At 38.7% G+C, this 72,089-nt stretch overlaps 1 pseudogene; it reads left to right on the top strand.

The window, feature by feature from the left end:
- Positions 1–33,120: 33,120 nt before the first annotated feature.
- Positions 33,121–33,238, top strand: LOC126177842 (5S ribosomal RNA; annotated as a pseudogene).
- Positions 33,239–72,089: the final 38,851 nt, after the last annotated feature.

The raw sequence follows: 72,089 nt of genomic DNA, 5'->3' as shown, positions 1-72,089 counted from the left end.
CTCCCTTCTCTCTCCCCCCCTCCTCTGTCACCCTTCTCTCTCCCCCCCTCCTCTGTCACCCTTCTCTTTCCCCTCTCCTCTGTCTACCTTCTCTCTCCCCCCTCCTCTGTCTCCCTTCTCTCTCCCACCCTCCTCTGTCTCCCTTCACTCTCCCCCTGTCTCCCTTCGATCTTCCCCCCTGTCTCCCTTCACTCTCCCCCCCTCTGTCTCCTTCCCTCTCCCCCCTCTGTCTCCCTTCCCTCCCCCCTCCTCTGTCTCCCTTCTCTCTCCCCCCTCCTCTGTCACCCTTCTCTCTCCCCCCTCCTCTGTCTCCCTTCTCTCTCCCCCCTCCTCTGTCTCCCTTCTCTCTCCCCCCCTCCTCTGTCTCCCTTCTCTCTCCCCCCTCCTCTGTCACCCTTCTCTCTCCCTCCTCCTCTGTCTCCCTTCTCTCTCCCCCCTCCTCTGTCTCCCTTCTCTCTCCCCCCTCCTCTGTCTCCCTTCTCTCTCCCCCCTCTGTCTCCCTTCTCTCTCCCCCCCTCCTCTGTCTCCCTTCTCTCTCCCCCCTCCTCTGTCTCCCTTCTCTCTCCCCCCTCCTCTGTCTCCCTTCTCTCTCCCCCCTCCTCTGTCCCCCTTCTCTCTCCCTCCTCCTCTGTCTCCCTTCTCTCTCCCCCCTCCTCTGTCTCCCTTCTCTCTCCCCTCTCCTCTGTCTCCCTTCTCTCTCCCCTCTCCTCTGTCTCCCTTCTCTCTCCCCCCCTCCTCTGTCACCCTTCTCTCTCCCCCCCCTCCTCTGTCACCCTTCTCTCTCCCCCCTCCTCTGTCACCCTTCTCTCTCCCCCCCTCCTCTGTCACCCTTCTCTCTCCCCCCTTCTCTGTCTCACTTCACTCTTCCCCCCCCTCCTCTGTCCCCCCTCCTCTGTCCCCCCTCCTCTGTCTCCCTTCACTCTCCCCCCTCCTCTGTCCCCCCTCCTCTGTCTCCCTTCACTCTCCCCCCTGTCTCCCTTCGCTCTTCCCCCCTCTGTGTCCCTTCGCTCTTCCCTCCTCTGTCTCCCTTCCTCTTCCCCCCTCTGTCTCCCTTCGCTCTTCCCCCCTCTGTCTCCCTTCGCTCTTCCCCCCCTCTGTCTCCCTTCCCTCCCCCCTTCACTCTTCCCCCTCCTCTGTCTCCCTTCGCTCTTCCCCCCTCCTCTGTCTCCCTTCGCTCTTCCCCCCTCCTCTGTCTCCCTTCGCTCTTCCCCCCTCCTCTGTCTCCCTTCGCTCTTCCCTTCACTCTTCCCCCCCTCCTCTGCCACCCTTCACTCTTCCCCCCCTCCTCTGCCTCCCTTCACTCTTCCCCCCTCCTCTGCCACCCTTCACTCTTCCCCCCTCCTCTGCCACCCTTCACTCTTCCCCCCCTCCTCTGCCACCCTTCACTCTTCCCCCTCCTCTGCCTCCTTCACTCTTCCCCCCTCCTCTGCCTCCCTTCACTCCCCCCCTCTGCCTCCCGTCACTCTTCCCCCCTCCTCTGCCTCCCTTCACTCTTCCCCCCTCCTCTGCCTCCCTTCACTCTTCCCCCCTCTGCCTCCCTTCACTCTTCCCCCCTCCTCTGCCTCCCTTCACTCTTCCCCCCTCCTCTGCCTTCCTTCTCTCTTCCCCTCTCCTCTGCATCCCTTCTCTCTTCCCCACCCTCCTCTGCATCCCTTCTCTCTCCCCACCCTCCTCTGCATCCCTTCTCTCTCCCCACCCTCCTATGCATCCCTTCTCTCTCCCACCCTCTGCCTCCCTTCACTCTTCCCCCCCTCTGGCTCCCTTCACTCTTCCCCCCTCTGGCTCCTTTCTCTCTCCCCCTCCTCTGCCTCCCTTCACTCTTCCCCCCTCTGGCTCCTTTCTCTCTCCCCCTCCTCTGCCTCCCTTCACTCTTCCCCCCTCCTCTGCCTCCCTTCACACTTCCCCCCTCCTCTGTCTCCCTTCACATTTCCCCCCTCCTCTGTCTCCCTTCACACTTCCGCCCTCCTCTGCCTCCCTTCACACTTCCCCCCTCCTCTGTCTCCCTTCACTCTTCCCCCCTTCACTCTTCCCCCCTTCACTCTTCCCCCCTTCACTCTTCCCCCCTTCACTCTTCCCCCCTCCTCTGCCTCCCTTCTCTCTCCCTCCTCTGCCTCCTTTCTCTCCCCCCTCTGCCTCCCTTCTCTCTCCCCCCTCTGCCTCTCTCCACTCTTCCCCCTCTGCCTCCCTCCACTCTTCCCCCTCCTCTGCCTCCCTTCACTCTCCCCCCTCCTCCGCCTCCCTTCACTCTCCCCCCTCCTCCGCCTCACTTAAATCTTCCCACCCTCCTCCGCCTCCCTTAACTCTCCCCCCTCCTCTGCCTCCCTTAACTCTCTCCACTCCTCTGCCTCCCTTAACTCTCTCCACTCCTCTGCCTCCCTTAACTCTCCCCCCTCCTCTGCCTCCCTTAACTCTCCCCCCTCCTCTGCCTCCCTTAACTCTCCCCCCTCCTCTGCCTCCCTTAACTCTCCCCCCTCCTCTGCCTCCCTTAACTCTCCCCCCTCCTCTGCCTCCCTTAACTCTCCCCCCTCCTCTGCCTCCCTTAACTCTCCCCCCCCTCCTCTGCCTCCCTTAACTCTTCCCCCCTCCTCTGCCTCCCTTAACTCTTCCCCCCTCCTCTGCCTCCCTTAACTCTTCCCCCCTCCTCTGCCTCCCTTAACTCTTCCCCCCTCCTCTGCCTCCCTTAACTCTTCCCCCCTCCTCTGCCTCCCTTAACTCTTCCCCCCTCCTCTGCCTCCCTTCACGACTCCCTTGACTCTCCCCCTTGTGTCTCCCCTCAGTCTCCCCCTTGTGTCTCCCCTCACTCTCCCTTGATCTCTTTGACCTTTCCCTCTTGTGTCTCCTCTCACTCTCTCCCCGTCTCCATTCACTTTCCCCTCCATCTGCCTTCACTTTCCCCTCCATCTGCCTTCACTTTCCCCTCCGTCTCCCTTCACTTTTCCCTCATCTCACTTCATTTTCCCCTCCATGTCCCTTCACTTTCCCCCCATCTCCATTCATTTTCCCCCCATCTCCCTTCATTTTCCCCCCATCTCCCTTCATTTTCCCCCCATCTCCCTTCATTTTCCCCCCATCTCCCTTCATTTTCCCCCCATCTCCCTTGATTTTCCTTCCATCACCCTTCATTTCCCCCCCATCTCCCTTCATTTCCCCCCCATCTCCCTTCACTTTTCCCCCCATCTCCCTTCACTTTTCCTCCCATCTCCCTTCATTTTCCCCCCATCTCCCTTCACTTTTCCCCCCATCTCCCTTCACTTTCCCCGATTTCCCTTCATGTTCTCCCCATCTCCCTTCACTTTCCCCCATTTCCCTTCATGTTCTCCCCATCTCCCTTCACTTTCCCCCATTTCCCTTCATGTTCTCCCCATCTCCCTTCACTTTCCCTCATTTCCCTTCATTTTCTCCCCATCTCCCTTCACTCTTCCCCTCTCTACTCTCTACTTTGGATTAGACAGTGTGTTGTCTCAGCACAGAGGTTGGCAATGAATCCTGTGGCCAACTTGATGCATTTATGTTGGACTGTTTTGGTGAGTTTTAGATGTATGAGCCATGCTGATAACATCAGTCCATGTAGGATTATATGAAGACTTAACGAAATTGCGAGAGATGTGTTGTGTCACCTCCACAGGACCTATGACTTAGGCATTTAAGAGCTGTTGTTTTTATGTTGCTCAGGTTTGGTAAACAAGAGAGCTTTTTGTCAAATGTGAGGCCTAGAAACTTTATTGAATCATTGATCTTCAGTACATTGTTCTTTGTGATCATTTTTTGTGGAATGTAAATGGATGATGAATGTAGCAAATGGATGTGAGCAGTTTTCCCCAATGAAAACATGCAACCATAGCACACTGTCTACTCAGTCAGCCCCTTGATATCCACTATATCACTGTTGCAGGGTTGGAGTAGGATCAAAATGTGCCTTAAATAAGTGATTAGGCCCACCTCTCTGGATTTGTAATCATGTACATTGATAATGAAGATTGTAATACTCAGTACATTCAAACCCCCCTCCCTATGGACACTGTTCTCCTATTAAAATCTATTGGACAGGACTTTGTATGTGAAGAATTATATAAAGATTGGAGTCGTACCCAAAGGCCAGATTCATGAAACTATCTGATGGTATTATGCCTCCATGTAGTAACATAGCCTTTCTGTGAGAAGATGCATACTACGCAATGCCTACGTAGGATAGTGTGCCTCCAGCTGGATCAGATTATCAGTGGTGAGTTCATACCTCTGGAACCAAGTAAGTGGATTCAAATACTATATGGCAGTTCATCATCCCCTCCAAGGTCATTCCTACACAACTAGTGAAGGTAATACTAAGAAAACTATTAGGACAGTTTTTGTCCTTGACTGCTTCCTGGCAGCAAGACAGTTTTTTCTAACTAATCTCAGAAGTTGATTTTTGCCTCAGTAATTCGTTTTATTCAAGCTTAAAACATGCTTAAGGATCCTGTGGTATTTAACATCTCCAAATTGCAGCAACAGGTTCAACACAGGTAGGAGATCTTTCTGTGATCAACAGCAATCCTCCTCAATTATTGGCATGGCTCACCGCTGCAGCACTGTAAAATCTTCACAAAAATCCACATTGCTGTATGCAGTTGCTGCATCTGTTCCATCCATATAATCTTGTTGGGCTTTTTCCTGTTCCACTTACTATGAGTGCAGAATCCTTTCTCTTAAATACTGGGTGGTTATTATAAACTTTTCCTATTTAACACATTATAACACACAAACTAATTACAGTATGAGGAGCAAATTTGGTAGCACTAATGTCAAGGATGTGAGGAGGAGAAATAAAGCAGAATCAGTACAATTGAAACACTTTTAATGTGGTGCTACAGTGCATCATACCATTACATACTGGTACCACTACTTCTACGAAAGGGGCTCTATGTAGTGCCCATCAGTGTCCAGAAAAGTCTGAAAGCACAGAATTGCATTCTACACAACAGAACAAAGCATGTCCGTAGATATGCTGGATACCTCTCTTGATGTACTGTGCTTCAGATCAGCACATGTGTGAATGTTCCCCTGGTAAACCCTATCATTCAGGTAACCCCACAACCAGAAATCACATGGAGTCAGATTAGGTGATCGTGCTAGCCAAGCATTTGGAAACAGTCAGCTGATATTGTTTCCAAGTCTGCTTTGGAGAAGCAGGTGAACTTCATGAGAGATGTGTGGTGGAACCCTATCTTACATGAAAACTGTTGACTTCAAAGCATCTCCTTCTTGTAGGTATGACATGCTGGCAAAGCATATGCCAGCAGTTCTGGCCAGTCACACTGCATGTCTTTGGTCCTGGAGCACCAAGTTCAGAAAAAGAATGGGCCATTGATGAACTTAGCTGTGAAGCCACACCATATGGTGGCACATTCATCATACAGAGGAACTTCATGCACAGTGACTGGAGGTGAAAATCCCCATACTTGGCAATTCTATGTGTTCAACCCACCTGTCAGAGGAAAATGAGCTTCATCTGTCCTATGTGTTCAACCCACCTGTCAGAGGAAAATGAGCTTCATCTGTCCATAGGATGATCAAGGGCCAGCCCTCATCAACTTCAATCCTTGTGAGAAAGTGGAGAGCAAAGTCGACATGTCATTGTGCATGCTGTAGTGCAAGCTGCTGTATGATATGAATCTTGTATGGATACCATATGCAAATGGCTCAAAGCACCTTGTGTACAGTGGACCATGGGATGGTCAACTGTTGTGACACAGCGCGCGCACTGCCTGATGATTGGGAAGTGCACGCAGTGTTGTCTGCCATAACAACAGCAATTTCATCAACCATGTGTGGTGCAACTGGTCATCGGCATCTTCCCAGAGTGACATCCAGTTCTCCAGTTGATTCAAACTTTTTCATCATGCTCTGCTCAACAGGTGGAGGAAGAGGACCCTTCTGTAATCCTTTCAGCTGGTGATATTCTCGATGTGCAGCTGCAGCATTACTGTTGTTTTGATAATAGAGCTTCACCAATAATGCCGTGCTCCATTTGTCCAAGCTCATGTTGACACGTCAACAAGTGAACTGTGATTGGTCAGGTGTGTGAGACTATGAATCATGATGACTGATCATAGCATCTGGTGGCCATAGTTGGAACTGGACGGTGGTGCTGTGATACATGGAAATCATGCACCCCATACCCTAGACTTTAATGCTACCATGTTTGGTTGTTGTTGTTGTGGTCTTCAGTCCTGAGACTGGTTTGATGCAGCTCTCCATGCTACTCTATCCTGTGCAAGCCTCTTCATCTCCCAGTACTTACTGCAGCCTACATCCTTCTGAATCTGCTTAGTGTATTCATCTCTTGGTCTCCCTCTTCGATTTTTACCCTCCACGCTGCCTTCCAATACTAAATTGGTGATCCCTTGATGTCTCAGAACATGTCCTACGAACCGATCCCTTCTTCTAGTCAAGTTGTGCCACAAGCTCCTCTTCTCCCCAATTCTATTCAATACCTCCTCATTAGTTATGTGATCTACCCATCTAATCTTCAGCGTTCTTCTGTAGCACCACATTTCGAAAGCTTCTATTCTCTTCTTGTCCAACACGGGGTCCCGGGTTCGATTCCCGGCGGGGTCAGGGATTTTCACCTGCCTCGAGATGACTGGGTGTTTGTGTTGTCCTCATCATTTCATCATCATCCAGGAAAGTGGCGCAATTGGACTGAGCAAAGATTGGGTAATTGTACGGGTGCTGATAACCACGCTGTTGAGCGCCCCACAAACCAAACATCATCATCATCATCATCTTCTTGTCCAAACTATTTATCATCCATGTTTCACTTCCATACATGGCTACACTCCATACAAATACTTTCAGAAATGACTTCCTGACATTTAAATCTATATTCGATGTTAACAAAATTTTCTTCTTCAGAAACGCTTTCCTTGCCATTGCCAGTCTAGATTTGATATCCTCTCTACTTCGACCATCATCAGTTATTTTGCTCCCCAAATAGCAAAACTCCTTTACTACTTTAAGTGTCTCATTTCCTAATCTAATTCCCTCAGCATCACCCGAATTAATTCAACTACATTCCATAATCCTTGTTTTGCTTTTGTTGATGTTCATCTTATATCCTCCTTTCAAGACACTATCCATTCCGTTCAACTGCTCTTCCAAGTCCTTTGCTGTCTCTGACAGAATTACAATGTCATCGGCGAACCTCAGAGTTTTTATTTCTTCTCCATGGATTTTAATACCTACTCCGAACTTTTCTTTTGTTTCCTTTACTGCTTGCTCAATATACAGATTGAATAACATCGGGGATAGGCTACAACCCGGTCTCACTCCCTTCCCAACCACTGCTTCCCTTTCATGTCTCTCGACTCTTATAACTGCCATCTGCTTTCTGTACAAATTGTAAATAGCCTTTCGCTCACTGTATTTTACCCCTGCTACCTTTAGAATTTGAAATTTGTCAAAAGCTTTCTCTAAGTCTACAAATGCTAGAAACATAGGTTTGCCTTTCCTTAATCTTTCTTCTAAGATTAGTCGTAGGGTCAGTATTGCCTCACGTGTTCCAACATTTCTACGGAATCCAAACTGATCTTCCCCGAGGTCAGCTTCTATCACTTTTTCCATTTGTCTGTAAAGAATTCGCGTTAGTATTTTGCAGCCATGACTTATTAAACTGATAGTTCGGTAATTTTCACATCTGTCAACACCTGCTTTCTTTGGGATTGGAATTATTATATTCTTCTTGAAGTCTGAGGGTATTTCACCTGTCTCATACATCTTGCTCACTAGACGGTAGAGTTTTGTCAGGACTGGCTCTCCCAAGGCTGTCAGTTCTAATGGAATGTTGTCTACTCCGGGGGCCTTGTTTCGACTCAGGTCTTTCAGTGCTCTGTCAAACTCTTTACGCAGTATCATATCTCCCAGTTCATCTTCATCTACATCCTCTTCCATTTCCATAATATTGTCCTCAAGTACATCGCCCTTGTATAGACCCTCTATATACTCCTTCCACCTTTCTGCTTTGCCTTCTTTGCTTAGAACTGGGTTTCCATCGAAGCTCTTGATATTCATGCAAGTGGATCTCCTTTCTCCAAAGGTCTCTTTAATTTTCCTGTAGGCAGTATCTATCTTACCCCTAGTGAGATAAGCCTCTACATCCTTACATTTGCCTCTAGCCATCCCTGCTTAGCCATTTTGCACTTCCTGTCGATCTCATTTTTGAGACGTTTGTATTCCTTTTTGCCTGCTTCATTTAATGCATGTTTATATTTCCTCCTTTCATCAATTAAATTCAATATTTCTTCTGTTACCCAAGGGTTTCTGCTAGCCCTCATCTTTTTACCTACTTGATCCTCTGCTGCCTTCACTATTTCATCCCTCAAAGCTACCCATTCTTCTTCTACTGTATTTCTTTCCCCTGTTCCTGTCAATTGTTCCCTTATGCTGTCCCTGAAACCCTGTACAACCTCTGGTTATTTCAGTTTATTCAGGTCCCATCTCCTTAAATTCCCACCTTTTTGCAGTTTCTTCAGTTTTATTCTACAGTTCATAACCAATAGATTGTGGTCAGAGTCCACATCTGCCCCTGGAAATGTCTTACAATTTAAAACCTGGTTCGTAAATCTCTGTCTTACCATTATATAATCTATCTGATACCTTTTAGTATCTCCAGGGTTCTTCCATGTATACAACCTTCTATCATGATTCTTAAACCAAGTGTTAGCTATGATTAAGTTGTGCTTTGTGCAGAATTCTACCAGGCGGCTTCCTCTTTCATTTCTTAGCCCCAATCCATATTCACCTACTATGTTTCCTTCTCTCCCTTTTCCTTCTCTTGAATTCCAGTCACCCATGACTATTAAATTTTCGTCTCCCTTGACTACCTGAATAATTTATTTTATCTCATGATACATTTCATCAATTCCTTCGTCATCTGCAGAGGTAGTTGGCATATAAACTTGTATTACTGTAGTAGGCGTGGGCTTCATGTCTATCTTGGCCACAATAATGCGTTCACTATGCTGTTTATAGTAGCTTACCCGTACTCCTATTTTTTTATTCAATATTAAACCTACTCCTACATTACCCCTATTTGATTTTGTATTTATAACCCTGTATTCACCTGACCAAAAGTCTTGTACATCCTGCCACCAAACTTCGCTAATTCCCGCTATATCTAAGTTTAACCTATCCATTTCTCTTTTTAAATTTTTTAACCTACCTGCCCGATTAAGGGATCTGACATTCCACGCTCCGATCCGTAGAACGCCAGTTTTCTTTCTCCTGATAACGACATCCTCTTGAGTAGGCCCCGCCCGTTTGGTACATCTACAGTAATTAGTTTCTGTGTCATAAAATTTTAAATAGGGAAAGTTTACAATATTATGGTAAAGAAAGCTGCTACTCAGCATACAGCGGAGGTGCCGTGTCACAGAGAGGCACAACACAAAGGCTCTCACAATTAAAGCTTTCAGCCATTGAAGCCTTTGTCAACAATACACACACACACACACACACACACACACACACGCGCGCGCGCGCACGCAAATGAAACACTCTCACACACGACTGCAGTCTCAGGCAGGCCTGAGACTGCAGTTGTGTGTGAGTTGCATGCTGCCTGAGACTGCAGTCACCCGTGTGAGTTGTGTTTGCGCACGCGCGCACGCGTGCACGTGTGTGTGTGTGTGTGTGTGTGTGTGTGTGTGTGTGTGTGGCTGTTGTTGTTGTTGACAAAGGCCTTAATGGCCGAAAGCTTTAATTGCGAGAGTCTTTGTGTTGTGCCTGTCTGCGACTCGGCATCTCGGCTGTATGGTGAGTAGCAACTTTCCTTCTCATAATATTGTCATATTCCATCCTGGATTTTCCATAGTTTGATAGGGAAAGTTTAATTATAATCACTTGGTGTATGAGCACATGACCTCTGTGTTCTTTCTAAACTGGCATCCAATGCCTAACTTTATTTGTGGCATCTAATGTACACCCCTCCCATGACTGCTACCTAGAAGCAAGACAGTTTTTGATATCTACTTGATTTTCTTTATTTCCTAGCCTGAAAGTCATTATTGTGTGTCAGCTCCACCACACTTTTCTCTGAAGTTACCTTGAGGCAGCACCTTTCATGTTTCAGGTAACAATTGCTAATTCCTATTTTCAGGTTTGCTTTCTAAATTCATGTCCTCTCTTTTTTTCGTCCCAGTTATCTTTATCCATTTTGCACTTCAATGTCATTAAAAGTGTGCTATTTCTAACTCTGCCGGTCGGTGTGGCCAAGCGGTTCCAGGCACTTCAGTCTGGAACCGCGCAACTGCAACAGCCACAGGTTCGAATCCTGCCTCGGGCCTGGATGTGTGTGTGTTGTCCTTAGGTTAGTTAGGTTTAAGTAGTTCTAAGTTCTAGGGGACTGATGACCTCAGATGTTAAGTCCCATAGTGCTCAGAGCCTTTTGAACCATTTTCTAACTCTACCTGAAGGCCACAAATATGTTTTTGCTGTTAACTAACTGATATAATCTGCAGATCCAAAGAAGGGTCTCCTAACTATAACCATTCCAATGAAAGATCAAAGCAAAATCTTCATGTTACCCCCAGACTGGGTAGCCTATGGTAATGGCCACATGCTACTAATTTTATTACAACAGAGAACAATAACACAAACTCAAAATGCAGAACAGAAAGAACTCTAAACACTTGAAAAGAAATGGCACATATCATTCAATGGGCTGAACACCAAAGCAGTTCAGTTAATTTCATCAGACTATAAGGAGTTATAAAAATAAAGTGAAGTAAATGACTGACATATTGAAATTTTGTATTTGATCAGGTCTGAAAAACCATTGTGTTAGGTTTTTTGCTGGCAGTACACTGCCAGTTGTATGCATGAGAGCAAGAAGAGGAAATTCTACATTGGTGGATGGGGTGAGTGGTACAGACTATCTGCATATTACGTATTCTGTCCAGAATTGTATACATTTTTTATTGCTGATAATTTTATTTATTAGAGTTTTCCTAGATAATCTTGAAGCATAGTAAAGCTCCAAACAGATAATATTGTGTACTGTCTGTGAAATGTTTGATAATGTTGCAGGTAGTTTATGTATTCTGTTGCAATTTAAAAAAAGTTGTATCAGCTCTGAAGAGCTGTATCAGCTCAATTGCATGTTCCAAAGTAATTAAAATTTTTCACTGAAAAGTAAATCTAAAAAATGCAACAGTATTCAAAGATTAGTGGAGGAGGTGTATACAATTTTTAAGTCCTCTGGCCCAATTGCCATTGTACTTGATTGATTAGAAATGCAGTTGTGTAAGTGTTGAGACTGAAAAAAATTAATAAATGCTAATAAAAAGATCACAGAAGTGACCTGATCTCCCATACCCATTGAAACTGTTAACCCTTGTTAGTACATGAGAGAGTCAAAAATCAACAAATGAAAAGATAGGCCAACAAGTATAATCTCCTGCTTGAAAATACTACTCATTCTTCTCAGTGGAGTGCTGATAAAACAGAAGTTGCACTAAATTCAAATATAATGTTGCTTAAATGTAATACTGATCATGTGTGTTTCACTTATCAGCTTTCTGCATAAACCAAAGAACTACAGTGAAGGAAAATAACAAAATGTACGAGGGGCATACAGTAAGTAATACAAAACATTTTTTTCAAAAAGCAAGTTGGTTTAATTCAGAATTCCAATACATCATATTATTCTCCCTTCTTTTGGCTACAAAACCCTCTTTTTCAACATAATCTCCATTTAGTGTGGTGGCCTTATGCCACTTTACTGGGAGGACCTGTACGCCTGCACAATGCCACTCTACTGATTGGTGTCAGATCAGTGTCTCGATGCATCAATAACGTTCCCACTATCCACACACTGCTTCCCCCAGAGTGCATCCTTCAATGAGGGAAACAGATGAAAGTAAGAAAATTTGAGATACGGGCTGTAGGGTGGATGAGGAGGAAAATTCAATAAAGTTTTCTGAATTCCTCTTGGGTGAGGCTTTGCATTGTCATGAAGAAGGAGAAGTTCGTGTGCATTTTTGTTAGGAGGAACATGCTGAAGTCATTTCTTCAATTTCCTTAGGGTAGCAAAATAAACTTCAGAGTTATCATTGCACCACGAGACAAGACATCAAACAGAATAACCTCTTCAGAGTCCCAAAAGCCTGTTGCCATGACTTTACCGACTGAAGGTGTGGCCGGCGTTGAACATTTTCTTTGGAGGATAGATGGTGTGGTGCCACTCTGTGGGTTATCATTTTGTTTCCAGTGTAAAATGATGAACCTATGTTTCATTGTCTCTGACAATGTTTTACAAAAAATTGTCACTCAACCTCACAACGTGCTAGGAATTCTGCCCAGATGGTCATTTGTTGCTCATTGTGGTCTTCAGTGAGGCAGTGGGGAACCCAGAGGGCACAAACATTAGAGTACCGCACCAGGTAGACAAGTGTGTCAGCACTAGCAACAGAGATGTCATGTTGACCAGCGAGGTGATTGTTGTAATGCATCGATCACAGTAAATGAGTGCGTGTTCTTATTTCAGCATTGCAGGTGATTGGACAGGTTTGCGCAGCCTTGTTGTGATGATGACAGAAGCTTCACCCAATAACTCACCATGCCTTTGTTCACTGCCAAGCCTCCGTAGACATAGAGCAAGTGCCTGTGAATATCTGTGATGCTCTGGTTTTCAGCCAAAAGAAACTGAGTGACAGCTCTCCATTTGAAACTCACCTCCGTTACAGGTGCCATTTTGAAGGCTATGTATAATGCCACCACCTATCAGAACTTTATGAAACTATAGGGGCTGAATTCAGAATATTTCAACTTGGCCCACAACAAATCCCACATTTTTTCAACCCAAACTGGCTAAGGAAAAGAAAAAAAAGAAAGAAAAAAAAAGCATTGCATTACTTATTGACTGTCCCACATAGAATGGTAATACAGAGTACAGATTATGGCAAGACATAGTATGTTAATGAGAGGAAACAGTGAAAATTAGATGGCATAGCTGTAATCAGTTCTTGAAGTCTCACTGTAACCCTTACTGTAAAATATAAACACCATTCGCAATAAAGTAGAAACCTTGCTTAAGAGCAGTGTGTACACAGCCATGAACTTTTCTAGTGCTGCAGTAGGTCTCATTTACAAATGTAACATGAACCTTGGCAAGAAGCAGTGTGTGCTATTATTTTCGATTGTTTTTCAGATATGTCAATATTTCCTAAGAAAGCTCGGAAACTATAAGTGAAATTAATCATATTTTAAACAATGATTCACCACTATTATTTAAATGAAGATTTGGGAATGTGCTAAGTATTTCACACCAGTTGGGCCGAATCAATTCTTGGAATGTTATTTTAAAAATAAATAAATAAATAAATAAAAATAAAATGAATATGTGGTCTGTGCTATCCACTATCTAGTGGTTTGACCTTTCCTTACACTGCTGTAGTCTGAGAGTATTCTTTATAATTATTGATTATCCTGAGCATGAATGAACATATTCTGTGGAGGATGTATAGTTTCATGCCTTATTCTTGTTTGCCCAGGGTTTCTACCTCGACAGAACCAACCAGATAGTCAACAAGAACTTTCGTATTCTGAATATCAGATGTCATCAGATGGAATGGCAAATAGCTGTCCAAACTGTGGAAAAATTTACCAACACAGGAGAACCATGCTATCACACCTTAAACTACAGTGTGGGAAGGAAGCACAGTTTCCATGCCCATTTTGTCACAAGAAATACAGGAAAAAGTCATCTGTTATTTTTCATGTAACCCGTGTCCACAAAAGTTTTAAAAGCCCTTCTTCTTTAAGTCAGAGTAGTATATTTTAAATCAGGTGTATCATCTGAACTGAAAATGAATGTGTGTGGAAACATCTGTACTACTGTGGATTTGTAAGCCTATAGTTTGGACTCACTTGAATTCTGTCTGCTGTCTAGTTCTAGTAAGACCTCAATGCTCACTTCACTTAGAGACACTGGACTTATTTTAACCCCAGCATGATTCGAAGATTTGAGGTGCACTGAACCAAAGAAACAACGTGATTTTTTTTAATATTTCTGTTAGTTTGTTTATTTGCATTGTGTATAGTTTTTTGATATATATTAATATGCTGTGGTGTTGTAAACTGTATTCTGGTTAATTATCATGATATTCATAGAAATAATGTCAGTGTAGATGCAGTTCTCTCTTCATTCCTGTCACCAGTATTGATTAATTGTGTTCATTTACATACTTTTCTCATTTTAGATATAACTGAAATCGACATGCCAATACAATAGGAGTGACTAAATGATTATTTATTTCCATTTATGGGTATAATTGTGAAGCTACTATGAATTGGCCCTGTGAAGAAGGGTGGAGGGATGGTGTGTGAAACATGTTACTACATTGTGTAGATAGTAATTTTGATAGACTCACTACTGTCTCCCTGTTTTATGAAAGCTGTTACAATATTTAAGATCATAACATGTGTCTTTATTATATGCAAGTCCTTGTGTATTTCTGGCTGAACATCTTCCTGTGATACTTAAGAAGTCAACAATTACTCATACTGAGCATTTGTTTAAATGAATTTTCCATGCACCCTATTAAATTTTGAATTTCGTGTCAAATATTAAATATGGGTGATCTCAAACATACCAGAGTTTCTTATTCCTTAGTACATGACATCTCCCATATCCTTATGAACAGTGATATGCAATATTTCAGAAATCTAGTTTATTCCATATGCAACATGCAACAGTGCTCTGTATGGGTTCTGATACTGAAATTGGTAAATCCTTGGGGATATACCTCCCAAACAAGGATTTCACCTTTGTATCACTATTTCCAGTCTGTACCTACTCCCAGCTGTATTTCTTATGAGTTATGTCTCTTTACTTCTTATTGCAGTTCTGTCTCCAGTATATCCCATACTGAGGAAGACAGGACCATGTCATTTATCAGCTTATCTACACATAGCCCCCTTCTCTCCACCCTCTCCTTCCTCATACATAGCAATCATATTTGAAGTATGCAAGTGGGAAGTGTCCACCACTACATCATATTGTATGTTTCCATATACAGGGTGATTCAAAAAGAATACCACAACTTTAAAAATGTGTATTTAATGAAAGACCATAATATAACCTTCTGTTATACATCATTACAAAGAGTATTTAAAAAGGTTTTTTTTTTCACTCAAAACAAGTTCAGAGATGTTTATTATGGCCCCCTCCAGACACTCGAGCAATATCAACCCGATACTCCAACTCGTTCCACACTCTCTGTAGCATATCAGGCGTAACAGTTTGGATAGCTGCTGTTATTTCTCGTTTCAAATCATCAATGGTGGCTGGGAGAGGTGGCCGAAACACCATATCCTTAACATACCCCCCATAAGAAAAAATCGCAGGGGGTAAGATCAGGGCTTCTTGGAGGCCAGTGATGAAGTGCTCTGTCACGGGCTGCCTGGCGGCCGATCCATCGCCTCGGGTAGTTTCGTAGGACTCTCCATACAGTTGATTGTAGAATTTGCAGCTCTCTGCTAGCTCTGCGAGTCGATTTTCCTGGGCTGCGAACAAATGCTTGCTGGATGCGTGCTACATTTTCATCACTCGTTCTCGGCCGTCCAGAACTTTTCCCTTTGCACAAACACCCATTCTCTGTAAATTGTTTATACCAACGTTTAATACACCACCTATCAGGAGGTTTAACACCATACTTCATTCGAAATGGGTGAACAACTGTCGTCGATTCACTTCTGCCGTACTCAGTAACACAAAAAGCTTTCTGTTGAGCGGTCGCCATCTTAGCATCAACTGACACTGATGCCTAGTCAACAGCGCCTCAAGCGAACAAATGTACAACTAAATGAAACTTTATAGCTCCCTTAATTCGCCGACAGATAGTGCTTAGCTCTGCCTTTTGTCATTGCAGAGTTTTAAATTCCTAAAGTTGTGGTATTCTTTTTGAATCACCCTGTATATCCTACTGTAAACCTACACTGCTCCCTTTCCATCTGCCTCTGCTACACTCCCAACCTCACAGCCTTGATCCCCACCTTTCCCACTCTCTCTTCACCTTTTCAAAGTTTGTATTGGAGGGGCAGTTACCCCCTTCTAACTGTTATCCTGTGCAATAGCTCCTCCTCTGTTCACCATGGTCCATCTTTAATTGCAACTACTACTCCACCCATATTTCTTAGCCAGGCACAAAACACCATGTCCCTTTCCCTTAATTAATCTACATTTCATGACCCAAGAAAACTGCAACTATGCCTGAGTTCTTTTTGTTAGGCATGGAAATCAAAAATAGCTTCTCTGAATCCTCATCTTTCCAAAAGAGGTATTCAGCTACAAAATTCTTAGTCTCAACTTTCTCCTGCTGTTAACTTTGTGTTCATTAAGTAATATCCTTGTGAAAGCTCCGTGTGGAATATTTATGATATACAGAGAGAGGCAAAAAGATTGCCCAGCCTGAATAATTTAGAGTTCAAGAACAGAGCCATGCCCAAGTTTGCAAGTGCCAGTGTTCACAACTCTGGCAGTCTGTGGAGCTTCAGCTTGGAGTTTAATCGTCAAATAGAAGCAATATAATAGTTAGGATGCAGTGTATGTTGAGATTGACTCATCATATCATTTCTTTTGAAAATCATTATTCGAGTACATAGAAATGACTGAAATATAAGAACTCCACATTGGTAGAAAAACTTTGATGATGAGTGTTTCACATCTGTTTCAATGGCTGAGTGAATAGGCCGATGGTTTACGAACATTAAGGATGAGCATTTTAATCAAACTGGAGTCAATTGTCTGTCTTTTTTTTCTGTTATTTAGCTGTGTGCAGGTAATATTTTAAACCTTAATTCACTGTGAATTGAGCATTTGTAGGATCTTCTAGGTTCCATATTCTTTCAAAAGATTCCATTTTATAATAGTCTAATCTTTAAACAAACAGGCAAATGTCAAAATGGCCAACATGAATGTTCGCAAGCGAGTAACTGCTCTCTTTGAAAATGGTTTTAGTGCATCTGAGGCAGGACTTTGTTATGGTGTTGATGCTTCACAGTAAGGAGATGGATTAGACAGTTTAGAGATAATGGTGAGGTAACAAAACATCCAATACCTGGAAGATCACGGGTCTCTATATGGAGAGAAGATGAGGAGTGTGTCAGGCTGACCCTGAATGTTTCTTTGTCAATCATCTGGGCACAAACAAGAGCTTCACATTTCCCAGGCTCATTGGGAACTGCTCTGAGAAGATTAAGGGACCATGGAATCAGGTCCCATCATCCTCTTATCAAAGCACCATTGTCTGATAAGCTATGGATAGAATAGCAGTTGTGAGTTCCGGGGAAGATGTCTATTGAAGGAATGTCATTTTCTCTAAGGAGTGCACAATTGAGTCCACGAGCATAGGTCTGGCTCTTTTTACCGCACAGATGGGCAACTGTATGATGTGCACTTTGTAGCCACACATGCTAAAAGAGGATACATAAGTGTGAAATGTTGGACTGGATATGTCACATTGGTAAAGGAACATTAGAATGTATCCAAGGCGTGTTCAGTTCAGCATGGTGTGAACATTTCGTTGAAAATGTAATTATCCCTGGAGCTTCATTTTGGTACCGTCAATGACACCTGACTTACCAGCATGATAATCATCTATCACACATTAGAATTAGGATTCAGAGCTGGTTTCAAAGGAGAAGGAATATTATTCAGTGTCTTCCATGGCCTCCAAAGGAACCTGATCCTCAATCCCATAGAGCACGTATGGCCTCAACTTAAGAAGGCTCTGTGGGACAACTGGCCAGACCTATGAATGCCCTATGGGATTTGGTTCATTCTTCATAAGAGAGAATTGCCATGGATGAGGACTTTTTCCATAGACTTGTAAATTCTGTGCTTGGAAGGATCCAAGCTGTTCTTGATGTCAATGGCATGTGGACAAAGTACTGAAACTATATGTAACATACTCTTCATTTTATTTTATTTCATTTTTCTATAAAATGCTTGCATAGATATTAGACCAACAATATTAATTTCAAAATACAAATCTACCCGCTACTATATTACTTGTATTTTTATGGGAAGTCAGATGAGTATCACTCTTCAATAAATGTTATTTTTATTGTTATGGAAGGTCAAATGCTGTAAATATTGCTTTCCAAGGAAGATTATTTGTAGACATCAAATTCATAAAACATAATTAGTTATTTACTGAAGAGAATATTAAAAAAGTAAAAAATGAGAACATAATTTAATGATGAAAAGTAAATAAAGTACAAAGCATTAGTGACACGATAAAAAAAAAGTGGTGTGTGAGATTTGATCTGAAATATACTACAGTTACCAGTACAGTAAGCTGACACACTACCAAGGAGCTACCAATCTCTGGTTTTAGAGTAACATTTGAATAGGCCTACTGTAGTTGAAGAATGAATATTTAACTGGAAATAACAGATACAGGAAAGATCATCCTTGTGCTTTTGTAAACCATGTGTAAGGACTCAGAAAAATATGCCAGTTACCTAATACGTTTCTCTTAGCTGAAAACTACAGAGACCCCAGGTGGCAGTCAAAGCAATTACAAACAAATACATTACCAGAGAAGGAAAATTGCTGCTCACCATGTAGCGGAGATGCTGAGTTGTGATAGGCACTACAAAAAGATTCACACAATTATAGCTTTTTCCTTTGTTTGACAAAAAAATACATCTATTTTCAATATTTTTACTTTAACCATTTGTCTCTTTGTTTAAAGTTTAGCCTATTATAAAGTAGGATCTTTTAAAATAATTTGTAACCTAGAAAAGCCTACAGCTACAAAATTTGTAACGAACTGAGGTTTAGAATATTACCTGCACTGGTCTACTTAAAAAAAGACAGTTGACTCCAGCTAGATTTGAATGCTAATCATTAATATTTGTAAACTGTCAGCCTAGCCATTTAGCCATTGAAACAGAGGTGAAATGCTCATCACCGTAGTAATTCTACCGATGTGGAGTTCTTGTATTTCAAATGTTTCTACATGCTTGAATAATGATTTTTAGAAGAAATGATACAATGAGTTAAATGGCAATGGATCTCAACATATACTGTATCCTAACTATTATATTGCTTCAATTTGATGATATAAACACAAGGCTGAAGCTCCACAGACTGCTAGAGTTGTGAACACTGGCACTTCTAAAGTTGGGCATGCACAGTACTTTGTCCTGTGAATCTAAATTATTCAGACCAGGCAAAATTTTTGCCTCACATTGTACATCGGCCTATACTCTGTTTTCCAGTTCTGCCACTGATATATCTGTCTCTTTAGAGACAAAGCCGTTCATAAAATCAGCAATTTTTTATACTGGCAGTCTATGTGAACCAGATGTCTATGCATATGAATGACCAGGGCAAATTGACCATGTTGCTGTTGTACAGAATGTGAGCACTTTCTGTTCTAGCCTTTCTCTCAGAGGTGCTAGACCATGACAGGTTGTGATTTTCTCGTTGTGTATGTCTTGTGTGGATGGTGTAATTGGTGGCATGTGACCTGAAAAAGGTAGTGATCCAGGTTTGAATCCTCATCTGAAGAACAGTTTTAACTTGTCACATGTTGTGCAGTATGGAGAGTTATTACCAAAATAATCCATCCATTAGACATTTATATTTGTTCTTGGTAAATTATTATAGGTTCATTTAAAACATTTCCATGCTGTTACAATTAAATTAATTGTATTTTATTGGCAAGATTTAAATGACCTCTCAAATACTAACAGGAAACTTTTGCACAATAATCATATTGCTTATGCTTCAGAAATCATTAAAAAAAACAAGTAGTAGATTTGATTAGATTAGATTTTTTTGGGGGTAATATATCACCATTTTCTATTAATCAGCAATGTTTATCTATAAAAATATATAGAATGGTGGTTTTAATGTTATATTTAATGTATGTCTCCTGGTTGTACATATTTGTCTACAGTTAAATACATCTGTAGGATAATCACTGAATCAAAGAAATCCCAGTTAACAGCTTTAAATGAAGACTCTGTGAATAAATTTTAACCAGTCCATCCAAGATTATATAATGATTTATTAATGTTAATGAAATAACATACTGGATACCAAACCAAGATAAATCAATCATTAAAAGGATAGAAATTCTTGAAATAAAGCACTGATAATATAAAATCCTGTAAAAGGTGGAAGTTGTAAGAAGTGTAAAACTAAACATTGTAGCTCTTCTTTCACACCTGCATATTTCTTGAAAGCAGCCTACACACATCGGACTGTGTTCTGACTGGAATGTGTGAGGATCTCGAACAAAGTGGGCTGGGCTAATGTGTAAAAGACAGTAATATGTAAAGGCAGAGAACTATCTCTCAAGTGCAGATGCACATTTTCCGCAATGATACAGACAAAGGAGGAATTGAGGAGCCAAGATGGTAGGAAATAAAAACTTCATTAAAGAAACACAGACAAGTATGAAGTTGTGAAGAGGTCAGAAAATAGAGTGAGATCATTGGGAGGGAGGGAGGGAGGGGTGGGGAGGCTGGTGTAGAACAGGGTCTAGAAGAGACTTTAGAAGATTTGATTTGGTATGTGGATGATGGGGTACTAATGGTGTGGGATGTGTAACAGCAGTTGGAGTTGACCACATTGTGCTGAATAGCTTGCTGGCCAAACTTGCCAAAGTTTGGCCAGGCCATTTATCTTGGCAGACAGGAACAGCTAGGTTGGGATCGTGTGTGTGTGTGTGTGTGTGTGTGTGTGTGTGTGTGTGTGTGTGTGATGGAGGGAGAGATTGAGTGTTTTTTGTTAGTCAGTCAGCTCTTAAGCAGGACATTCTCCAAAAGCTTAGTGACATTTTCATCTTGTTTGTGTTCCTCTTAACCACTCAGTGCCAGAACTATCTGTTGAGTGGTTACCTTTACAATTCTATACACATGTTTACAATTTGTTGCAAATTTTATAATCAAGGGAAGAAAGAAAGAAAACGTTTAGTTCTGAAAGACTGAAAACTACTGTATTTCAGTCTTGTTTGTGTTGCTAATGTATTAATTTATGTCAACATTATTCTTCATAAATTTCTAATATTATGTAAATAAAGTTAGAATATTTTATTTCACAGCAGTAATTTTCATAATATAAACATTGCAGTTTGTGTTGCATAGGCATTGTCAAAAAATTTGTTTCAGATTTATGATAGCAGTTATAAAAATCAACATGACTGACTCTGTGTTCAAAGAAGAAAAATTCTAACCATTTTGGTCTTCAAGTAAAGATCTTGTGCTTGTAAAGTAATGTTGAAAGATGAGATTAAATGTGCCGATGTTAATGCCCCCCCCCCCCCTTTCCCCCCCTCTCTATTCGATAATTTTACAGTTATATATGAAGAAGTCTGTATCTGTTTTGCTCGCAGTGATTATTTATTCAGTTTTTCATTCTTTATTCTTGTTTGTCCAGGTGTTCTGCCAGGACAGGATCTGCCAGGTAATCAGCAAGAACTTGCATATTTTACTGACTATCCAATGTTCAGAGATGGCACAGCAAACAGCTGTCCAAATTGTGGGAAGATATACCAGTACAGAAGAAGCATGCTAGCACACCTTAGACTACAGTGTGGTAAAGGAGCCCAGTTTCCATGTCCAGTTTGCAATAAGAGATACAGGCAAAAGTCTTACTTGAATTTTCATATACTGCACAAACACAAAGGCTCTACAGACCCTCCTACACCATCAAATCAAAGTAATACTTACTGAATCAGTTGTGTTTAGGTGGTTTACATGTTTGTATTCACTCTGGTAATGACAAGCAAAATATTGTGATTAGGCACAATTCAAATAGTGGTTAGGTTCACTTGCATGCAAAATGCTGTCAGGATTTAAATACTATTTTTGCGTGGTGAATATTAAATATGATTTCCATTCCTCTCATAAGGTTTGAGATGGATTGACATAAACAGTATCATTATTTTCATCATGTATATTGTAACACTAATGTTTTGCTGTAGTTGTTATGTTATGGTATTTCTAAAAATATACATTAGAGGAGAAAAGAAACTAAATGGCACTAAAGTGAAATATGAGTCATGTATTTTGTTATTACACTTCATGAATTTTTATCTGTGGGCTCTTTTTTTAAACTTATCCTTGTTCCATGAAATTACAATAAGAAGATTTCACTTAAATGAAATATGCAAGTAAACATAAACACAGTGAGAATTAACAGTACAGCTTTCAAAGAGAGAGAAACAAATTTCTGTATTCTGCGTAAAATTATATTTCTCTATTGTACATATGTATTTCTTCAAATGGAAGATATGCTTCTGATATTTAAAATTTACATTAAAGTATGTGTTCAAATATCAACAGCTTTCCACTTGATTTGTTACTGCTGGATGGTTGTCTACTGCTATTTATCCAGCAGTGGACTTCAGACAGATGATGATTTTTAGGTACTTGTGAGTATGAAAATTCACTGAAGGTCTTTGCAGTTTTTATATTATTGTTAGTTGAGCAATAATTTGTTAATATTTCAAAATGTAGCATGTATAGCATGTGAAATACAGAGTGATGTGTTGGTAAGGTGGGCAATTTATGACTATTTGTCCCACATAGATATTTACTTTTATTTAAATACAGTATATATATTTTAGTTTCTATGACAAGTGAGTTGTGACAATGTGTTGTTGGGATTCTGCATCAAGCACTGCTTTCCACACATGAGGAAGAATCACAAAACCATCAGTAACTAGCAGAAATAAGATGCAATTGCCAGAAATGTTGAGTACAATGTTAATGCAATACTGCTGGGGAAAAAAAATTACTACATGCAAACTAATGCTTAGTTGGTTAGTTGTTTACAAGTTCCCTGGTTCATAACTGCGACATCATACTGTGATATGCAGTTCCTCTTGTCAGCAGAAAATATGGCAACATGCTGACCATTTATACAATTCCTTAAGAATTTTTTCTATTAAGCATACAGTGATTTGCGTTTAGCTATATTCAATGCCTCCCCCTCCGTCTCTTACACACACACACACACACACACACACACACACACACACACACACACACAAAATCATACTACTACTACACACCAAAAAGTTCTTTTACAGAGTAAGAGGAGTCAACAACGTAGTTTTTCAGTGTGACATCCTTGAATAAATGCTTCATGGACTTCATGCTGCATCAGATTTGTATTCAGTCTAAACCATTCATCTGAAACAGACTCTGTCATCATCATAAGGAGATAGCAGTAATTGTTAGATACCTTATTTAGTGGACCAAATTATGGATATGTCTCAAAGTCACAGAACTTCCATATGCTATGTCGATTTCTATGACTGAAGAACATTGATAGCAACACTGGTTTCATTGGATGGTGGCTCATTCCTATGTTGCCTTTCAGCATCATGCATCACTAAATGTGTAGCCACTTTCCAGTTAAAGTATTTGTTACACATTCTGATCTCAGTGGTTTCTTTGATAATGGAGTACCAGTAGGTAGATGAGTGGGGTAATATTTCCATTTCATTAAACATAATAAATATATTAGTTCATGAAGCTGTGTTCAGCAACAGCAGATTTGTTGAAATTATGATATTTAATATGGCTTCTTTGTCTTGCGCAGTGTCCTGAAATCATTTGTATTGACTGACCAATGTAACTGCTGCCACATTCATAAGGAACTTTATTAATTCAAGGAACACCAACACTAAGACCATCTTTTATTGGCCACAGTATGTCTAATTTTCTTGGATGGTTGGAAAATGGACTGAATGCTCTGATTACCCAGGGGTGCCTCTCTCTCTCTCTCTCTCTCTCTCTCTCTCTCTCTCTCTCTCTCTCTCTCTCTCACTGAAGAAAGGAAGGAATTAGCACATTCTACCGATTGAGTATCTCTATGTTTCTGTTTCTTAGAGATGGATAATATCTTGATCACTATACATTCCACTGGGATACGTTTCTTGTGTATCTGATCTCAGAATTTAGATGTTCTTTGTCACAGATAGTTTTAGCTCTGTGTATCAGTATATTTAAAACTGCTTTCTTTTGAGTTGGATGATGAATGAAAGCTTTTGAGTTGGATGACGAATAGATGTAGTTCAGGATGTGATGACTTCCAGTAAACAGTGTGTCCTAGCTGCCCATCTGATTTTCAGGCAAGAAAGAATACAAAAATGCTAGTTTTCCTTCTCCCTCCATCTCGATGGTGAATGTGATACTATGGTGCATATATTCATATGATCAACAAACAGGTGAAGAGCTTTGACTCTATTTAGGCATACCATAAATAGGTCATAACCATAGTGAAAGTAGTTGAATTTAATGTGTGTTCTTCAAATGCCATTGCAGGAATCAATGGAGATCCAAGGCTACTCTGTTACTTATTTCATGAATTTTACCACTACACAAAAAGTAGGTGGTTGTTAAATTATGATAAAACAGTTTGATAGTCTCAGTAGGGAAATAGTTTGCTAATATCTTTAATGTGTCTTCCACGGGTTTTTCATGAACAGAAAGACCCCATCCAAACTGACCATAATTTCACCTGTATTGATTCTGAATTGTTTACTTGAACATTTGAGATTTATTAATACGATGATCACAACAACCAACAACTCACTTAAATAACTTCGTTAGAGATTTCGCTTGCTTGTAGATTGGGAAATCTACAGCATTAATTATAGGTCACAATGGAACATCTTCTCTGTGAATTTTAGGCAAACCGTACAGCCTTGGCAGCATAGTAGATGGTGTTGACAGATTCTTTATCATGTCATCTGGTAGACCAGATTCTTCAACAACTTCACTATTTTTCTGTATGGTGATTAAGAAGGACAATGTTTCATAGTTTTGTAGCACTCTTCTTTCTGTGCTAAACTAAGGTTGAGTCATAGATAGTGTAAATCATTTGTCCTCATAATGTAACAATTATGAATGTTACTGTCCTTTTCAAAAAGTAGTTAGTAGTTGATAAAAAACCTCAAAAGGGAGTGAATGTACTCTGAGACTGTTTTCAGTGTGCCCAACTGTTTAAACAGCTGGGTGCCAGAAGTTCTACAGTAGACACAACTATTATCCTTATTACATGCTTCAGTGCAACAAACACTTTTCCCCCTCTGTGACAAGTTATCCCAGAATATGATGCCATAAGACATTAATGAATGAAAAAAGGAAAAGTAAGTCAACTTTGTAACATTTTATCTCCAAAATCAGGTATTATCTGTAATTAGAAAGTTGCAGGGCTTAGACATTCAAGAAGATATGTGACATGATTTCCAATTAAGATTCTTCTCAGTTTAAACACCTAAAAATTAAGAATATTCTTTTTAATTTATTCATTTATCCTCATTCATTATAACTCTGTCAAATAGTCTCTAGGCACCATTTGTCAAACAAATTGTAGTGAATGGTTATAGACTGACTGCAGGCAGCTCAAAATGCAGACAGAGGTGGTGAGGTGATAAAATGTTCACCCTTCTGTTGTTCGTTGGTAAACACAGTTTTTTTTCCCTAAACATTTTGACAAAATGTGAATTGTCTTATTGAGTTTGACCTAGATATTATGTAAAATCATTTATATATTAAACTCATGTTTGGAAAAAACAGAACAACTTGAACGGCTTGTTTGGTGTAGTGGCATGTGTTTATATTTAGTTTGTCCCCACCCAAAAATCCCCAATTTCCCCATTTGTCCATTAGTTTCATTATATTTTTGGAGGAATATCTGTTTGGTGGTTTTTCGATCTATTTTCATGTTTGTTGTCATGTTTACATGATGACATCGTAGGAGTGGTATGGGAGTTGTTGTGAATGGTCGTTTCCACCATATTTGTGACATATATTGGTCAAAGCAGAGGGGTGGAATCGAATGCTTCCATTATCCCCAATTTTTTTAACAACTTACCAACCTGCTGCCTTAACTTTCTTATCCAAGGGTCACAAATAAATTCCACAAGGAGTATTGTTTGGTCACTGTCCATCACAATTCATTTACACTTTTAAAATACTAACAAGGAAAAAAAAATCAGCCAGTATACATTTATTTCCTGCAACTGGATAAAGCAGTAGATTGCGAAAACTTCTATACCTACTGGTCTACTGAAGTAATTATGACACTAGGGCTCTAGGATTTATGTTCAGTTAGTGGTCAAAAAGCTTTTGAATCAGAACACATTACACTAGTAACTTGCTTTAGAAAGAACTGAGGCCTAATTAAAGCCTCAAAGAGAAAACGTTTTCACAATTTCTTTGCAGACTTAGATATAGCTGTAACTCTTCTGACGACATCGATTGCATGTTAGTGCTGAAAGATGGATAAAATAAATAAATAAATCTGAATTTATGCTCTGTTTCATAATTCAGCTATCATTTCAACCAATCAGTAAGCAGTGTTAGTAATGCCATACTATTTCAGCTTCCATAATAATACAGGGTGCCCATAAAAGACTGGTCCATTTTCAATAGTATATTAAAATCCATGGAGAAGAAATAAAAACTTTGAGGTTCACCGATGACATTGTAATTCTGTCAGAGACAGCAAAGGACTTGGAAGAGCAGTTGAACGGAATGGACAGTGTCTTGAAAGGAGGATATTAGATGAACATCGACAAAAGAAAAACGAGGATAATGGAATGTAGTCGAATTAAGTCGGTTGATGCTGAGGGAATTAGATTAGCAAATGATACACTTAAAGTAGTAAAGGAGTTTTGCTATTTGGGGAGCAAAATAACTGATGATGGACGAAGTAGAGAGGATATAAAATGTAGACTGGCAATGGCAAGGAAAGTGTTTCTGAAGAAGAGAATTTTGTTAACATCGAGTATAGATTTAAATGTCACGAAGTCGTTTCTGAATGTATTTGTATGGAGTGTAGCCATGTATGGAAGTGAAACATGGACGATAAATAGTATGGACAAGAAGAGAATAGAGGCCTTTGAAATGTGGTGCTACAGAAGAATGCTGAAGATTAGATGGGTTGATCACATAACTAATGAGGAGGTATTGAGTAGAATTGGGGAGAAGAGGAGTTTGTGGCACAACTTGACTAGAAGAAGGGATCGGTTCGTAGGACATGTTCTGAGACATCAAGGGATCACCAATTTAGTATTGGAGGGCAGCATGGAGGGTAAAAATCATAGAGGGAGACCAAGAGATGAATACACTAAGCAGATTCAGAAGGATGTAGGCTGCAGTAGGTACTGGGAGATGAAGGAGCTTGCACAGTATAGAGTAGCATGGAGAGCTGCATCAAACCAGTCTCAGGACTGAAGACCACAACAACAACATTATAACAGTTTAATTCGAATTCTTTACAATAGACCATAAATAAAATTTAAAGTAAGCTAATCTAGTTTTTCTTACAAAGGTTCAGTATGTGCACCTTCAGCTATGGGGCACATATCCAACCCAAAATCGAATTCTTCCCACACTTTGGTTAACATGTCTGGAATAATGGAAGCAGTAACCTCTTCAGTTTTGTGTCCCAACTCTGGAAAAACATTATATAGTGGCAGAACATAGACAGGAACGTTTTTAAAGCCACAAAGGAAAAGATCATGTGGTGTGAAGTCAGGTGAACATGGAGGCCAGAGGGAAAGAGCTCTGTTGAAATGACAAGTATGAGCAATCTAATCGTTAGGCACGTCAACGTTCAGCCATTTTCATACAAATAGATGGCAATGGGAGAGCCTCCATCTTGTTGCAAAATAAGGGCTTCAGGTTCACCCTTGAATCATGGAAAGGGCCATTCTTACAACATATCCAGATAAGCCACCCCAATTACAGTAGCCTCTGTGGGGAGAGGGGGGGGGACTGGTCCTACACTTGACTCCGGAACACAGTATTCATATTCACAGGATAGGTACATTATTACGTTCTGCATTTGAACAATGTTGGATCACAGATCAAGGTCAACATCGATATTGCTGCTCAAACCCACCTGCTGATAAAATGTACCTTCAGCTTCTTTACTATAAACCAAAGGTAATGGATCAGTGTGACGTGCAGGATGCCTCACAGACATAAGTGCGGACCATACTGTCAGATCAGTGAGTTCAAAAGAGGGCACATTATTGGCATGAGAGAATGTAATGCATCCATCCAGGAAATTGCTGCTCTTGTGGGACGAAGTGTTTCAGTAGTGCAATGTGTGTATGCAGAATGATTCCTGGATGGCTGTAGAAGATGAGGAGGTGGGTCAGGTCCCACCATCCAGACCACCCCACTAGAAGATCAACAGCTCATCCAAATGGCATTGCAGGACAGATCTGTCTCCTCCTTGGCTGTGATGCAACAGTGGAACACACGTCATGCACCATCAGGGCTGACAGACAGTCACCGTTTATTATGGCATCGGTTACATGCATACCGTCCACTTCTCCAGCTATCTGATGAATGTGCAGAAACATATTAGACAGGAGTGATGTTTGGAATGATGTCTTGGGGACAGTAATGACATCAGATAGTGTCTCTGGACAGAATCTAGGTTCTGTTTGTTTGAAAATGATGGCCACATTTTGGTCAACCACAGACGGGGAGCTGCATCACAGTGACTACATTCGCATAAGACATACAACACCAATTCACGGCCTTATGGTGAGGGGTGCTATTGCATACAAACGAAAATCACAGTTGGTGTGTGTCCAGGACACTGTGACCTGTGTGACGTAGGAGAGTGGTATCCTGCCAGTCATAGTCATACCATTTCTGAACAACACCCCAGATGCCATTTTTCAGCAAGCCAATGCATGACCACATGTTGCTGCATGAGCATGTGGCTTCTTGGTTTCACAGGATGTCAGCCTTTGGCCCTGACTCACCAGAGCACCAGCCTTTTCACCAGTCAAAAGTGTGTGGTATGTGATGAAATGACAGTTGCAGTTCTGTGACCCAATGCTAACCACCACAGATGAATTTTGGAACCAGGTGAATGCATCATGACTGGCTATATTACAGGATGCCATTTGCGACTTATATGTGTTGATGTCATCGCAAATGGAACAAGTTATCAGGGCCCGTGGTGCACCATTTGCGTAGCAGGCAACAGGACACATGCCGAACTGAGGTGACTGAAATATTAATCATTTCAGCAGAACATGGTACTGTATGTGTCCTCTGAATATGAATGTCCTACCTCTAGTCATTCAAGGTGATCTGTTTTTTCTGAACATGAGGGTGTTACCAACAGCTGAGAATAAACAGGCCAACAACATTAAAGGTCTTATGGGTAGTGTCTGTGTGTCTGTTGCATGATATTTCTTCAGGCAGATGCACGTCCACACACTAAGTGCTATCCACGTAGCACCACAGCCACTGTGCACATTACTTTATGATTATGATAAATCTTATAGGAAAGTATAAATGATGATATAAGGACAGGTGATAATTTGGCCCAAAAAATCAAAGTGAATAAGAGATAGGCACAAAAAAGTAGTGATTGCTGTAAGTAGTAATGACTGTCAGTTTTTCTTCGGGTATTGTAGTTAATACGAGGCTTTATCAAAAAGTACTGAGCAAGGTGGTGCAGTGGTTAGCTCATGCACTGGACTCGCATTTGGGAGAATGACGGTTCAATCCCATGTCCAGCCATCCTGATTTAGGTTTTCCGTGATTTCCCTAAATCTCTCCTGGCAAATACTGGGATGGTTCCTTTGAAAGGGCTTGGCCGACGTCCTTCCCCATCCTTCCCTAATCTGATGAGACCAGTGACCTTGCTGTCTGGTCTCTTCCCCCAAATCAACCCCCCCGCCCCCCTTATCAAAAAATAACGTGAATTTTTGTTTTTATTAAAGAAGTATTAACATCAACTTTGCACCCTTCAAAATAATCCCACTCAGATATAATACACTTGTGCTAGTGCTTTTTCCAAACTTGGAAGCTCTTCTGGAACTCAACTGTTCATTATGGTGTTCAGCTTCTTCAGTGATTCTGTTTTTATCTCATCAATGGTGGCAAAATTACATCCTTTCATGGTCCTCTTCAGCCTCGGAAATAGAAAGAAGTCACAGATGGCCATGTCTGGCAAATTGGTGGTTGAGGCAACATAATGGTTTTGCTTTTTGACAAAAAATCTTGAACGAGCATTGAGGTGTGAGTGGGAGCATTATTGTGATGCAATTTCCATGAGTGATTTTGCCACAATTTTGGTCATTTTCTCCAGATTGCTTCACACAAATGATGCAAAACTAACAGACAGCATTCCATATTAGCTCTCTACAACCATAGGGCAGGAACTCATGATGCACAATCCAACTGGCATCAGACAGAACAATGAGAAGAACCTTCACATGTGATCGAACTTGCTGAATTTTTTTCGGTTTTGGCTCTTCAGGCAGTTTCCATAGGAATGATTGGGCCTTGGTTTCAATGTCATACCCATGTACTTGTGTTCCATCACCTTTTATAACCTTCTTTAGAACTTCTTGATTGCTGTTGACATCATTCAGCCGTTTCTGAAAAATGTCTACATGAAATTAATCAGTTCCAGAACAAAATTTGCTGCTACACATTTCAAGCCCAAAAAAATCTGAGAAAATTACGTGGCATGATCCAAAGGATATGCCAACATCATAAGCAACCTCTCTGATAGTGATTCGGCAATTTTCCTGAACCATTTTCTTTACTTCTTCCACATTGTCATCAGTAATTGATCTACAAGGGCTTCCATGGTGGTAGTTGTTTTCAGCATCTTCTCTACACACTTTGAAATATTTATGCAACTCATAAATTCTTGTCTTGCTTATAGTTGCTTCCTCAAAAGCCACAGTTAACATTTAAAATGTGGTGCTGCATTTATTCCAGCTTTCAAGCAAAATTTAACGCAAATTCTTTCATCCATCTTTTTCAGAAGGAAAGATTCACCATGCAGTCAAAAACACGTATAACCTTTTTTGACAGTCAACAATAAACTAATTGCTGTGAAAATAACTGAAAATGCAGACATACATCAGGAACATGTGTACCAACAAGATAAAAAGTTTGAAAATCAGATGTATAAATCACACAAAATTAAAAAATTCCCGTTCTTCTTGATCACACCTCGTACATGATTGTTACTTTTGTACTGCATTGGATTATTTATGACAAACTTCATGAGGAAATAAATATACTGTGAAGTGATACTAAATATGCAAAACTCCTTAAACCAATGTCTTCTAGATGGTAGTGGATGAGCACCACATTATTCCTACATCATATTTTTGAGCTAAGAATACTTTCTTTCTTAAAGGTAAGTTATCCCAGAACATTATTCCAAATGACATTAGTGTACGAAAATTCACAAAATATGGTAACTTAAGAGATTTACTTCTCAAAGATTTGGAATTATTCAGAAGGCAAATATTGCTCAAATAAGTTGCTTTAGGTGTTCCATAATATTTATCCAGGTTAAATTCCCATCAATACTGAAACCTAAAATTTTTTATGTTTCCACTTTTCTTACATTGATTGAATTATGAAATACAACATTTTTGCATTCTTTTGGTTGGATATGACTTTGCCCTTCATTTAACTGTATCATCAGTTACATAAAACCTGAATTTATCAAGGAGAATATTGTAATTCACACAGTCAAATGCATTTGGTAGTCACAGAAAATACCAACAGGTGCTATTTTGTCATTTAATACTTGTAAAATTTGATGAGTGGACATGTAAATAGTGTTCCCGTTTGAGCAACAATCTGAACAGTGATTTTATTATAATATTATTTTTGCTCAGGTGGAAACTAGAATACATCACCTTCTCCAATGATTTGAAAAGTGATGTGAGTAGGGAAACAGATTGGTACTTATTGTCATTTGCCTTATCACTTTTCTTATGGAGGGTTATGGCAGTGGTATATTACAGTCTCTCTGAAAAAATGCTCTGAATTACTAATGTGCTACATGTTGCAGAAAAGACAACAAGTGTTTAGTATTCTGTCTGAAACACCATCAGATCCAGATGAGGTGTTATCATGAGAGAATATATAGTTTCCTTAATTTCAGTAGGAGAAGTGGGTGAGACACACTCATGATTGAATTTTATGTGGGTTTTCTTTTTAACATACTGCTTTGACCTTTATCTTGAACATTTCATCCCTATATTTTGTACTACATTTAAGAAATGATTATTAAATGTGCCTGCTACTTGTGAATGATCATGTATAGTCAGATTATCAGTTAGAGCACTATTGTCTTTATCCATGTGTTGGAAATTTAATTACTGATATCAAATCAGTGGTGGTGGTATGCTGTTTTGATGTCAGTAGTCCTGTCCCTCATTTCACTACATTCCATATAGACTTTAGTTTTTTCTCAGGCCAACTGATTTCTGGTATAAAGTGCATGGTCCTAGGTTTTTTAATAGCTTTTTTTTTCTTATATAGAGATCTATTTTCAAATAATGACATGGATTTATCATGGAACTGATTAAATTACATTTAAAATTTTGGTTCAGATAATCTCTTGTAAATTATTGTTAGAAATTTTATCCTAGAGTTGTTAAGTATTATGATTTCCACTGAAGAGTATCTGCACTATGCTGCACCACCATATTTATCTTAATTACGCATCATAATCAGAGAGAGCAATGTTTACTTAGTGTACAGTTTTTTTCTAGCTTTGAGCTTCATCAAAGAAAACATTATCAGTTGGAGCACTGTTGTCTTTATCCATGTGTTGGAAATCTAATTACTGATATCAAATCGTAGATTCCAAAGGTGGTTTCCAACTCATTTTTCCTGTAAGAATGTGTATTTTTCATAAGAGCTCTCTCTCTCTCTCTCTCTCTCTCTCTCTCTCTCTCTCTCCTCCCACTGATATTTTAGTTTATCTATATTTCTTTGTTATCTAATTATTACATGTTTATCTGTTTGTTGTTATATCTGATCACAGCAGACAATAATTAATGCATCATTAGTAAGTATTTTGTATTTGGGGCCATGTTTTTGTGCTCCACCCTTTAGTGGTCCCAGGTGCAGCAGAAGGTGAAAATGTAAAACACTGAAGGGAAGAAGGAAGAACAAAAGGAGAAGGTGTATAGGAGTACAAAGCCAGTACTAGCTCCTCCAATGAAAGATATTAGTCAAAATAAATTTTAATGAAGAAGAAATGATCTATGAATTACAGCGTGGCAATAAATCTGGTCTAACCCCCTAACAGCCAACAGTTTTGCGGCAGTGGTAACACCGGTTCCCGTCAGATCACTGAAGTTAAGTGCTGTCGGGCTGGGCTAGCACTTGGATGGGTGACCATCTGGTCTGCCAAGTGCTGTTGACAAGCAGGGTGCACTCAGCCAATGTGAGGTAAACTGAGGAGCTACTTGATTGAGAAATAGTGCCTCTGGTCTTGGGAACTGACATACGGTCGGGAGAGTAGTGTGCTGACCACATGCCCCCCCCCCCCCCCCCGCCCCCCATATCCGCATCCAGTGACACCTGTGGGCTGAGGATGACACGACGGCTGGTCATTAATGTTGGGCCTTCATGGCCTGTTCAAGAGGAGTTTAGTTTTTAACCCCCTATACAGTTGTTTAAAATGCTATTGTGCTGAGCAGCATGTATATACAATCTCTAAAGGACAGGAATAAAAATAAGCAAATATTCAAACTTTCTGATTTGTTTCTACCCAAGGATTGCAAAAATAGTCAACAGTCCATGTCTTTAGTTCCCAAGTCCCTGGTAACAGTATGTTAAAGGTTACTTTTCATTGTATTGTACATTAAGTTCATGATGAACTAAGTACCCTCTGTTTCATTCAGGGGTAAAGCACAGGAAAGTGACTGCTTATAAGATTCTTGGCAATCATTTGTCTCTTCAGTTATGCTGTGGTCTCTACAAGAGTGATGATTAAGGATCTGAAGAATATTTCTAGATTCTATGCTGAGAATTGTCTCTCGTAATTTTCTCAGTTAATTTGCATGTGACGTTAGCAGTTTCTCTTTAAGTGTCTGGCAAGTGAGTATTGTTTCCATCTCACATTTGTTACACTCTCCAGCAGAATTGTGACAGTCTGTGTTGTGTTCCTTGTACTGCTTCATGTTACCAGTCACTGAATCTGATATGTATCACACATATTTGAGCTGTAATCCAGTATGTACTGTAAGCTTTCTCTTTCATAGGTTTACTTCAATTACCAAGTGTTTTATGATTTAATGGAAGCCTTTTGTCCATAAATGAGATATGAATACCTTGTGCTTGTATTTTGTGAATTCCATTTTGTGCCTCATTTTTATATTTTGTTAAGTGTACAACATGTAGACGTGTGTACACTGTGAGGTTACAAGGTATACTGTAATAGTATAACTAATTTGCTGGATGTGGTAATGTTTACAGTGGAAGAACAGTTGGGGTGTAGCAAGCACAAGTCAATATATTTATGGAGCCACCTTCTTGATAAAGAGAGGAGGCAGCATATAACAGTTTCACATTGAATTACTTAGTTACATAATTGCCTGTGTCTCAGTGCGTAACTTGGTACATATGTTAATAATGTAAGGTGTGCTTGTCTTGCTAATCATTGGATTTGCTGGGTATCTGATCACTGAAATAGGAGTGCTCCATAAACATAAGAGCTCTTCAAAATAGTTCAAAACTCAAATTTAAAGCATAGTAGCAGGGATAATATTTTGGACATTAAAGAACATGCTTTATATAAAAATTAAGTTGTAAGAATGTTTGAGAACCTCTGCATAATAAGTTATTGTCTTTTATTGTGAAGTTACTGTTCATTTTTCGATCTATGTAGAGCAAAATGAGTATTTTGTATGCCACACCTTTCAGGCAAATAAGTGATTAAACAAAAGAAGAGGGGTGAAACTGTCAAAAAGTGGAGTGCTCTTAAATATGTAAATAATCTAATGAGTGTCAACAAAACAATATAAGGTATTTAGTTTTACGTGTTTTAATATTGTAACATTATAAAAGCATGATGGCCATGTTTAGAAATAATATATTTGACTAATGTAGTGTCACCTGACCGGACACAGGACAGACGACAGGGGCAAAGGCCGTGGTCTTTTGATCGTGGCCCGTCGGTGCAGTAAGGTCAGTGCAGCTAAGAGCCGCCGACATAGTATCACGTGGCCATCAGTGTGTTTTGTGGATGTGAGTTAGTAAAATGAAAAGTTTTCATTCTAAACTGTTGTCGGTGTAAATCATTTGTGAACGATCGTGATTTAGACAAATACTTGAATTCATTCACTGCTGTACTTAGGCTGGCTATTTACTCAATATAGGGTGTGAATGCAACTGTGCACAACCAAATCCCTTTTGCAGACGAGTCTTGATAAAGGGTTGTGTACAAGCCCGAGTGAAGTTGCAACATTATAAGCTGTTTGCCTGGTACTCAGATTCTGGAATGGCGTTGTTACAATTTTTATTTGATAACATCTTTTTTGCAGGTAACTATGATGTCTGCAGAAAAAAGTTTGAGGCTGAACCTAACATTATCCATTCAGTTATTAACATATAGCATGAATGGTGCTGTCCCTATTACAAGTCTCTGTGACTCTCCTGCAGTTATCTGTATGTGTAGAAGACTCACTGAATTAGAATAATGTGCTGTGCTCTACCTATCTATAAGTTCTCTATCCAGTAGTAAATGTGACTAGCTATCTGTACTAACATGTTTTTTGTGGTAGATGTTGGAGAGATACACAGTCAAAAACACTGACTCCAGGATAAAATTTTCACTCTACAGCGGAATGTGCACTGATATGAAACTTCTGAAACTTCCTGGCAGGTTAAAACTGTGTGCCAGACCGAGACTCAAACTCAGGACCCTTTTTACACTCCAACTTAGTATCTGTATCCATTGCATTGAGAATACCACCCGTGAAGTGCACAAGTTGGATTTCATGATTGGTGTGTTGTAGAATTCATTCTAGGGGAAATAGGCAAGATCATTTGTTTTAGGTTTGTTATCATCTTTGAACTCTCAATGTGTTATAAAATCCTGCTATGGATATAGCTTAATGGTGTGGGATACTTGTTTGATAGCTCTGCTGCCTTTTTTATAAACAGGTGTGATAAATACTCTTGTGTAGTCACTGAGAGAATTTACCTGCTAGATGGATATGTAGAAAATTATGCTTAAAAACGGAACAAATTTACTCGTGAATTACAATAATAATTTGACAGACTCCCTCAAATGCTTCTGGCTTGAAGAATTTTGATTATTTCACCACAAAAAAGCACCATGATATTTTTACCATCAAGTTAATTTACTTTCAATATGTACACCCCAAAATTCTTATCCATGCACAAAATTTCTAATTAATACGCTGAACTGAATATCCTCACATTTATTATTACTTAAGTTGTAGGTCATCTGCAAAACAGTCAGTTGATAATTCTTTAAAATGTAGTATTTAAATGTATTTTGTTGCCTTGTTTGTAGTAGGAGTGAATATAGTTATTGTATTGTCTATGGAAACCACTAATACAGGTATTGGCATGTTAGATGGAAATGTGTTTACATATACAAGTGAGTATTAGACCTAAGGCTGAACCTTGTGGGGCTCATTTGATAATTTCTTCCTAGTTAGGAAAAAATGTGTATATTCATTCACATATGTTGCTGCAGTGAGAATGACCTATATACTTATTTCACTCCAAGTGCTAATTCTCTCTCATCTTCTTTGTATGCGATATCTTTAAAGTCTTGATTCAATTGTACTACTTCTTTTTATTATTTATTTGTTTTAAATATACGGTTCTGAATATGTATTAATCTTACATCACAGAAGATTACCTTGGCAGTGTATGCATTAGCATTGTTTAAGAATAATTATCTAGGAACTTTAATGTTTTTAAATCTGTTGCTTTGCAGTTATGCACACTTCAAGAACTATATATATGAAGATTTTTGAAATTTACGTGCTTGTGTATTTAAAAGAACTGAAAATTAAATAAAAAGTAAGTTTTGCTTAAGACTGTAGTGAAATACTATATTTCCTTGTGTGTGTGTTTGTGTGTGTGTGTAACGAAGGATGAGCTAGGTTGTTCTCATTCTCCAGATGACCGCACAGAGAAGTCTCAGCCGATCTCATTGCACATATCATGAAATCTTAATATGTTGAAAACCTATTTTTCTGTTATCAGTCTACTCAACAAACAGTGTGTAACAAAAAAAATGTTGATTGACATTGTAGCATTGATGCTGAGATAAGAGATAATGTCCTTTGAAGAGGAAACTATGACATGTTCTCCATATGTGAGGTTTTCCTCACTATGAATCTATGGAACAGAAAGTACATCTAATTGGGGTTGAAGTGTAATCAAGAATTGAGATGGCATTATAAACCATACTTCAAATCATGAACACAGTTTCTGAACTGAAAGTGAATTCCTATACTGTAAAGCAAAATAAATGTGAAAATTTCCTGGAGCAGAAACAAAAGTGGTAACAAAAAAGGACGTAATTCATTGTCAGTTGCATTGAGATAGTTAGGTGTGCTCACTATGGTCAGTGACATATTCTTAAGTGACAAACAGTATAAGGATTAAGAAGTACTTATATGAACTTGGGGTTACATGTGCTGATAGTATGATTTTCCATTATGTGCTGTTCAGTATCTTTTCTTAACCTCTCTATACACTACTAATTCTGAGAGAATTTTGTACCATTCCTTCTTATTCTGAGCTTTCATTAATGTATTTTGTGGAGGATGTGTAGTTTCATTCCTTATTCTTGTTTGCCCAGGTTTTCTACCGGAACAGAATTCACCAGATAATCAACAAGAACGTGCGTGTTCCGAATATCAGATATCATCTGATGGAACAGCAAATGGCTGTCCAAACTGTGGGAAGATTTACCAATACAGAAGAAACATGCTATCACACCTTAGGCTACAGTGTGGGAAGGAAGCGCAGTTTCCATGTCCATTTTGTCATAAGAGATACAGGCAAAAGTCTTACTTGACTTTTCATATACTCCACAAACACAAAGGCGTGAAAGTTTTAGATGGATTGAACAATAGAGATAATTAATTTTTTGTTTATTTGCTTTGTACAGTACTTTTTGGTATAATAATATTAAAATACATTTTCCAATCTAGAAACTTTTCATGATAGGTATACTTCTTTGTTTCTTTGTTGAACCACTCATTGTCATTCATGAAATGTAAGGCTGTCTATACATCAGCACCTTCTGGTCAGAATTGTCTTCTGTGTTAATGTCATGAAAATTATGGTTATAGTTAATCGTGAATTATTGTTTTCAGTCCAAGAAAATATGCTGCTAATCATGGGTCAGATGCCTCAAGATGAATAAGACATTCGATAGAGCAAATGAGAGAGACTCATATCTGTCTTACAAAAGATTTAGAACTATATTTTGTAGATGAATTGCATTGAGTGAAACTTTCTTGAAAGTATGCAACAATTTACATTATTATTCATGCAAAGATCTTACTGTGTGTGTTTGTCTTCCAAAGAAAATGTTTCTGCGATTGTTCAAAAATGTACATTAAAGTACTTGAAACAAAATCAGATTGATATTTGCTTAGCAACATGCCCTTCTTTTTATTTGAAATGTGCCAAACACATTAAAGTGTCAGAGACTGTAGTGGTGTGTGTGTGTGTGTGTGTGTGTGTGTGTGTGTGTGTGTGTGTGTGTGTGTGTGTGTTTTTGACAAAGGCCTTACTGGCCAAAAGCTTCTTTGTGACAGTCTTTTTGTTGTGCCTATCTGCAACTCAGCATCTACGCTATATGGTGAGTAGCAACTTTCCTTTTCATAAAATTGTTACATTCCATCCTGGATTTTTCATTGTTTGATTTTCTGTGCATTCTGATTTGTTTGTCTGAGAAACTCAGCTTGCATCCTCCCACAATGAAGGAAAAAATAAGCTCAAGATGATGAAAGGAGGTTATATTTTCTATCACAAAGCTTGGAGATACATTTTTTCAGTAATATTTGTTATACTCTGAAAACATTTTTTAGAGTGACAGAGATCTATTATTTTTTAATTGTAACCAACCCTGAAATTCTATGGGAAGCTCTATTTTTTATTTGAGTAACTTTTACTGATTAGTATATTTTATTTAAGAGGTATTCTTTAAATAGTAGTTTAAATGTATTGTTTTACTTATCTCTTTCATTGCCTTTGGCATTATGTTGCACAGTTTTATTTCCTGGTAGAAAGTACTATTCTGAGTTTTTTATACAGTTTTTCTCAAGAGGTTAAGTTTGTATCTTGTTCTATCATCATGTATAGAGCTTATAATGTAATAATAATTGTAGTCATATTATTATGCGTAATAGTTTGGTATATATGTAGTCAGAAGATGCGGTTACAATCATCAACTCTTTAAACAGTTTGTTGCAATGCCTGAGCATTGTTTTTAGATGTTATTCTAATGATCCTTTCTGGTATGCGTAAGAGAATAGAAATACAAACCCAAGAGGCAAGCGAGTACAGTTTTAAGAACATTGGTAGGTATATAAATTCTGTTACAAACACTGCTCAGCTCTTCATGTGAGTAGATACAACTTTCCTGTCATATGTAAGACTGTTTCCAGAAAGAACATGACCATCTAATAGCCTCTGCTTTCCCCATTTTGTATTTTTCTGTGCATTTTTCCCTCCCCTTGATATTGGTCTTGCCTAATTATCCTCTGTTCTCTCAGTCTCAATATTTTTCTCTGTTTCTTTATTTACATTATGTAATTAATTTTTACATCTCTAGCATTCTTTGTCCATTTCTTTCCCATTCTGTTTACTCTAATTCCCTTTCACACTTGTTTTCAGAGGTCCAAGTTTTGTATTTGTGCTGCGCTTTACTCTCACGTAAACATTTCTTATGAACTCCAGACTGTCATCAGACAACAGTGTTGAGTGGGAAAGAGGTAGACAGTCTTTCTTGCTTTGCTAAGCTGCAGTTCACGTAACATTCCCTCTCTCTCTCTCTCTCTCTCTCTCTCTCTCTCTCTCTCTCTCTCTCTCTCTCTCCCTCCCCCTCTCTCCCTCCCCCTCTCTCCCTCCTCCTCCTCTCCCCCTCTCTCCCTCCTCCTCCTCTCCCCCTCTCTCTCCCTCTCTCCCCCTCCTCCTCTCCCTCTCTCTCCCTCTCCCCCCTCTCTCTCCCTCCCCCTCTCCCTCCCTCTCTCTCTCCCCCTCCTCCTCTCCCTCCCTCTCTCTCCCCCTCCTCCTCTCCCTCCCTCCCTCTCTCCCCCTCCTCTCCCTCCCTCCCTCCCTCCCTCCCTCCCTCTCTCTCTCCCTCCCGCCCTCCCTCCCTCCCTCTCTCCCTCCCCCCTCTCCCTCCCCCCTCTCTCCCCCCCCTCTCTCTCTCTCCCCCTCTTCCTCCCTCCCTCTCTCTCTCTCTCTTTTCCCCTCCCTCCCTCCTCCCCCTCCCCCTTTTTTTCTGGTAACATTTTGATGTGTGTCTTGAAGTTTTCTCGGTGGTTGTAACATTCCATCAACTTTCAGGTGGGCATCTGGGATATTATTAATTCTTGTGCTGATATTTTGGCTGACAACCTTCCAGCCATTCTCAAGGTGAGTCACTTGCAGGTTTATTGGGCTATATGAGGTGGCTGTATTGCTGGTGTTCAGTGCAACATACTTTCCTTCCACTGGCCAAAACAGCTCTTCTGGTACCTTTAGATTAGTTGTTCTGTGAAGGGTGATATACTTTTACAAAAGGAGGGTATATATGAAGTTCCTTCTGTGCGTGGTAAAAGATACATAGAACAAACAATACACATAGTAAAAGAACATTGCATTGAGCATCAGTGATACACCTGCCTTCTTGGTAAATTTGCAATGGCTGAATATTTTATTTCCAGTGGCCATCCCATGGATCTTGGGAAAGTTACGTTGTTGGCCACAGCCTCATCCTACTGGGATTCAGTGGTTCAGGGAACTATGGAAATACAATTAGCACACAACTTGCTCAATTGAAACAAGGGTTTTCAGATTGACAGATCATGGAAACCCCTTATTTCACACCTGTTCTCTCAAGGGAATATTGTTCTAGGTTTTCACTGCCTAGCATTCCAACATACTCCATCCATAATAATCAACCAAATGCTTCATAAGCACTCTAGATTCACTGAGTCTGTGATTGCTTTGTTTTGCTCATAGAGATGTAAAGTTTTATCTATGACTAATGATCTTGTTACCAACAATGTTATCTCTAGCACATGAGTGATTACTCCACAGTATTGTCTAAAGTAATTTAAAAATCTTGCAAGTAACTTACATTGAGAATGGCTGAAAGATTTTCAGCTGAAATAGCAGAACAAGAATTAATAATATCATGGTTGCACACCTGAATGATAATGGAACATTTTAATATATTTGTCCACTGCTGGTTACTTTATTTTTACTGTACTGTAAGAATGTTGCACACTGCATAGCAATATTTGAATTCTCTGAATTATTAAATGTGAATACTAGCATGTTCACTTTGCTGCCATAGTTAATTACATTCCATGTCTGAGCACATAACTTGTCAACATTAACTGTACTGTGTCTTATCCTTTTTCTGTAATTTTGTACATCATTATTTAAAATCAGACGTGCAAAAGTCAGAGAGGAAATCATATAGTTTACATGTATATATTGAATGTTAATAGAATAAATCTCACAGCTAACAGGAAGTCAAAATGTGGATAAATGGCATATCATAATCTTTTTGGAATGAAAGTTTCTTCGTTGGGAGTAAAATCAGAATTAAGTGAAATAAAAATGGAATTACTAAAAAAGTAAAAGACAGGATAATTAACATCTAGATTAAGAGACGCACAAGGTAAATGATGAAAATGGAATGCAGTGACCAAGTATAATTGTTGACACACACATTTCCTGTTTTGTAATGATGTGCTAAAACTACTTACAAAATAAAAAATTAATCTTTCTGGTTAGTAAACTATATGTTCAATGGTTCATGGAGAAACAAATATCCAAGGGCATGCTGAAAAGTAACTTCCCCGAATTTTGTATGCGAAAACTCATAAAGCTTTCTAAGTAAAAGAAACATTATTAACATTCTACATCTTTATTCTTCGTGTCTGCATGTTTATTTGTCAGTATAGTCACCATGGCAATGAACACATTTCTCCCAATGAGAGATTTGTGTGTTGATAATGTCACTGCAGAATTTTTGATTTAGTTGACTGAGCCACAACTTCACCTCTGCTTGCACCACTTCACTATCAAAATGAAGTCCTCGAAGGTGTTCGTTAACTTTGGGGAACAAATGAAAATTGTATGGAGCCAAGTTGGGACTGTATATAGGACGATCAGTGACAGTAAACCTAAGGCATCAGATACTTGCAGATGTCACAGTGCTCCGTACGTGATCTTGCATTGTCATGCTGAAGGAGAGGAACTCTTAGAATTAGAAACTCAATTACAGCATGCTGTTTCAGTACACACTGTAATGTTACATGCTACAATTCTGAACACCCTTGTGGCAGAGAGCTGCAAATATGTAGATATGAAGAAAAAAATGTAGGATATTAATAATCTTTGTTTTATTTAAAAATCTTGACTTTGGATGGTTAATTTCTTGGAAATATTTTATGTCCTCAAACAAGTAAATACTGGCCTTTTTCAGACTAAAAAGTCTCGTTCTGTCAGTAGAAAATTGATTATTTTTTGTATAATGAACATTTCTGCTGCGATGTCATAACAATTTAAAAAGTATTCAGTCCTGTTTTATTTCTTAGCATGTTATAAAAAATTAAATTTCAGTATTCTCCAGTGTTGTATAGGGCATTAGTAGATTTTCCGTTGATTTGATTCCTTTTGATTTTAATACCTTTATTCACACAAATCATTCATCTCATCCAGGATACTAATTATTACTGTTTTATTTCACACAGGTTTTCCAGTCAGATACGAATCCCAAAACATCCACAATAATGATATCAATCGCTACAACAGTCGAAGTGCCACAGAATCTTCTGGCAGTTGTTGCCCAGGTTGTGGAAAACAGTATCAATACAGGAGAAACATGCTTAGCCATTTGAGAAATGAATGTGGTAAAGAGGCCCAATTTCCATGTCGTCTATGCAACAAAAAATACAGACAAAAATCAAATTTGCGTCTCCATATGTCTGTGAAACATGGGTTATCATTAGGACCATCTACAGTTCCTGGAAGATTTGCATAAAGATCATTTTCTTTTCTTTGCAGACACTGTATAATACTTTCCAAATCTTGTCTAGCAACTTTCAGGGGCAAATTATATAGTTGAATTGCAGAAGCTGGGTATGGGCACTCTACATTTAAAACATTAAATATCATATGCTGCGTATTTAAGTATTTTAATATTATTCACTAGAAAAGTCTGGAACACATCAAACATGTGAGTGGCTCACTGTAATAATATGTATATTGCCAAAAAAAAAAGTGTTCTCAGAGAAAAAAAAACTGCCATTCATTAAAAACTGTGATAATAACATGGTCAACAGACGTGTAGGCAGTTTGTTGTAGCAGTTGGGTGTATCAAGAATTCTAAGCTTAGCAGTAAAAATCAAAGTGCCCCCCCCCCCCCCCCCCTCCAGTGCCGTGGTTCGTATCATAGGTACAGGTTTTCTCACGGAAGATGCCTGGTAGTCAAAAAATTTCAAGAAACTGGGTCTGTGCTACACAAATTAAGGCCTAGAGAACCTAGTGTTTTAACTGAAAAAAAATTAGCCGAGATACGGGAGGCCATGGAAAGAAGTCTGAGAAAATCTCTGCACCGTTTGACACTTCAGATGGTGTGTCAAGAGCTTCTGCTCACGGAGCTGCGCATCAACTGAGGAACTCTGATACAGTTGCTCAATGTCATTATTGCAACTGGCTGTTACAGTCTGTGCACATTGGGAATGTTGGTCCTAAGGTGTTTTTTTCTGATAAATCATGACTGGATTTGTCATGATATGTAAATTCTGAGAACAATCGAGGTGGAGCTCTGAAAATCCTCATGAATTACGCTAATAGCCCCTGCATGATGTGAAAACAGAGGTTTGGTGTGCAATTAGTGCAAGACAAATTATTATATCAATCTTTTTCCATGAACAATATGTCCTGAGAGGCATGCAGACAATATTCTGCTTCATTTTCTTCGAGAACTGACACCTAACAAAAAGATGTATGATTTTTTCATTCAGGAAAATGCAAGACCACACAGCGCCAATGCTTCTGTGACAGCAGTATGAAGTGTTTTTGATAATAGGATAACTGACTGGCCTCCTGGTTCTCCCGATCTATAGGATAGTTGACTGGCCTCCTCGTTCTCCACATCTATAGGATAGTTGACTGGCATCCTCATTCTCCGGTTTTTTATTTTTGGGGAATGTTAAAAGACAAGGTATATGCAACCAATCCCCATACACTTGAAGAGTTGGAAGACAGGGTTCGGCTAGTCATTTCCTGGATTTTGGCAGCCAAAATTTTTCGAGTGTTTGCTAATTTGTTTAGGAGATGCCACGTTGCTCTTACCACAGAGGGTCATTATTTTGAGCACCTACTGTAACTAAAGGTAAGCTTAAGTTAATCAGGTGGAAACATTGTTTATGCTTAAATCAGGGGAAGTGCACGTGCATTCAAATACTGGCAGATTAATATCTGATAGTTGGGTGTGGCGGTGGCTGGTGGATGCTGTGGTGGAGGCCACCAACCACGCTGTGTGACCTGCGGACCTCTCCCAGATGTCTTTCATGAGATTATGTAGAGTACTGCTAAACATCTACAATCACCTCTTGACCTCATTAAAGCAAAACAGTAAGGAAACATTTGATACTTTAAACAAGAGACAAGGCATCTTGAGAAAGTCCATTTTATGTGCATGCTATGGAAAGCATTCCCTTTTTGCCATAACCTGGGTAAACTCTGCCATTGTCATGCAAAAATATGGATAGTGTGTCACATGCATTAACTTTTCCTTGCAACTGCAATTTATGGAAATACAGGTACTGAAACAAGTAGAGTTCACCTCTCTCTTTTGGCCGCCCTTCTCTTTTAATAGAAGATTTCACAGATTTCCACAGCCACTTGATGATCTGCGTGTGCACACTGGGGTCATCCGAAGGCACGAACTCTACAGAGTGGTTGACGAACTCCTGGTTGAATCCTACTGCTGTCAGCGTCTTGTAGGACTGAAAGCCATCTGTAATCACTTTACTGCCAGGCAGTATAAAGTGCTTTATCAAGCCGACTAAAGTTACCTTGTCTCTGGACAACACTCTTACAACTCTCGTTCTACACCACCGAATACCCAGATATGTTTGATTTCATTCTTTGAAGGTCATCCTCTCTGGTTTTCCCTTCTTGCTATGTGTGATTTGTCCACTTCAGCAACTTTACTTGGTCCACCAATCGATACACTGTCGTTCGTCGCTGTTACATAACACACTTATCTGCAAAGCCCGAAATAGTCGCACGCGGTATTGGTAGAAAGGTCAGTTTCTGAACCTGTTGCTTGCAGGGTTAGTCCCTAATCCAGCAAGATAGAAGAATTATGCTGGTGAATGGATAATTTGGAATAGTCAAACCATGTATTCTTCCTGATATTCGTTCATTTTCCACACTTTCTGTGATGAAATTGTAACGGTATTTCAGTATCAGAACTCTTCTTCTGAACTTTTATACACTTCGCCCCACTGCAGTCTACACAGTCCCTCCTTTCACCATGCGGAATTAGTCCATATTTGCGACAAAAAGTCAAACGAGTTTATACATTGCATATACATGGAATTAGATTCTTCCATGTGAGGCAATTGGCTGAAGATACATCAACAATACCAGACATACCACTTACTATTGACATAAATCATCTGGGTTTCCCTAGCAACTCATAAATAATTCATCATAACACTCGCCACCATAGTCGCGTGATCGCTTTACAATCGCACGTTCGATACATATGGTTTGGAGCCCACGGCTTTGATAGGCAAACATTCTTGGAAATTATGCTTTTTTGCACGAATTAATAACTGTGAGAAAGTTGTGTGTTGATCAAAAACAAATGTTAAAATGAATTTCTGTACAATATCAGACTGTCTAAAGTAGTACAGCTGAATATGTCTGCCAGTTTATTAGTGTGATGAATGAGACATCTGTCAAATCAGTTGGTGGAAACTTATGGCCCTGCTCCAAAAAAGCAGTTATTTCATCTTCCTGTAGGGTGTATGGCTCAGTGTTGGACATGGGTAGAGGACATGAAATATCCATTCATATATTGTATAATCTGTGAAGATCATTGATAAACACTGAGGTGGCATTTTATGACATGCCACATGTGCTTAATGTGGTTGATACCTTGAGTTTCTACTTGTGACTCTGCCTTGCATTATGAGCTCTACTTGTGAGCGATGATGGAATGAAACTTGCAAGCACTAATATCAGTGTCGTCTGTATGAACAATAAATCCCGGTGGGATCCAGCTTAGTACCTCACAGCATGGTATTCTACTTTCCTGGTACATCATAAGTTGGAAATGAGTGAGACATCTGCTGGATATTGGTTTATTTTGACATTAATCCTGTTGCCAGGAAACTAATACCCATTTTTAAAAAATTGTAAAAACTTGTGACTCTCCACATTATACTTCTCTGTCCTCTGCCACAGATTGCAATCAGTAGTGCTTTGCAGATGAGCCATGTGGTCAACATTCACATTTGTTGTTGAGGTTGGATGGGCAACAAGTTGTCCCCTAATAGTGGTTTCGATGTATTTTACCCAATTCCTGCAGTTGCTATTGCGGTAAATATCCAACAAGGCTCACTATTTTTTTTTCTGCTGTTAGCCTGTCACATGTTATGGTCACTCCAAATAGCATCTAACCCATTCTCTTAACATGAGATCATGCAAATAATTTTTCTCATTTTTCAATACCTGTTTGTATGTCTAAAATTGCATCACATTCTCTCTCATTATCTAGACTTTTCCTTCCCACACTAATATACTAGATGCTTATTAGCACAAATTATGAGTTAATTTAGAATCCAAAGTTGAGGGGTTAGAGATATGTAAAGTTACAAAGTGAAGTAATAAAAAAATCCAATTGAAATGTATAGAACCAGATAGGAGTCTGTATGCTAGCATTACAGAAAATGAATCAATCACCGAGCAAGGTGGGGCAGTGGTAAGACACTGGACTTGTATTTGGCAGGATGGTTGCCCAAATACTCATTTGGCTATCCAGATTTAGATTTTACATGTTTTTCCTAAATTTATTATGGTAAAGTAACTACTGTGATGGTAGTTTTGAAAAGGATGAGGCTAATTTCCTTTACTATCCTTCCAAATTCTAACTTGTTCTCCACCTCTCATGAGCACATTACCAGCAGGATGTTAATGCTAAATCTTCTATCTTCAATGAACCAGTCAAAGTACCATTACCAACATGCTGAGAGATGACTGACAAGGGTGTAACCCACATCAGGTAGAAAGGGAAGAAAGATTTAGTTAATTCAGCAATAAATTTTAGTTCCAAATTGAGAATTGTAGCAGTAAACAGTAGACTTCTAGCCAGATGAATGATTTCATATTAAGTAACAATATGTCGAAAAGTTATGCAGTAATCTTCTTCAGATGCTGTGAGCATATGTCTGACACATGCTCGTTGACTGGTTGGAGCCAATGGAGTGAGCACACATGGACTAGCACTACAGAATTGTTGGCCAAGTTAAGTACCCAGAAAAAGAAAACACCCCTCTGTCAATAATGCCACAAAAACTGAAGAGAGCCCATTGATTTAATAACAGATAGCACAACAGTTACACGTACACCATCATACCATAGATTCACATGCAAATGTGCAGGTGATTCAGTTAAGCAGCTCACCTAAACTATTTCCTGGTCCATTTAACATCCCAAAATGAAATATGAAAAAGTTCTCACTAAATGACACACAATATCTTTCCATAGCCACATCAATTACAGATATAAGCAGCCCTTGACACCTACTGAACTGTAATTTGTTAAGGCCTGCTAAAACTACTGTGATGCCTCCAGTTGTAATTCTGGATAAAAGCATGTGGCACCAATCTTGCTATTTAAAATGAAACTATAGTATTTTCTGCTATTAATATTGTATTTCTGAAAGAGACTTGTTCAACAATGTTTCTCTCTTCAAAATCCGCTTACTAGTTTTAGAGAAATTACAATATTTAGATCTTACACTTTATGTGTTTTGAATGTGGAACTGATCACTGTCTTACATGGAAATTTGTTATTTCTTACTCAGATAATGAAATAAATTGTGTCAGATGGGGGGGAAACAGAGTGTTGTACTGCAGCGATACTAGTGTTTAGGAGCTCAGGGGATGTGTAACTTTCATTGTGTTTGTGTCATTTACTTGTGTGTTGTTCTATTTAATTTCTTAAAAAATAAACGTCTTTCACAAACCAATGGATACAACACGTACTACTACTTTACAGAGAATGCCAGAGAAATGCAAATAGAGCAGTTGAATTGAATGCTTGAAGGTATCCCAATGGACAGCGTCCAACAAGAATGACGTTTCAGTGAATATGCAAAAATTGTTCCCTTTGAAAAAGCAAAGTTGATGTTGATATCTTGGTAATTAATATAGCAACAAAAATAGATTTTACGTCGTTTAGTCAGGATCTTCCAACAATTCATGTGGTTAAAAACTGAATTAGAATTCATCAGCATTTCCAGAAATATTTGTGTTTGCTTTATATGTTTTTATGGTACATGGGATGAACCACCTAAGATGTTACCTGAACTATTTCCAAAATTGTTCAAGATAAATGATGTCATTTTATTCTTATTTATTAATGTTCTAGAATACACTGCTCAATTATACTACAGAATTTTTTGTTTCAATAAATTTCACAGTTCATGCTGAAGTTGTTTATAAATAATAAGGTAGCAAAATTTTTTGTTTGTTCGTGGCTGCATGTTCAGAGACTGAGAATAGTTACAATTGAAAGAAAACAGCCCTCAGTCACTATTTTTAATGAATTAAGCGGGTTGCAACACTGCTAGGAGTGTCTTCCTCAGAATTTAATTCAAAGAATGGTCTATATTCTATAACATGGTCATAATTCTGTGACCATGTTATAGAGTATAGACAATTCTTTGATTTAAATTCTGAGGAAGACACTCCTAGTAGTGTTGAAACCCAGTTAATTCGTTAAAAATAGTGACCGAGGGCTGTATTCTTTCAATTGTAATAATAAAGTCAGTGTTTGATAACTTTGACTTGTAGTGGTAGTTATTTGGTAATGAGCATATCAGTAGATTATTGCCCAAAACCTAACACACTGAAACTGAAATGGTTCCAGAAATATTTGGGGTGAACATCTTAGCTGAACTACTTTGTATAACCGAAGGCATTACAATAGTTTTACCAGGCCTTAATAAATTACAGTCCATTAGGTGTCAAGTGCAGTGTAATCTACAGAGTACTATGTGCCAATAATATACTGCTAACAGTACTGGATGACATTTCTCACTTTTCTCTTTTCATATATAGTCTTTGTTGGAGCATATTTATAACAATACTCAAAAATTATTTAAATAGGATTATTTCCTTTATCCTCAGTGATTTTTTTAAATATTAATTAATCTGATCCTACTTTTTGGAGTGGATTTTGATAATACTCATTATTACATGTTTATATAAACAAGGAATGCATTTAATTAAATAAATGTAAAATTATTTTGTAAATTAACTTTCAAATTATGTCATAGTAAGCATGGCATTCTTGTGTCTGAGGAGATGACAGTGATCACGTTTGATTATTTTATGAACAAAAGATCTCACAATCTAGATCATGTATTTATTTAGTTTAAATAAAAATGTAATACAGACTGCTTTGTTCATAATAAGTTTACATATCAAGCAAAATCAAGCATGTTTCTGTAATAAGGAATCTTAGTAATTTCAATCAGTATAGGCCAATGTTCCATCCAAAGTTTATTAGCACGTTGAAATTTTTAGAGGGAATGGTGCTATGAAATTTTAAGTATTAATGTCTTCTGTAAAATAAAAATTACTTGGAAAGCTTTACAGAAATCATTAATTTGCTCTACAGCTGTACTTCCTGTTCTAGTGATGGATGATTCACTAGAAAAATGATTGTTGCTTAACCTCTGTGTGAGCTCGAGTCTCTCAAATCTTTCCTGCATGGTGTTTTTGCAAGATATACACTCCTGGAAATGGAAAAAAGAACACATTGACACCGGTGTGTCAGACCCACCATACTTGCTCCGGACACTGCGAGAGGGCTGTACAAGCAATGATCACACGCACGGCACAGCGGACACACCAGAAACCGCGGTGTTGGCCGTCAAATGGCGCTAGCTGCGCAGCATTTGTGCACCGCCGCCGTCAGTGTCAGCCAGTTTGCCGTGGCATATGGAGCTCCATCGCAGTCTTTAACACTGGTAGCATGCCGCGACAGCGTGGACGTGAACCGTATGTGCAGTTGACGGACTTTGAGCGAGGGCGTATAGTGGGCATGCGGGAGGCCGGGTGGACGTACCGCCGAATTGTTCAACACGTGGGGCGTGGCGTCTCCACAGTACATCGATGTTGTCGCCAGTGGTTGGCGGAAGGTGCATGTGCCCGTCGACCTGGGACCGGACCGCAGCGACGCACGAATGCACGCCAAGACCGTAGGATCCTACGCAGTGCCGTAGGGGACCGCACCGCCACTTCCCAGCAAATTAGGGACACTGTTGCTCCTGGGGTATCGGCGAGGACCATTCGCAACCGTCTCCATGAAGCTGGGCTACGGTCCCGCACACCGTTAGGCCGTCTTCCGCTCACGCCCCAACATCGTGCAGCCCGCCTCCAGTGGTGTCGCGACAGGCGTGAATGGAGGGACGAATGGAGACGTGTCGTCTTCAGCGATGAGAGTCGCTTCTGCCTTGGTGCCAATGATGGTCGTATGCGTGTTTGGTGCCGTGCAGGTGAGCGCCACAATCAGGGCTGCATACGACCGAGACACACAGGGCCAACACCCGGCATCATGGTGTGGGGAGCGATCTCCTACACTGGCCGTACACCACTGGTGATCGTCGAGGGGACACTGAATAGTGCACGGTACATCCAAACCGTCATCGAACCCATCGTTCTACCATTCCTAGACCGGCAAGGGAACTTGCTGTCCCAACAGGACAATGCACGTCCGCATGTATCCCGTGCCACCCAACGTGTTCTAGAAGGTGTAAGTCAACTACCCTGGCCAGCAAGATCTTTGGATCTGTCCCCCATTGAGCATGTTTGGGACTGGATGAAGCATCGTCTCACGCGGTCTGCACGTCCAGCACGGACGCTGGTCCAACTGAGGCGCCAGGTGGAAATGGCATGGCAAGCCGTTCCACAGGACTACATCCAGCATCTCTACGATCGTCTCCATGGGAGAATAGCAGCCTGCATTGCTGCGAAAGGTGGATATACACTGTACTAGTGCCGACATTGTGCATGCTCTGTTGCCTGTGTCTATGTGCCTGTGGTTCTGTCAGTGTGATCATGTGATGTATCTGACCCCAGGAATGTGTCAATAAAGTTTCCTCTTCCTGGGACAATGAATTCACGGTGTTCTTATTTCAATTTCCAGGAGTGTATATAGGAGGAATCAATACATTGGTTGACTCTCCTGGGAAAGTATATTCTTGGAACTTTTAATAGTAAACCACACTGTAATGCAGGAATGCCTCTCTTGTAGCATCTACTGTTGAAATTGTCTGAGGATCATCTTGACACTTTTGTACTTAACTAAATTAACCTGTAACAAAATTTACTTCTCTTCTTTGGATTATCTTTATTTCTTCTATCAGTCCTGTGTGCCACATGTGACAGAGTGATGAGCAATATTGAAATTCTAGTCGAACAGGGATTTTGTAAGCTACATCCTTTGTGGGTGGACTACACTTCCTGAGGATTCTTCCAATGAATTCAGTCTTTCTGCAGTCATGTAACCACACAATAAAGGGTTTTCCTGCCTGTATGTATTCACAGATTGTTACATTTTCCAATCCCTACATCATTTGTTGATGCTTTCCAGGCAGAGTGACCAGATATACTCTAAAAAGATTACACTGACACGTTCCACATCATTACGAAGTGTCGTATTCATGATCTATGGAACAAGTATTAATCTAATCTAATCAAGCACTTTTTTTCATCTTCTCTATGTGCTCTTCACTTTACATTTATTTACACATGTTGTTTTTTGCACTTCCCCATCTCACATTTTCGAAAATGCTTTGGATTCAAATTTGGCAGCACTAATGTCATTTGCTTTTGGCAGAACACAGCCAGCGGACATTGGTGCCAATCATTAAGCTTATGTGCAGCTGACTTGCTACTCACTTGCTACTGAATATTAACACTTCGTCCTTGCGATTCCATTTGCCATACTTAAATTGACAGGAAGTGATGTAGCATGTTGTGGCATATGATTTGATAGTACATGTGATGGTCAGTGTGGCCTTTGTTAAATTAGTTTGCATTTGTTACTCATGTGATTATCTTCATTAATTTCTTACCATCCTCCTGTGGCTGTGTGTGATCAAATAGTAAACAATTACTTGAACAGAAAAGATGGGAGATTATCCTACAATGCTGTATGAAGGCTGGATGGTATTTAAATGAGGAATTCAAGAATTTTGTGGAGTTCATTTTTGCTAGTCCGGGAACCAATGCAGACTGTGAAAAAATGTTCAGTGTTATCTCAAACTGTTGGCTGTCTGAAAAAAGTAGGCTTTCAGTAGAACAATGGAGAGTGTAATGAGCATAAAAACTAGCTCTTATATAACATTGTCTGAAAGTTTGGGATGTCACAAGAAGAGAAACATCCCTCTTCGAAAACATGGAAACCTGAGAAAAATACAATGAGGAGGCACCAAGCTGCAGTACACTACAATCTTTAGTATTCATGTATTATATATCTGAGAACCACAATGGTATATTTATGTATTTTTTAAATATTTGGACATTTGAGTTGATGTGTACTCTTTTCCAGTTGAAAATATATGGTCACCCTATTTGCAAGTCTTCCTGCATTTCGTTATAGTTTTCAAGCATTTTGATTTCTCTGTGTACAATAGCATCATACAGGAAAAACCTCACGGAAATTCCAGTGTTATCCATTAATTCATTTATTTGTATTGTGAAAAGTAATGTTCCTATAATTCTCTGTTAGGGTATGTGTAAAGTTACTCTTACAGCTGAATTTTCTCTCCTTTAAGGATGACAAGCTGTGTTCTGTTTACTATGAACTCTTCACTCTAATCACATAGCTGGCCTGATATTCTGCAGACATGTATGTCATTTATTAGGAGGCAGTGTGAAACTGTGTTGAACATCTTGTAGAAGTCAAAGAACTGTGAGTCAACCCAGCATCCGGCATCTACTGCCTTGTGTGTCTCATGGACAAACAGAGCCAGATGGGTTTCATATGATCAGTTTTTAGGCAGTTCATATGATTCCTACAGAGAAGATTTGTGGTCTCCTGACATAAGATAATACATGAACATAAAGTGTGTTTTAAAATTCTGTAACATACTGACATCAGTGATGTAGGCCAATAGTTTTTTGTGGCTATTTGACAGCCCTTCTTGAAAATGAGAATAATCTGCACTTTTTTTGCAATAATTGGAAATGATCTCTTCCAACAACCTATGCTACACTGCTTCTGAAAGAGGAACAAGTTTGTTTTGCATATCCTATGTAGAATACTATAGCTATCCCATGATGTCCAGTTGACTTTCCCCTGTTGAGTGATTTCAGTTTCATTTCTGTCCCATGGTCACCTCATGTGATATATGTGGTTTTGAAATTTGTAAGAGAATTGAGAGGAGGAAATGCAATACTATATTCCTGGGTGGAACAGTTTTGGGAGAAGGAGTTTAGCATTTTGGCCTTCTCTCTGTCATCCTCGATTTCAATGTCATTATGATGTCACAAAAGTATCTTTGTCAGTTAGCTTCGATCTGTTTACTGATGTAAAATAATAGCAGATATACTTTGAATTTTCTGTCAGATCAGTAGATCTGGCCATCCATATTTAGATTTTCTGGAATTTCCCTAAGTTTCTTAACGCAAATGCTGAGATGGATCCTTTGAAAAGAACATGACTGATTCCCTTCCCAATTCTTTCTTAATGTGATCTTGTGCTTCATCTTTAATGACCTCGCTGTTGACGGGACATTATATTAATCTTCATTCCTTCTAATGTGGTTATTGAACCTCTGTCAGTCTTTCCCATCCCTCACAACTTTTCTGAGCTCATACTTGCCTAAAGCTCATTGTATAATACTCTTGAACTTCATGTATTAATGCTCAACATTTTCAGTGCTAGAAATGAATGTTAACTGACTGCCCAGATAATCTAAAATCTGTTTTTCATTTCATTTGCTGAGCAGAATTGCCTTCCCACCTTTCTTTGCATTTCTATTTACAGCCGTATTAAGCAGTGCCATTCAACATTTTGATTCCCTGTTCTGTGTTAACTGGGTCAAAAGTTCGGAATTTTTCATAACCAGGAGATCTAAGATGTTACCTTCAAGAATTGTTTCTCTGATTAACTGCTCAAGGTAATTCTGGATAAGTCATTTAGAACAGTTTCACATAATTCCCTTAGTGATACATACTATCTGTTGTTATCGCTTAAGTTTCCCAGTCTGTAGATGGTAAGTTGAAATTTCCCCTAATACTATAAAATCCCCAGGAAATTTAACATAATGTCCTTGAAGTTATCTCTCAAATGTCCTGCTCGTAATGCAGGTAATCTATAAAAGCACCTGATTACCATGTTTGATCCCTTTCTAACACTTATCTTCAACCAAATTATTTTCATTCAGTTTTTGTACTAACTTCACTAGACATTTTATTGTTTATGGTTAGAAACATTTCTCTGCGTTTGGTGTTCAGCATATCTTTGTGATACATTTTCCATTATGAATTTAGAAATTAATTGTCTTAACATCTGGTTGCAGCTAGCTTCTGTCCCCAGCACAGTGTGGGCATTATTACTGAGACTAGTTGTGTGACATTTCCACAGATGTTCTTGCTGTTCACTGATACTGTACCAACATGTTATTCCTCTGAATTACCATGATAACTTTAGTTAATTGGGCTGATACTATCTGAAACCGGAATGTATTTTATCAGGCGTATAGTGGGATTCTCTGTTTCAAGAAGCCTACATATACACAACACATACTCGGCTACCCTAGCAACCACTTTCTGAATGTAGTGCAAGTCTGACCTATTAAATAGGGTCCTATAATTCTTCACCTGATAGCAGAGGTTCAGAATCCTCATCCAAGATCATTAAAGAATTGTCTGAGTCTTTGGTTTAACTTTCCACTCAGCCCCAAACCAGAGGATCAAGATTATTTCCAGGAATGATGTTGCAAAATACTAGCTCTGCTTCTACTCCTTACATGAGGGTAACTGGCTGTCTTCGCCAGAGCAAGCAGCTGGCTGTAGGACCAAAGGATGGCCTCTAAACCCAGATGGCAGGCATCATTCCTGCCGACATGACCCATGATTTGCTGTCTAGTGTACAAGTGCATTCATTTGCTGCCAGCAGACCTTCCCCCACATCTCAGACATGACCCCCATGACAAGCAGAGTGGACACTGGCCTTCCTTCCTGATCCGTCAACTGTTCGTCTAAAGGGCTCTAGCACCTGCCTAACTTTGGAGTTCTGAGTAACTGGCAGTCCCATCCTCTTCACTTGTTTGAACCTTTTGAGAAGATCAGCGCCAATCCCAATAGACAAGGCATTCCACGCTGCCACTTTAGCAGTGGTCAATGCCTCAAACTTGTTTTTCAGAAGGGTCCATGGAGCCAGTACTCACTTTCTCTTTCCACCCAGAGATTTGTGACTCCACCACTTTTTGCCATTCACCATCAGGCATGTGTCAGCTGGCCAAGAAGGGTGAATCAGAAGACACTGCGATATTAGTTATCCCAGGTGACAGTATTGACAGCAGAGATGCCAAAACATTTGTCTCAGGTGCCCTAACACCACTGCAGCCCACGGCAGCAGCCTGAATCAGGTGACAGTAGCACTTATCGTACTGTGAAGCTATATTAGAAAGTCAGCTCACACAGTAAAAAAGCTCTAAAACTTACACAAATACCTGGAACAAATTAATCGGACTTGTCACACAGTTTCATACACAGATACTGTTGATTTCTTCACAGAAACTGCTGTTGCTGATACAGCCACCTGACTCTACAGCTGTGGCTGCACTTTATAATAACAAAGATTTGGATGAAAATAAACTGAAATAAATTTTTTGTATACTAGATAGTTGTTGCAGGAGAGTAAATAGCAAAAGGGAGAAAATACCATTTATTTTACTCTAGGAACTGTGTCAGAGCAAGTGGAGGTATATATCCTTGTTATTTTTCTAGCTAGAGGAGTATTTTGCTGTATGATATACCTCATAACTTTTTATCGACTAATGTGGAAGCAACTATGTTTATTAATATATTTGTATACATTTTGAATGGGTTACAAAAGCTCTTGAAGTGGGAGTAAAGTGATATACCTTTTGTCATCGTTCACAGTCAGACTAGTCTCAAAAGAGACAGTAACATACTAAACACAAGAACCAAGACTGTCAGTGCAGTACAAGTCCACCTCATTAATAATATTATAATTAAGTTGGTAAAATTATTTTGTTATGGAAGTATTCATCTCTATGTATAGACTGGGTCTCACATCTCATGTGAAACCACATCTTTTGTGAAAAGTTACATTGTAAACCCTTATGAGCATCGCACAACAACAGTTCTTCAGGTACTGTGTGTGTGTGTAATTTCTGTTAAAAACATTGTTTCTTCTATATTCTTGTTGACAGAAAAGTTACAAAGTTGCTCATATACTGGAATACGTGTGCTCTGTTGCATACTATAACATACAGTTTTAATATTGTGAACTGTTTCAAAAATAGTTGAAGTTAAAAGCTTAGGTGTCTCATTATTATCACACACAAACTTATATTTATGTAATTTACATTGGGTCACCTCAAAAGCTGAAACTGGATCATGATATAAAGTTGTATTTTTATGTGAAAAATATAAATTTTGTTGGAATACTTGCTGGCATTATGTAGGACAACAATAATTTTTAATGTTCTGTTTTATTGAGCAGCACTGAAGTTATACAAACAATCCAAATTACTCTGTTTCTCTCTTGAGAAGCATCTTGTTAGCCAAAAGAAGTAACAGCTTTCAAAACCTTCCTTTTTGGCCTCAAAGAACCATTGCATACTCACACGCCCAAAAAATTGTGATGAAAAATGAAAAAATCATGTATTTATATCAATGCAATGAAAATCAATAATACATACAAAAACAGTTCAAAATTCAGGATGAAATCATAACATGAAATATGATAGATTGCTACTCACTGCACAGAGATGCCTTCTCCTGCCCAACACCAGCTCTATGTGGTGAGTAGCAATCTATTTCATCTTCTTAATATAGACAAAACTTTTATCAAAATATGAATTGTGATTCAAGAAAATTTGTGCCAATGAATCCAGTTGTACTTACTTGTAATACTTAGAACAACATTGTTTCTTCTTATTGTTCCATGTTTTTTAAAGCTGTCTTGTGTTTAGAAAAAAGATCTGTTTCATCTCCATGTAAATCAAGAAAATGAATAATTACAGAATTACACAAGATAAGAGTAGATTGGGCACTAAGTGCTCAAGTCACTAGACAAGAGAAATTGTAGTCAAATAAAATTTAATGAGAATATACAATTTAAGTGTGATGTTGTACATATTTAGTGTAATAACAATATGTTACACATCCTCAAAAACATAGAAAACTAATGGTTTATGTTAGAATCGGGTCAGTGTCCACTTTGTATGGCTCTGTAATATTTCTTATTTTTATTTATTTGCGTCCATATGTTGCCATTTGATTGTATTTTTAGTACTCAAATAAAACCTCTGTTTGTAATGAATTTCCTGAAAATTTTTGTCATGTTGTCTTCACACAGTATTTTATATAGTGTTCTGTGGCATTTTGTTTTAAAATGTTAGATGTATGGCTGCTTGTAAGATTTTATAGTTTTCCTGTTTTTAATGTTGTAATTATCTAAGCATTTCATTGAATTGATGGCCATAGTTACCTTCAGGAGGTGAAATATTTATTACTAACAATAAACACACACAAAAGTATACAACACTATCTTAGCATTTGGATCTAATAATTCCTTTCTTGAAGAGGAGAGAGGAATAAGGTTTGGGAAAGATTGAAAAGGATGGGATGGTCATTAAGACCCTACCATCAGTGGGTCCCACCTGTTGAGGGCCTGAAAGGAGGCAAAACTGGAAGGGGAAGTGTAAGAGAGAAGTAAGCACTGTGCCAGCTCCAGATCAGGGATGCTGAGGGCAGATTGAATATTGAAGATGGATAAAGAGGAAATGAAATTAACTGTGTAATTAAGAGCTAGAAGGGAAAAGAGATGGGGAGAAAAAAGAGGAATAGTGAATAATGTGGATAGTGTTTTATTCATCTCATAACATACAATTTCTAATCATATGATTAGTGTACAGGAGACATGTGAAAAAAAAGTAATTAAATGAGAGATTATGAATAAAAGTATTTCATGATAAAACATGATGGTAATAAAGCAAGGGTTCAAGAATAAGAAGGGGTTTGGGAATCTATTAATAAAAGTTAAGTCCAGGTGGATGAGGGAATACAAAGATCTTTTGAAGGCAACTTCTTACCTCTGGAGTTCAGGGAAACTAGTATTTGATAGAAGGATTCAAATAGCCCTTGTGGACTAGTAGGGACTCATCTCCTTTGACTCACGCAGTAGAGCGTGTTCAGTAACTGAGTACTGGGTTTCCCAAAGGTAGGCAGATCTGGTATTACTTCTATGCTCGTTCACGTACTAAGTCAGTTCAGTGTTTATCATTCCCACATAAAATGATGTTCAATGAACACTATTTAGTTGATAAACAGCATGTGGGCTCTTGTAAGTTGTAGGATTTGCCAGTGGTGAAGCTGGATAGATGGGCAACTGAATGCATTTTGGATGGCGTGGTGAGGTATCATGGAGAAACAACCTCATTTTATCACTTAAGAAGGTTGGTGGAATACCATAAAGATGTCAGCGATAAATCAGTACCAAACAAGGAAATCCAGTTTTTGGGTCTTAAGGAACTGCTGCTCCATGCACCCAATGACAAGACTGGCATAGGATGAAATCATCCTGGTTTCCATAGTGGTCCACCTGATTTGTTTGTAGATTTATTCCTCAAAGATAAGGTAGTAGGGGGTCAGCATGAATTAAGCTATGTTGACTATAACTGAGATTTTAGAAACTTTTAAGTGGCTTTGGTGGAGGTTGTGTTAGGCTTGTTTTTCAGCAATTTGTACAGTATATTTAATGCCATCTCTCCTCTCTTATTTTCCATTCATTCATTCAGTGTCCAGTTTGATGCTGTACAGAAACCCTTCACCATGCTCTACTGCTTTTCCTCTTTTCATTCATTCTGTGTCCAATTTGATGCTGTATGGAAACCCTTCACCATGCTCTACTACTTTTCCTCTTTTAAGTGTTACTTTTGCCAGTCCAAGTTATTTCTGATTCATTTTCACCAGTCTTATCATGTTCTCTGATCCTATACTTCAGTACCTACATTCCTCCCATAAACATGCTTTCACCATTGGTAATTGCAGTCACATATGCTTTTCCTCTAATATTGATTAACCTTTGGTAATTGCTCCCAAGAGCCCCACATTAAAATTTTCTATCTCTGGTTGCAACACATACTTCCATCAGTCCCTCCTTAAATTCTACACTGAACAGTTCCTTAATTTAGTTTAAATCAAACAATAGAAAATCCAGGATGGAATAATGACAATATTATGAAAAGAATAGATTGCTACTCACACTATAGCAGAAATGCTGAGTCACAGAGAGGCGCAACCAAAATTCTGTCAAACAAGTAAGCTTTTGGTTCTTGGGAATAAGACAACACACACACACACACACACACACACACACACACACACACACACACACACACACCCATGACCACAGTCTGACTGCTGAGGCCAGTTACTATTTTTACCAGTTTTGCATGTTCTGTGGATTGTGAAACTTCCTGGCAGATTAAAACTGTGTGCCGCACCACGACTTGAACTCGGGACCTTTGCCTTTCATGGGAAAGTACTCTGTGGATTGTGTTCGTGACCAGTTGCTGTCTTCTGGAAAGTGTCAGTACAAAAAAGACAAATTTTGAATCTTCCTGCCAAATTAAAACTGTCTGCCAGAAACTCTTATCTGGAATACTTTTGGTAAGAGCATTGCCCACTGAAAGCAAAAGGGCTTGTTTGATCCCTGCACATAGTTTTAATCTGCTTGGCAGTTTCATAACAGTGCCCACTCCACTGCAGAGTGAAAATTCATTCTCAAAATACCGCTGGTTATTTACATAACAGGATATTTGGTTTTAATCTTAATCTACAATAAAATTTGATAAATCTGACTCAGCTGTATACATACTATCTGCCCAGAAACTCATGTATAGTGTAGGATTTGTCAAGTAGAAATTATATCAATTTGTTTTGATAGTTTCCATTTTCTGCTGACAAAGGAAGAGGTCAGCTATTTTTATGGCTCTGTCCATGGCCGTTTTCTTTACAAGAGTAAGTTTAAGTTTTTAATGCTGCTATTATTTTCAAGTTGTGTCTGATTCTTCATGACAAATTTCACAAGTGTGTTCCTTGCCCATGTCCTTGACAATACATTACCTCTGCCAACCACCATTCCCAATAACTGTTACCTCTTTTTAAAATCCTCCACTTTTTGGCCCCTGGAAGTGTAATTCTCCTTGATTCCAGTCGTAAACTTAACACTTTTGAGACCAAGCCAGAGCATAACTTTGGCCACAACTTTGTGTTAGAAAGACCGCACCCGAGTATAGATTGGGCTGTGATTTTCTCGACATGCGAGCCACTTATCACTTGAAAATCAGATTCATTTTGTTAGAAAAAATTTAAGGATGTCTCACTACCTCTACCTTAACTGGTGCTGCCTTATGTTGTCAATTTCTAGAATTATTCAGAAAGAAACATTAGTGAATGTAACAGCTGCTATTGCAAATAGCTGATCAATATGATCAGATTGACATAATTTCGTGCATGTACTCATTAGGTTTCACAGTTTGCTGTAATTCTGCTACAAATGCATCATGTTTGTTGTATGAGCAAGGAATTTTATAAGCTCTAGAAGGACAAAATTACTTAGTAACACAACCAACTTGCACTTTTTATATGGGAGGATAATTATACTTTCTGTCATCAATATTTTAAAATTTGTAATCTATCAAAGATCTGAAGTAAATTTAAAAAATAAATCTTGAAGTTTGGTCCTTTTTTTAGTATGTACCACTCTTGAAGACAAATCAATTACATATGTGCCAGTGATGCTTTAATAAACAGTATGAATGGCTGGTTTCCTAAGCCCAGTATTCTTCGAAGTGCTTGGTCTCCACAGTGTTAATCAAAACAGCTCACACCACATAAAATAACTGTTCAGACCCTAGGTTGAACAACTCAGAAGTAGTACCTCTGTCCCATAACTACCATCCATGATATTCCCTCCTAATCAACAGGTCCAACCTGGTCTACGTACTTAAGCTCCCAAACCGAGCACGTCTCACCCAAGTTTAACAATAACCATAATCAAACTCAATCACCTAACACCACCAGACTCCATTCAGTCCTGAACCTCTCTCCCAAATCTCTTTTGGATCCTGGGACAGCCATTATTTCGAATCTCCCAGGTAGTGTCTTCCTTTCACCCTCTAATTAATAAAGCCCCCATTCCCAAAAAGTCAGAAGACACCCCCCCTTATCACACAGTACCAACCAAGCTTTGACTGCCTGAATATATTAGTCCACCAACTTTCATAAGTACTGAAATGAGATCATTTCTCCATGATACCCTCAACACACCGTCCAATATTGCCTTCAGTTTTTCATATATCCAGCCTAATCGGTGGCAAATCTTACAACTTACAAAAGCAGACATACTGTTTATCAATTAAATTGTGTTCACTGTACCACATTTTATATCGGAATGTGACCACTAAACTGACTTAGGATATGAATGAGCTTAGTAGAAGTATCAGATCTGCGTGCCTTGAGGACACCCAGTATTCAGTTACTGAACATGCTCTACTGCATAAGTCAAGAAGTCAAGGTACATGGGTGCCTACTAGTCCACAAGGGCTATTTGGATCCTTCCATCAGATACTAGTTTCCCTGGACTCCAGAGATGAGAAGTTGCCTTCAAAACATCTTTGCATCCCCGCAGCTAACTGGACTTAAGTTATGTTAACACATTCTCCAACCCCTTCTTTATTACTACCATCATTTTCCATTAAATAATTAATATAATCTGTTATTTAATTTTCTTTATTGCTTGCACTTTTTCTTCTCCTTCTGATCTTTCTCATCAGTCTTTCTTCCCATCTCCTTCCCCTTTTAGTTCTTAATTACGCAGTTCATTTCTTTTCCTCTTTATTCATCTTTATTCACTCTGCCCTTGTCAAGCCTGACCTGCAGGTAGCACAGTGCTTACCAATGTGCTTATTACTTCCTGCTCTCACTTACACTTACACTTTTGTCTCCCGTTGTCCCCACTGGAAGATAGGTACAGGAAAAATGCACTGCAATTATTCTTTTGGTACAAATAAAAACAGTTTCTAAATCAATCACTTGTTTATTATGCCACTATGTGTTCCAATGGTTCACACCATCATCTTCATGTGGATAATTCTTTATTTACATGGCTGGTGGTTGTGAAGAGTACAGACATCTTTTCACAGCTGCTGACCAAGAGCAGTGTAAGGTATTTTGTGTCTTTTGCTAATTATAAAAATTGTTGACTTAGAAAAGGCACCTTAGAGGTTAAAAACATGAATAATGAATTTATGACAGTGAATTGTACTTACAGGGACAGTAGAGTTGTACAGGGTTTGCATACTGTTGCCTGATGTATACCCTCTCCATTGCACATTACATTTACACTGTCATTTCAAAGAAGTTGTACAAGTTACAGATATTTGCATTGGATACAGAGATACAAGATTAAACAGTTCCTACTAAAACACATTTTTCTTTTTTAAATATGTGAATGAGTTGCACCAGAGTACTGACATATGCACAACTTGGGTATTATATTAGGTAGCTGTGTACACATTTCCCTTTTTTTATTTTTTGTATGTGAATGTGCTTCAGGATTGGATACAAAAATAATGATTAAATAGTTACGTTCATAAATATGTTTTCTTTTTTTTTAAAAAAAATGTTAAAAGGCTGCTCTTGAAAACAGATATGTGCACACCTCAATTATTATATTAATTTTTTATCTATAAAAAGATTACAGCAGATCATACATATGTATTGTAGCTTGAACTTATTGAGGAATGAATGGGAGTGATTACATTAATTACTATGCATTGAAACTGTAAATTATGAGAATGCTTTAAGTACTTTGTCAAAGCTTTGAAAAAATTGGTTCAGCCTGTTTCACTAATGTCATTGAGGAGACGTTCCCCAAGTCTTTTTCTGTATACACATGTATATACATATAGTATTTCAAAGTTTCTTTTTAATGGATGCCTTACATCTTTTATATGGGAAGCTATTGCAGATTTGTGTGGTATTTTGTATCACAAGGCGTTGATGTGTTAATTGACTCTGGTGTGAACATTATGGCCTGTTTGATCTGTGTACTGAGCCAGGCATTTACTGCATATAGTTTTATCTATGTCAAAGGACAAAAATTTATCTGGACTGCTTTTTAAGTTATGAAGAAGTCTTTGGCATATTTTATTGTTTGTTTGGTATGCAATTCTTATTTTGTGTCACTTGAAGATATTGGCAAGTTTTTGGAATATGTCACTGAGGAGGGGAATGCATGTTATTAGTGTACTTTCTTGGTTCTTGATGGTCATTTTGTTCATTCTCTCTTTTATTTTTTTAACTACATTGTCTGTGAGTGTGAGTCTATATCCATTTGCTACAACTGTTTGTTTTATGATTTTTATTTCGTTCTGGAGGTTCTCATCATTCAGTGTTCATAGAGTTCTAAAAATTCCACTGATTTTGTGTGTGTTCGTGTGTGTGTGTGTGTGTGTGTGTGTGTGTGTGTGTGTGTGTAAATGATGAAACCTATGCTCAAGTACATGTGGTTGCATGGTGTGTGTGCAAACTGTATGTGAGTTGCAGCGATATTCCGTACGAAAATGAATTGAATATGTATTATTATTGTTACTGCAACATTAGATATTGCAACTGTTTGACATGAATATAAATCAAAGACAATGTGGTAACTGGTACAGGTACCACCACAATCATACTCCTTTGGTTAAAGAGCTATGAGATAATCACCTTGATGTGAATTGAAATGACTTAAGAATGGGCAGTGCATCATTTGATATGTTATTGGACATCATTAAGGAAAAAATCACCCAGAGTAATATAGTGACGAGGAAAAGCATTTCTGCAGAGCTACAGCTACTGTCAGATTTTTAGTAGCAGGTGGTCCCTGGCAGATTTAAAATTTGCACCAGGAATTTCTGCAGTGTTGCTGTCTAATGTAATTCCAAAGACATTCTTTCTGATGTGCTGTTACTTCTTCTTCTACTTCTTCTTCTTCCTCTTCCTTTTTTTCTTTTTTGTGTAAAGCCATGTCCTTCACCCTTTAAATGGAGAAATATTACATCAGTAATGTTTTGTTCGCTTTAGTTTCCTACAGAAAAAGAGGAAATGATGGACATTTCCAAAGAATTTGAAGTCAAGTGGCAATTCAGAAACAGTGGCAGAGTATTAGATGGGAAACACACACACACACACACATTGTGCCATCACTTCATCCTGGTGTCCATTATTTCAGTTGCAAGAATTCTGTGGTAAATGCACAATATGACTTTGTATTTATTGATGCAGGTAAACATCAAATAATGTCTGATGGAGGAACACTTGAGTTCACAAAATTCCCTTTGTGTATTAAAGAAGGGACAGTTAAATCTGTCAAAAGTGACAATGAACTTCTATGTTCTCTCTCTGTCTCCCTCCCTCCGCCCCCTCCACCCCCTCCCCCCTTCCTCCACCCCTCCCTTCTCCTCTTTTTTTGTGATGAAACATTTTCACTTGAAGAAAACTTTTTATAAACATATTCTCAATGAAAATTTTTAACTACAGATTATCACATACTCAAAAGGTTGTGGAAAATGTTTTCAGTATAATAACGTCATAGGTTCAAATTCTGTATACACCAATCAGCACAAAGGCAAAAAGGTAAATTAGGTTAAGTTACATTGTTTTGGCTATCTGTACATTGCGTGATTTAGATAAAAAGCAATGGAGAAGCTTTTGAAACACATTTTTTATTAAAAGGAAGGGTACCCTTTCAGGAATTGTGTAGTTTGTAATCTGTAGTGTGAACAAATCCAATTGTATTTGTAAGCTACAACTGAGAAGCACATAAGACAGAAGGTAGGGTATCCTGGCAGGAAGCTGTGTTACATGCTGGAAGAGCCTAATGTGTTTCATTATACAAAGAACTGTATAGTACGAGATATAATGTTTTTCTGATATTTTGCTGAAAGTTATATTGTTACAAAATACACTGTAGTTACTGTAAACTAACCATGTAAATTTACAAGTGTTTACTTTTTCACATTGTGTTGATGACCACCATCAGTTGTCCCATCATGAACTTCTTCATTGCCAATCCCATTTTCATTATTCTCACAGTGAACAGGGACATTATCAATTACCACATAAAAATCCCTGTTAGAACAGCTTGCACTTTGTAGCTCTTGATCCACAGTAAATAAAAGAAAATTGTAGAACATCAAAGTTGGTACATAAATGTTATTGAGAGATCTGTCACTACACTTACTGTCATAAAATTTCTTCAGTTTCTTTCTAAATAAGCTTCACAAGACTTTTTCTTTTTGTCTTGCAACAAGGTCATAGTTACCTTTGGGGAAAGCTCAACCAATTTAAAATGGACTTCAGTCTTTAAATTGTTTGATGTAATCTTTTAATTTCACTTTCTGTAAGCTGTGTTGTTTGTATTTGTTTATAAACTCCATCACAGAATCCTTGGTCTGGCAACAAGAATCCTCCATGACTGCATTGCACACTTTAGGCTACTGACTGTGAGAAACATCTGTGAGAGAATGCCCAACAACAGCATTCAAGAGAATACCACACCCACCATATGTACATATTAAATGCACTAACAGATACAAGTATGGGGTGCATTTGGCCAATGAGTCAACCACACATGTGCCTGCTTTCTGAGAGTGTATTCACATGAACATTCTTGTGTATGGAATTGCATTTCACATCCTAAATTGTGTGGTTGGGATTGGCCATGTGAGAGCCCCTGCCTGAGGTGGCTGCTCCACATACTAAATCACCACCCTGTATACTGCAAATCACCTACAATTTCAATCGTGTATTTTTCCTACTACACTGTATATACACAGTGACTAAAATATCTTTACACTGTATCCTTTCCGGTGTTGAAATTTTAATTACCAGTGTTGTTGTTTTCTCAAATGAATGTTGCTTTGGATACAGGTGTGTTGTAATTATGCGGAACATATGGGAAAAGTAAAATTTCTGTACAGAAAATATTAGTAAGGGATGAAAATGCTTAAATAAAAGAGGGATCACACCCACTGATAGGTAGAATGGCTAGATTTGTTGTAAGATGCGATAATGAGATGTGATCTATAAAACTTGTTTTCATGAAGTTTTTTGTTTGTTTTTTGTTTTGTTTTTTTTTTAATTTTTTTATTCCTCCCCCCCCCCCCCCCCCCCTCATGACGCATAGTACCAATTTGACAATTAGCATGTGAACACCAGAAACAAATAGCAACTAAACTTGCATGTATACACAGGAAAGGAGAATAAAGAAACTATGCAAAATGTTTGACTTTAATAAATGGTCTGTCAGAATTAATAGCTGAAAGAGTTTGATTATTTTTTAAAGCAATTTCATATTGTGGAATAGAAAATATTACAATTTTCCTCGCCTATGTACATTCACCAAGACCTAGACAGCCAAACAAATCAAAAGATATGAAATCTGATATGTAGCAGTTACATGCAAAATTGCTGTTAAATAAATGACCTCCATATTTTCTTTTCTGAATGTCTTATTTGGCATTTAGTCTGAAATCTTCCTTTATCATCTGCATGTTCTGTAACTGGTCCAGAAGGGCTTTAATTGTCTTGGTCTAATATTTTCCAAAGATTACCATTCTACTCCGTATCATTACCTTCTACTTCCAAATCTTCTTCCACCTATTTTAGCATCATACGAGTCTCAAAAGCAGTTTGGAAGAGGATTGTGACTTCATACAGATTACTGGTCAACTGGCTCAGGCATGACAGTCACACAGATTTTATCAATTTGAATGTCTTAGCTTTTGTAATTTTACATTAGTTTATTTTTGAGGAGAAATGGGAAATTAGTAGCTAAGAAACAGAAAGGGTGCTGCTGAAAGGAAAAGTCACATTAAACTTTAAATGAGGAGACATAGTTCATGCAAGAAATAGGCTGGAAGTAAGAGTGGCCTGATAACATTATCCAAGTCTAAGAGTAACGATTATCAATTGCCAGTAACTGGCCAGTTAAGAAGAAACCACCAAGAATAAAAAAGAAAAAAAAACCATCAGTCATGTGTAGTGGTTGTACAGTAAGAGGGTATGTTTAATAGTATTGTGGAAACTAGTAATTATATTCTTGAGTTAGTTTGGGATGGCTGAAGATTGTACTAGAAGGTGTAATAAGAATGAAAGTATTTTGCTCACTAGTACAATGTAACCTCATGGTTTCAGTTGCTATACATCTGAAATGCTATCATGCTATTTGTCATAACAAATAGACAAAATTTGAAAATGAATGGGCTGTTTTTCAAAGACAGCATGTTAGTTTAATGGAAGAACATTGCATAAACACATAAAGTGGTGTTGTTATTTAAAAAATATCTTTTATGTATTTATCATAAGTGAAAATGTGGCTTTTTATTTGATGTGTCTAGAAAGGGTGAAACCTTTGACTTGTGGCATGTACTACCTACAACTCTTATGTTCTAGTCTGTTTACATCTTATGTTTGAGCAAAGTAAAATCATATTTTGCCACATGTACGCAATGGGTGTTGCAAAAATAATTCCTTCACCTGCTACCATTAAAAACACCAACTTTAGTTTTATGACTCAGTGATAACTTGTAGTTTTCAAGGTTTTTTGCACTGTTTGAAATTGTGACATTCTACACAATGTGTGTTTTTCAATGAGATCTGTGTGAAATGGTGGACATTGTTTCCAGCACAACATCATATACCACATGTCCTGGACTTCTTAATATTTCAAACTTATGAACACTCTGCAAACTTAATGGATGAGCACATTGAAATTGAGGAAAAGGCCAAGGTACAGAATGTCTGTCGAGGTCATTGTCTTCGAGAGTCATGATAGACTTGGACTTGTCCAAAACTGAAATCTCTCTCGCAGATAAGCAATTGTGGACCTTCATAGTACTGCAGATGGTTTTCCCTTACTTTACACTTGATGTATAATACAATAGTTCAGTTAAGGAGCAACTCATTCCTCTTGCTTTCTTAGCCAAATTATGAACTCTAGTGCTAAAGTCTGAGTTCCTGTGATATCTTGAGTTAACTTTTAGTTGTTTGTGGGTTCTGTGGCTAATATTTATGTCAGTTGGTTTATGAAAATTTTACACAGAGTTATTACTTATTCAGGATTTTTGTGATTGGTCTTCTCCAGATGGTTTTGGTTTCTCTTTAAAATTATTTCTGTATGTTGTATTTTTTAAAATTACTGTGAAAAATGTTTGTGTAGTTAAGAATTTTTATAATCTCTTTCTGGAAAGTAGTAAGAGTAGCTTATAACTAGTTGCACAATTTCATTCATTTTATTGTGCTGATGGATACTTTTGTAGTTTTCAGCTTGCGACAATTTGTTCATAGCATAATAGTAAATGTATTCTGTGTCTATTGCAGTATGTAGAGTTGCTTAAACAGTTGTCTATAAAAGTTAGTAGATTAGATGAGATTAGTACTTGTTCCATAGATCATGAATACGACACTTCGTAATGATGTGGAACGTGTCAGGTTAATAAAAGGTGTCGATACAAGATATTACATTACACAAAATATTACATGACACTTAATTTTTTTTAAATTTTTTGTATATCAACATCACCAAAATCTTACAACAATAACTGTGCAAAATTTGTTGAATTTAGAAATATAAGTATATTAATAATAATTTACATGGTTACCAATTACATTTAGTTTAAGTGTGCTCATCTGAAAAATTTAAATAATCTTCTGTGCTGATTGTCTTCCCTCTAGACTTTGCTGTTGTCCATGAAGTTACATTGTATCTTGTACAAAATTTCAAGTGTCAAATTTTTTTGAACTTCAGAAAAACAACTGGAAAAAAGACTCTCTGTGAAGAACTTAAGAAGAATGTTAACAAGACAACTTGTCAAGAAGTGCCCATGAAGGCCTCAGCACTTAATCAGTTAAACTTAAGTCTGTTAATTGAAAACAATAAATGCTTGACCTCATAGCAACAAATAATCCTGAGGAAATAGGGATCATCATGACGGATACAGGTATTAGTGACCGCAAGGTGGTTGTAGTGTGATTGAATACTGTAACAAGCAAATTCAACTAAAATAGATGCAAAATACATCTATCGAAAAAGAAATTGATGCCGTCCTAGAGATTTATACCAAATAAATTAATAAGAGGTGGAGCTGATCTCCCACGCCCAAAACAGGTCAGAACAAAAATCTCCAAGATTGATGACATTTTAGAAAAGCTCAAAATTTAGCATGGACTTCAATGCAAGATGCTTTTAATAGTTTCCACAGTGAAATGCTGTCTTGAAATCTGGTGGAAAATCCAGAATCATTCTGTATGTAAAGTACACCAGTGGCAAGATACAATCACTAGCTTCAGCGGACGATAACAATCATAGTGACCAGTGGCAGTGCCAGTAAAGTGAAATTACTAAACATAGTTTTCTGAAATCCTTTCACCAAAGAATGTGAAGTCAGTTTTGCACAATTCGAATCAAGAACACTGGCAAATTTGAGTAACTGAGAAGCAGCAAAGCAACTTGAATCACTTAATAAAGGCAATTCTTCTGGCCAAATTGTATGTTGGTCACATTCCTTTCAGAGTGTGCTTATATAATAGCTCCATACATAGCAATCATATACAAGTGCTCACTCAATGGAACATCTGTACTTAAAGACTGAAAAGTTGCATAGGTCACCCATATTCAAGAAAGGAAATAGGAGTAATCCATTGAATTAAAGACCCATGTAACTGATGTCAGTTTGCAGTAGGATGTGGAATATATACTGTATTTGAACATTATGAATTACCTTGAAGAAAACATTTTATTGAGACCTAGGAAGCACTGATTCACAACATATCATTATTGTGAAGCCCAATTAGTTCTTTGTCCATACGAAGTGATGAATGCTATTGACAGGGGATCTGAAATTGATTTCATATTTCTAGATTTCCAAAAGACTTTTGATACCATTCCGCTCAAGTGGATTCTGCTCACCTATGGAGTATTGTCTCAGTTCTGTGACTGGAGTCATGATTTTCTGTCAGAAAGGTCACAGTTTGCAGTAATTGCAGAAGTTAAATGTGAAATTCCCCAAGGAAGTGTTACAGGCCCTCTGCTGTTCTTAAGCTATACAAACAATATAGGAAACAATATGAGCACCCCTCTTAGATTGTTTGCAGATAGTGCTGTCATTAACTGACAGAAGATCAAAACTAGTTGCAAAATGACAGATTAGAGATCTCTATGATGCGAAAAGTAGCATTTGATCCTAAAGAATGAGAAGTATGAAGTAACCCACATGACTACTAAAAGGAATTGAATAAATTTAGGTTGCACGATAAATCACACACATCTAAATTCTTTCAATTCAGCTAAATACACAGCAATTACAATTAAGGGCAACTTAAATTGTAACAACCACGTAGGTAATGTGGTGTAGAAGACAAACCAAAGACAGTGTTTCATTGGTAGAACACTTCGAGAATGCAAAAAATGCACAAAAGAGACTGCCTACATTACACTTGCTATTCTGTGCTAGAGCTGTGAGATCCTTACCAGATAGTTTTGACTTAGGTCATCAAAAAAGTTCAAAGAAGGGTAGCTCATCCTGTCTTATTGCGATATATGGGAGTGTGTGTCAGGGATATGCTATGTGAATTGGGGTGGCAGTTATTGAAATAAAGTTGGTTTCCACAAAATTCCAATCACAATCATTCTCCTCTGAAGTTGCTTAAAAATACAGGCAGAAATGATTATTGTAAAAAAGTAAGAGAAAGCAGAGCTCACACAGAAAGATTTAAATGTTTGTTTTTATGCATGCTGATGAAATGATAGAGAAATAGTCTGAAGGTTACAATATTCAACACTACCATCATCTGTAATTTCATTACCACTTTATTGGCAACTGGCTTTGACATACGCTTCATCATTATCAGGTCATCTAAATACAATGGTGAGAGCACAAAGTATTAGTTATTTTCAAGCAGGATGTTCTGATTGATGTCTTTTGGGAAAATTCAGGCATTATGTATTTAGAGGGACTGTTAATGGTAAAATAGATGATCAAAACCAGTTGCTAATAAATTGATAACGAAATTACATCTCATGGTGATGTTGAAAATTGTAATATTCCTTCAGCTGTCATCCTGATTTCCTGTTTAACAAGAATGGATATGCCAAAAAAGGTCTGAAGATGGTTCAGTGAATCCTCTGCCAGGCACTTAAGTGTGAATTGCAGAGTAGTCATATAGATTTAGATGCAGACATGAAATAATTCTTTTAACTTGAAAATTTTAACTAGAAACTCATGGAGACCGATCAAATACGTTTCTACATAAGTGTCATTTCAGTGTTATAGTGAAATATTACACTTAGGTGACATTCTCATTTCTTAGGACTCTTGATAAATTGTTGTAGCATAGTGTGTAGCAGAACCCCTGCCCAAATGTGGGACCCCCCCCCCTCTCTCTCTCTCTCTCTCTCTCTCTCTCTCTGTGTGTGTGTGTGTGTGTGTG

The sequence above is a fragment of the Schistocerca cancellata genome, chromosome 3 (genome assembly GCF_023864275.1).
Source record: "Schistocerca cancellata isolate TAMUIC-IGC-003103 chromosome 3, iqSchCanc2.1, whole genome shotgun sequence".
Lineage (NCBI taxonomy): Eukaryota > Metazoa > Arthropoda > Insecta > Orthoptera > Acrididae > Schistocerca > Schistocerca cancellata.
The sequence above is the reverse complement of the archived record's forward strand: the minus strand, read 5'-3'. Positions and strand labels throughout refer to the sequence as shown.